This window comes from Polypterus senegalus, chromosome 1 (genome assembly GCF_016835505.1).
Source record: "Polypterus senegalus isolate Bchr_013 chromosome 1, ASM1683550v1, whole genome shotgun sequence".
Taxonomy (NCBI): Eukaryota; Metazoa; Chordata; class Cladistia; order Polypteriformes; family Polypteridae; genus Polypterus; species Polypterus senegalus.
The window spans coordinates 129,502,400-129,574,488 of NC_053154.1; the positions used below are offsets into that span (position 1 = coordinate 129,502,400).

The following is a 72,089-nucleotide window of genomic DNA, read 5'->3' on the forward strand; positions in this document are numbered from 1 at the left end:
TGTAGATGACTTATGTCTAATTCATGCTTACTCATACATGAAGATAACTTTTATCTATCCACTTTTTGAGAACTACTGTTGTTGCACATCTGTATTCATTATTCCCCATATGCATCAATTCTACAAATACATTTTAAGAAGTATATGAAGAAAAGATTTATTTAAACATTTATCTAAAGGAGAAAGATGAAATAGCACACAACAGACATGATTTTCTTTAGATTGCACACTATTTTTTTACCAGAAAGGATAAAGCTCTGTTGGCCATGAAATTAAGTCCTTTATAAGGCTACAGAGTTAAACAAATAAAAGTGGGCTTTTTGAAGTTGGCATCTTTTTACCTATTGTACCTTTCTTATTATACACAATTGACATTATATTTTATTCACATCAGAAGAAATCAAAGTAAAGGTGCTGACAGATTAAATTAACTAACAAATATTATGTGGGATTAATTTTTTTACTTTTTTCCCTTGCGTACCTTGAAACTAACTTTTACAGCCTGTTTAATATATTTTATTTTCCCTTGTACTTTCTTTTCTTTTTTTTTTTTAACTAGGGGTTAAATGCTTCGCCCCTCTTAAATGGTGATACAATGGGAAACAAATTATTTTTTTTTTTACCTCCTCTTTGTACAATCAGCTGCTGGCTTGCTGCTGCTGCAGTGCTGCGTGATCTGTATCTCGTGCAGCGCACTTCTGTCAAATCACTTATGTCCATATATTCAATCTCTTTTTGCTTTTACTTTTTCATCAGTATTACATTGAATTTTGGTTCCGTGTTTGGAATTACATAATGACAACACAACGTATAACTGCCTGTGAGAATTGAATATTGCTTCTTTCTCTCTACAAGAAAAGTGTCTGACAAAAGCATTCACATAAATGAAAAATTATTTCTCTTGTGGGATTTCACTTTCACCAAAAAACAAATCTTTTAATTCACGGGGATACTCCTCTTCATTGGGAAGAACTTTTTTCTCCTCTGATGGCAACACAAATTATACAATCTACAAGACCCTGACTTAAAGTTTAAATCCGAACAATATGTTTGCTCTCTTTTCACTGTTCCGTTATTTCACCAAGTAATATTTTCCGTTTGTTTGCACTAATACGTTCTTTGCTATCCTTTTTTTGAGACATTTTTGGGACATTTGAATTTTCGTACTTCCATTTTTTCTAACCTGCTCTGTATGTGTACCATGCCAATGTTTTTGAATTCTTTACGACGTTCTACTTTTTCATCTACTATGTTTTATTTCTGGCCCCGGACATGGTTAAATCTCTTGGCACAAAGACTCATCTCGTGGGATGTGAAAATGTCTCTCTGAGAAAATCACGTCTCATCTTCTTCCCACCTTCCATGATTTTTTTTTATATCAGAGAGATGTATTTACTTTTTTCTTTTCCATTTCTGGCTTCATGTTTCCTCTGGGATTTTTCCTGTAAAGATTCAGGAACTGATCTTCTGTTTTTTATTAAAAACTATGAAGATGGATATTTTGAAACGTTCTTGTTCATCATGGTGCCCTGACAGTGGTAATGTGTTGATTGTTCATCAGACATACAAGTAATAATTTGACTGAACCCAGTATACTTAACAGTACTAATACTAGTGCTGCTACTAGTACTACAGCTCATCCAGATATTAAAATTATTTGCAACTCCATCCATTTTGTTATCTCAGTTATACCATTACAATGTGTCAGGGTCTGGAACCCATTATGACAATGGGTTGGCTGAAGGTAGGAAAACATTCTCAATAAGAAACCAGTTTGCCATGGTATCCCATTCATCTTAGGACAGTTTAGAGATGCCAATTAACCTAGCATGCATATCTTTAATGTGTGTAGTGCAGTCAATAACGTTACAACCAGGAAGACAAGTGACATCACTTCCTCTGAAGCACCAGGCAACAGAGCAGAAGTCACTGTCCATTACTGAACCCGTAGCTTAGAGTGATGGAGCTTCTTTTCAGAATCTTGACCCCAGTTGTTATCTGTCTTTTCTGCATTTAATGGTATAGATCATTCTTTACATTGTTTTTTGGCATCCTTATTAAATGATGTTCTTTTGTTGAGGTACCCCAACACCTTTTCTTGTCTTGTCCTTTTTATTACATCTATCTATCTATTGACAGTATTTGGTATATAGCACTTTTCTTTATCTATCTATCTATCTATCTATCTATCTATCTATCTATCTATCTATCTGAGTGTGTGTGTGTGCCTGCATGCATATGTATGTGTGTGTGTGTGTGTAAATATGTTTTTTATGTGATTAATTGCTCTTAGGGCACAAATCACTGACTTCTGAGTGCTATAAAATGATGACTGGGATAAGCGCCAGTGCACTCCAACCTTGACCTGGCCAGGGAGTCAAGAGGCTTGTGAAGAAGCAATGATTCATGAAGGTTTAAGTCAAGAGGAATTATTTATTTGACTTCTTGTTTTTATAAATGGAAGTTTAAGATGGTGATGTTTATGAAAGAAAAGTATCCATCGGTTAACACTACCCCAGGATTTATGGAGGGTATATTTGGTCCTGAACCGGTCCTTAACTGGGACTTAAATGTTTCTTTTGGCCAGAACAGAGGTAAACTTAGAGTCAGGAGGTGAGGCAAGCTAAGGGCTCAACTGCCAGGAGAAGGGCCAAATAATTTAAGAACATTTTGGCATACAAGTATGAAGGGGGTGGGTGGGGGTTGTTTGGCACAGAGGTTGAACATGAAATAGCAACTCTTTCTAACAGACCTATATAGAAATAACAATAAAGTTGTATACTTTGAACAAATGTGAACACATTGAAATAGTAAAATATTATATGATTGAGAATTATTTTGTTTCCAGATTTCCACAGCTATGCCATAAAAAATAACATATACAATGTTTTTTTTTGCACTCAGATGGTGAAGTATTGCAAACATCAAGTGAATTAACAGAGTGAAGCAATCATGACACTTTTAGGAATTTGATACTTAGTTTTGCAATACATTACACGGTCAACAGTTTTATGTGTTGTATTTATGAGAAAATGTGAAAGACAATTTATAGTAGTCAAATTTTCTTGGAGTAAACACAGGAACTGTAAAACTATCAAGTTGTTCAAAAATCAACAGAGCAGTGTTTATAGGTCTTTAAATGTACCATATTTATTTAGTGAAACAGAGAAAAATAAACATTTACTCACTATTGTCTTATTAACAGTGGAGATTTTGCTCACAGTTTACAAACAGCATTATTTGATTCACTGTTTGATACGTGGCCAATTTTATTTTATTAGCACCATATGTCAGTTTTTCCATTCTGCTGTAAGGTGAGGATATGTGAATAACTATGTGCAAAATACAGCACAGCACTCTTTCCATGATCCTCCACTCAGAATTACAAGTCAATTGTGCCATTATACAAATTAAACTTAGTAGAGTGAAAGAGTAATTGCAATTGTGTTTTATACATACATTTTTATTTCGGATCACACTATGACAATCTCTTCATTACTATCTGTTGTTGCAATGCATCCTGGACTGCATTTAAACTTTTTTTTGGATACCTACATAACTAGTTTATATTTGCAGAAAAAGACATTACACACAAAAAAAGATTGTTTCAACTTTATTCCTTAAAGTAGAATCCTTCTGAATTTAAAAACAGGGTGAGACAGATAAGCTGACACAATGCAGGAAGGCACATACTGTATGTAGATTCTGCATTCATGTATTGTTCTTGGCAAATCTTAATCGGAGATAATATGGGACACAAAAAAAAAACAGAAATTAGCCCTTTGTCATTATTATATATCATTATCATTTACTATATCTACTATAATGTGTGCTTCAGTGAACAGCCTTGCTGCCTCAAAGCCAATATACATGGTCATTGTAGAGTTTAGTTACCCCCAAAATCTGCATAAGGTTATCTCCTGGTATTTGAGTTTTGTCAAAGATTTGATCGTTAGATTCACTGGCAGGCTTTAAATTGACCAGGTATGTATTGATAGTCACATATGAATGTGTCAGTGTCCTGTGATGGCTCCCACATTCTGTGTGGTGTGGCTCCATATAGACATCAGCTCCCAGTCACCGTGAATAAGGCGATTAGGTTAGTAAATGGGTAGATGGACTATTCTTTATATAATGCTGTAAAGATTATTAAAAAAAATGAACCAAACTGGACAATTAGGACATGCAACACTACAACAAGTTATATATGAGCAGGAAGGAAATAACAAAACATTGTTAAACTTAATCATATTCCATAGTACTGGACATAAAACAGAAAACAGCTTCAGAGGGGTGCAAGTTCACTGCATTGCCCACTCACACTCAGCCATTCCTCACATTCTAATATTAGAGGCAAATCAATGTTGAGGCGAGTTGCAATAATCCAGCCAAGGTAACAAATAAACATTTCTGTTAAATGGTTGCTCTTCTATCATATTTAGATGCACTTGGCAGTGATGCACAATAAAATACTTTGTCATTTGAAATCAGATGATAGGTTCAAATGCAATATTGATGGTAAAATTACAGTACATTTTAACTGTTAATAATACACTCAACTTGGAAGCTATAGGGAACTAAATTTACTGCAACAGAAAACTTACTGCATGTAGCCGGAGAAAAAGAACCATAATTAGCAGGCGTGATAAATACATTATAACACTTACAGTAAATCTGTCTGTGTAAGATGTAACTAATACACTGACCTTGTTTTGCAATCGTTCATGTAGTTGCCTTATTTTAAAATTACATTCAATTCTTGGAAATCACATGTTTTACAATGAAGAGTTTGGGTGTTTTATTCTTGCATAAATCATTAACCAGTAATACTCTCAAAGAGCCAAAAGTGTGCTAAGGAATCACAATTTAGACTGACACTGAATGGCCCACTGTGAATATTTAATTGTTTTGTCATCACTCCTGCTGCCCAGGGAAAGGAACCTCACAGCATTCTAGAAACTTATTTCCCTATAGCTAAACAAATGTTTCTTATATTCTCCATCTAAGCTTTTTTCCAGCTTTATTATCACCTCTATAATAATAAAATCGTATTGATATTTTTTGCAACAATTTATATTTTGCTTCCTGGTGATAGTAACTGCCTACACGAGATATTTACATTTCCTTTCATTTCAAATGATAGTGTCATGGTGGCACAGTGTATAGTTCTGCTACCTCACAGCTGTAGAGTTCTGAATTAGAATTTTCTCTCATTTACTATGACTTTTCTGGTTACTTCTAAATGTCCTTCCACACCACAAGATGAATATTTTAGTTTAACTGGTGATTTTAAAATGTACCAGAGTAAGTTGAGTATGAGTATATGTACATTAGATGTGCTCTATAATTAAGTGGTGCACTGTTTACGGATGCTCCTTCTCCTGCAATCAATGATCTCAGGATACTCTGGCTCTCAGTGACCCTTTATTGGAATAAATGAATGAAAAAATGGATGAATGGAAGTATATGTACACATTACCTGTTTTAATCTGTTGCTTATATGTTGATATGGATGCCCTACTGTATCCACCTTAATAAAAGGAAAAGTGTCTGTGTGTCTGTCTGTGTGTCTATCTGGTTGCTATGTCTCTGTCAGTCCAAAAGATGGCACATCACATTTTTAAAAATAAAATGAATTGCATTTATCATTCCAGTAGGTGGTATATCACAAACATTTTTAGCAATGCAATTTATTACTACATGCACTACAAAATACTTTCCAATAAATGGCGAACTGCAAACTTTAACAGTGAGGTCTACATTGATTATTTAGATTTCATCCAATTTTAGATTGTTTGCTGTCACACACATGCGCATGGGAGGCAGTAACAGGGTCTAGTTAGTGCTGAAATGCCTAAGTCTGGGGCTAATCATGTGCAATAATACCTTCTCTCCTTCCTTGAATGAAGAAATAACATCTAACCCACTTTCTTCTGGCTACAGACCACACCCTCGGATGACATAATTTCCTCCCTCCTCCTCTGAGGATCTGCCTCTTCCTCCTCTTCAGCTTTAAGAAGCCACCAGCTCTTCCATACGGCAGTCTTATATTGGATTCAATTTTATGAGGTCACTCCTCACTAAAAATTGCTCTTTCTTTTCAGTGTATCAACAATATATGGGGCAGGTTCCTCATATCTCTTGTCCTTTGTGTTTTCTACACTGCATAGCTAGTTGGACAATACAATATTAGTTAGTTTGTACCAGTGATATTTTCATAACAAAAATGAGAACTAGAACTAAAAATATTGTTTTTCGTTTTACAAGAACGAGAACTGAAATTAAGACAAACAGAGAAACTAAAACTAAATAAAAATAAAAATGAGTGATTTGTGAATGAACTAAAACAAGAACGAAAATTGAGTAAAAACGAAAAAATAGCAATAGCACTTTCGTTCAATCCAGTTCAGTTGTGCAGAGGGGTTGTTTGTAGTTCGCCCTGAGCATTCAGTTACATTGCACTGTTTACTCTGCGGTGATCTTGTAACTTGGGCTCACTATAGTCACGTGGCACAACCTCCGTAAAGGACTGTTGTTTGTTTGTTGAGCATTTTTAGCTCATCGGGTTGAAGTAATAAGTGCTTGTGGTTGACGATAGCGAGTTTTGCACAGATGTTTGCGTGAAGAATGCGAATAAGTATGTGTGTAAATACTTTAATTACAGTGCAGATGATAATAAAAGCAAATGTAGCATGTGAGAAGAAGAAAAGAGTCTCAGAGGTTCAGTGCAGGGCTAGTAGGATCAGTGCTTAGTGGAAGTCCAGCACTTCTCTGGCTCCAATACTGCACTTCATACAGGAACATGCGGTTTCACCTGTCATCATGAAAAGTAAAAAAAATAATAATGATAACATAAAATAAGTTTGTCCACTGGTCTGTGCTATAAATTTGATTTCTCTTTGATTCCAATAATTTTTATAGTCAAAATCGCTGAATTTGCGCATTTCCTGTTCAAATAGAGGGGAGAAACGCAAGGTGCGACGAGATGAGCTCTCACCTCAAACTGTACTGTCCCTGTTACACATGGTTGATGCATGCAATTGGCAGGTGCGTGTTGCTGTCTCTCTGTGTGTCGCCAATAAAATGTTTGCACACATGTTTATTATACACCCTGACTTTTGACAGTCTGGCTTATATCTTTAATAAAATCGCAGGGAAAAGATACAAGGTTGGGAGCCCAACATGTGTTTATTGCTGCTGTTCTTCTACTCAGAGGCTCAAGGTGCCAATACATTAGCGATATCAGAAAGTCAAGTGCACTGCAGCAGTCCGTTTATTTTTATTTTTTGTTCCGACTGACAGCCAAAAATGGTAGATTAAGAGTTTTTAAACTAAAGGAAAATAAGGAGCACTTTTACAAGAAAGTGACAAAGATTTTCATGGAGAAGGATAGGTGCATGGACTTCATTTACAAATAAAGGTAAACGGTTTTCAATTTTGTAAAAATGGGATCAGACTAAGAAAAAAAATCCAATATTTAAAAACTAAATTTTGACCTTAAATAAAATATTCTTTTGTTGAGCAGTCTGTATTAAAATTGATTAAAGCATCAGAATTAAAAGCTTTTAAAAACAACTAAATATTTCAATTAAGGTCAAAATTGAAATCCATTTATTTTGAACATCACTCTATACTTTCATTTGTATTGAATGAGTATGAATTGTGAAAATGCAACAGCAAATTTAGAAGAAATGGAGGGTGCAGAGCAAATACACTCTCTCTGCCTTCTCTTGCTGCTATAAATGTAACGTTCCTTGTTAGCCAATATGTACCTTACCCATCTGTGTGTAAAGAATGCTGATGAGATGAAACACAACCAGTAGTCAATGTGCATGCTACCAATTGAATAATTAATAAGCTACTCTTTTGGGTTCATATATTTGTAAATCTGACTCTGAAGGGGTCAGTGCCTTACAAGCCATGAGCATTACCACTTGTCACTGCTACAGTACTGGAAGCAGAAATTGTCAACGTACTGTGCCGAGGACCTCGTCTGTGCACCTGCATTACAGGCACTCATTACGTGAATATTTTCACTGTGCAGCTATCTGTGCAATGGACTTCACTGCAACGTGAACAAATCTCTTGAAATATGTGCTTGTTTAAAGCTTAACAGGAACTGGCTTCTTGGGTTGAAACATTTGATCTTACTGACTGTACTCATTAGGCCACTTGATCTGTTTGATCATTGATAGTCAAGCTGTGTTTAATGGCATTATAAACTATGAGCGTATTTTGTTGACTGAAACATAACTTGCATTGAAATTTGTGCAAACTAAAATTTTACTCGTATTATGTAAAAATGCCAGAACTAAATAAAATAAAAACTAAAATTTTAAACACAGAACTAAATAAAAATAAAAATTGTTGACTCCACTGAAAACTAGAATGAAATAAAAATAAAAACAATTTTAAAAAATAAAATAAAAACTAAAACTACAATTAATATCAGAACTGAAATATTACTATTTACAAGCTAAACAACTAATATTATTCACTTCTGTTCTTTGATATGTATCATCCTATTTAAGGTTCAGTAATGCAAATTGCACAAAATAGCAATAGGTTCCATTTGTTTGGGTAATGGAACTGTCTATAATGAATTAATAATCAAGATTTCCATTCTGCAATCTTTGCTTCTGCGATAAGTCCTAGTTTTTCTGTGAGTTTATTTAAATTGAATTTGATACTTATTGAACAAGTAAACAGTTGTTCATTTCAGTTGTTCAAGTTCAACAATTGTAACAAAGGGTAATTTAATGCCTAGCCATAAAAATGGAATGACAAGAATTATTTAAATAATTAAGATGCAGCACTTCCCAGACTATCCTTTCCTAACTGTTCAAAAAGTTTCCATCTCTTTAAGGGAGAAGGCAAAAAAAAGTTAGTAATGTCGTGGAAAAAAGCTTTCCCCTATCTTTAAAGAAGGCAGTCATGGAGCGGAAGTGAGAGTGCAGAAGAGTTCTTTATTTGCATAAGGTATGTACAAAGTCTCAGTCCAGTGTAGTGAGCAATCAATTAAACAATTCATCGTCTTTTATACCTTTTTATCACCATTACCTCATTGACTACATCACATAATCAGACTCTTAATATGCAGAACTTTATCATCTCCTTCAATCAACTAATGCCACCAGTAATTTCTGATTCATGTTGAATCTTCCATTATTCTGAACACCTCTTACTGAGGGAGGGGTGCTTGTGGATCGTTCTATTGATTTTAGCACCACTTCATAGGAGGGGTGTTTGGGCTTTCCCATTAGTTTATCCTTGCTTTCTGGAGGGGTGCTTGTTACTCATTTACCTCATTCTAACCTTGGAAAATCAAGTTGGTGGTTCCTCTAAGATGAGGCAGAGCTCACAAGCTTAAATTTTAAGTACATTTGGTTAACCCTTGAGTTACCTTAGTCCTTTTCTTTATGTTTAATAATTCTTTCTGTTATGGCTTTCTTATATATAAACTTGTAAGTTCTTGTAAGTTCTGACAGATTACTAAATATTAAATAAAATCATATCTCTTCCATTCAGTATTTTAAAGGTGAACTTTAAAAGGTGAACATTACAACATATAAAATATTTCTAAGAACTTAGGAAGTAAAGCATGAGCACCATGACATACACTACACCTTGGGTTTTGCATGCATTTTTCTTTCTAATTTTCTGCCACATTTCTATTACCCTTTTGAGGACCATTGGTAAAAATGAAGTAAACTGATCAGGACACCAATAAATAAACCCAAAAATATTTGCATTCTCTTTATAAACCTCATTTTGAGATTTGTCTTTCATTCTTTTTTGCTATAGCATGAATATGTTACTCTAGGTAAATTTTGGGGTAGCAATTAGATACTTACTCTTTCATAACTCACTGATCATCTGTATTTTATTTATCCACTATTTGACCCAGCTTAATTTAACTCAGAGTGGGGTTGTGAGATGACGAAAACTAATAAAGCAATCCAAGTCAGTGTACCAGTCTATTACCGGGCATATTCAACCACACACCCACATCAAATCCATTTAGAATTACCAAAGAACCTGCATGACACTTCTTTGGCTAATATCACATGAGAACCACACTGACATTGGGAGAAGGTGCAAATATTTTAAAGACTGATGGCATCATAGCTACTCTTATTTAACAGTAGTACTATCTGTGTCTCTGAAATGGAATAAATAGGTTTGTAAATCTAATGAATAATTCCTGTTTTTTATAGGGTGTTACACATGCCTGCCTAAGGATCACCATCCAAGCTCTTCTCAGGTATATGATACCACCCCGGGCTGAGAGGGGTGCCATCTCTAACTCCCTTATCATTTTTTACCTCTACAGTGTTGAGAAACTGCCCTGTGAGGGCAACTGACTCTACCCCTTCCAGTCCCTGGGCTTTAAAAAGGTGACCGCCAAGAAAGGACTAATCATTTGACAGAGAGATGACCTGAGCAAAGGAACTCCACATTTTTCGACCTTACGATAGAGCCTGATTAACAATGGCCACACTGCTCTGTTTTCATTTTCACACCATCATTTGTCTGTTTTGTCTATAGGAACTGAGAGTAAGTGGTGAGGGCCGGGTTGGCACCCCAAAAGTCTTCCATTATTTGACCTATTTTTACCTTGGATGACTACAAGGGAAGTGCATTGAGATCTTTGTCTTATTTATAATGGAAGTCTAAGAACAACTTTTATTTTGACCACATATCTAAAGTCTTTCACAGTTACAGTGATTCAGTGCAGATGCCAATGAAGCACAACAAGTATGCCCTTGGGGTATAACATTATGCTGCCACGGATTCTAGATCTTGGCCTGCCAACATACACAAGCTTAATTCAAATAAAAAGTCAAAGCATTGTACAAACTATATTCACTGACTTCAGTCCAATAATTATTTAACTGAGCTTATTGGCGCTAATTACTGTAACATTGATTGTTGTAATTGATTCTAAATAATAAAAGCATTAAAGGGAAGTACTTTCCATTTAAATTCAATAGAAAAAAATGACATGTTCAGCTCATTGTGATCTTCTTATTGAGTGTAATTAAATGTATATTTAATTATTAAAATGTTCTGGAGTGCAGTGTTAATTTTTGCACAAAGGGATTGTAAATGAGTATGAGTACACTGTCAAGGATTACCAGTGCAGTTTTCTGTACAAATCACAATGGCACACATGAAAAGAGACACCAGTCATAAACCTAATAGAGATAATCAAGTGCTGTCAGATTAAAGGCAATAACATCTGTTCATTTAATATCACGATACTCAATGAGCAATAAAAAGAATGGATGATTAATCTTTTTTTCTGCAGTCTTGTATGAAATATTCTTTATCCCAGAAGAATGATTTGAAAATATTTGCTTAATTCTTTTAAAATACTACCTATCATCATTTCATTTGACAGATATCTGCTAGAGGATTCCCACAAAGATGAATCTCCATTTATGAAGCACAGGCTGAAGCAAGTCTCAATAGTATAATTATAAGTTCTCTTAAATAAAAGAAACATTTAACAGCAGCCTAAAACCAAAGAATGATTTTCAGAAACTAGTAACATTGAGGAGATTTAGAACATGCAGTAAGTTTACTTAATGGTTTAAATCTAGAAGATGGTTTCACATCAAGAATGAAACATAACTGAATATACTGTAAATGTAAAAAAGAGCAGCAAAGTCTGGACTGTCATGTATTCGGCTTAAATTTTATTTAAATCATGATTACCAAGCCAACCATCTGACTACACATATGAGCTGCCATACATAAACAGCATCCTTTACCTTCCGCTAACAGGTAGGTGGCTTTTTCACTCAGTTAATGAAAGAAGAAGTACACTTTGAAGGGCACTGATCTAGCAAAACAGCTTGCTCTCAAAATGACCTCAATGCCACTTAAGTCGTGGGAAAATTGTTAATCCACTGTGAGAGCTGAATTCAATAATATATTACATAATACATTATAGTAGATGGTGGGAAAGCACTTGATAAAATTTACATTAATGTTTTGATCACAGACAAAGCAGATGGAACAAGTCAACACTTTCTCCATTTTGTTCTAATAACATTTCAGTTTTAGTCTAATACTTTTCTGAATATCTTGGGTAGACAATAAATGAAATGGTAGTACCATATGAAATTTCACACTTAACTAATCCACCATCCCTCCAAAATAAACAAGATAAATAATTGCTCCATAGATTACATTTCATTGCACCTAAATGGTTTCTCAGCCCTGCCTTACTGAATAACCTGCAAACTCTGAAATGGTCCAACTTTACAAGTTTTTATTCAGCCAATTAATATAGTTTTCTGTCATTTCATGTGCAATTTTAAAGCTGAATGGCAACATTGTGAACATCATAGCCCCATGAAACCCCTTACCATAATGATCATGGTGAACCTGCACCCCAGCCCTCCTCAGCCTTGTTACATACATGACTCCATCATCTCGCAATACATCATATTCACATGTCATGATATACGCTTTTGGTAAAACTCGAAGTTTGTCATCATCGACCAGAAGGGGTGAGGCTCTGGTGTCTGAGATGCTTTCAGATAGGTCCTTACTGTCAAAGTAGGGATCTGAGTATGTGTATTTTTGGCGATAATTCTCTGGTAGATAAATGCTCCAATTTGCAAACTTCATGAGCTGTATGGATTTTAAACTGTTATGTCGATTTTCCAACATGGCATAGTAGAGAGTTTTATCACTGGTGAAGTACTCACTCCAGAATCTGATCATCATTATCTTTGGTAGAATAGGCATGAATTCATTCTGCTGATATGAAGGTGTCTTCATGTCAAGTGCTTGAAGAACAGGGTAGAGAAGAGCTTGAGCCTTTAGATCCAGTTTGATGTCACGGTCTTCTTGAATCTATAAAATAATTTTTTTTTTGTATTTATAAAAAATTTTCATGCACACGTGAAGACACTCATTGAAATACTTGGTATTATTACTTGAAAGGGAAATATGCAAGTAAATCCAAAAGGAAAATTAGATTAGCCTGTCTTAAACAGGGCGGCATGGTGGTAGTGCTGCTGCTTCGCAGTTAGGAGACCTGGGTTTGCTTCCCGGGTCCTCCCTGCATGGAGTTTTCGTGTTCTACCCGTGTCTGCGTGGGTTTCCTCAGGGCGATCCGGTTTCCTCCCATAGTCCAAAGACATGCAGGTTAGGTGGATCGCTGATTCTAAATTGTCCCTAGTGTGTGCTTGGTGTGTGGGTGTGTTTGTGTGTGTCCTGCGGTGGGTTGGCACCCTGCTCAGGATTGGTTCCTGCCTTGTGCCCTGTGTTGGCTGGGATTGGCTCCAGCAGACCCCCGTGACCCTGTGTTCGGATTCAGTGAGTTGGAAAATGGATGGATGGATGGATGTCTTAAGCAGCGGGTACTGGAATTCTGTGTGGGTCTTATTTTCAAGGACTATACCAGGCAACAATAAAATCACACCCATACCATCACATTGCTCAATTTTTACAGCAGATTTTAGTGGCAGACTTCATCTACATAATCTTATCAATTTGTGAGCAGTTGTGGTACACCCATATGACCACCAGTCTTTTAGACTGACATCCCTAGTGACTCTATCCAACCAGCTTATGAACTGCCCTGACTAAAGCAAGCAGGTGTGATTGTGTCTTAAGTGAGAGAGGTGGGTTGAGGTGGAATGTGTGCACAGTAAAAGGGATGATAACCAACGAGGACAATGAATATACAGTAATGCAATTGCAAGGATTAATAAATGTGGGTGTTGTAGACCTTGCAAGCAGAAGAGAGAATCATTTTTCTGATGTTTCATCTTTTATGTACCACGACAGAATGGAAAAAAGTAATAATGAGCCAAGTTTGAGGCTGAAGTCGACATACCTTGAGAGCGCCATCTCTGTCAGGCAACAAGTTATTGCTGTCAGAAAATGGAGCAAGCTCACAATATTTTGGAAACATGAAACTGTGCTGGAAAGTTGTCAAGTAATTTGTTATCCCCTGCAATTTCTAGACATGTAATTTGACATCCTCTGGCAACAAGATCAGCAACTGTAGTTGTTAAGTTTTACATCTCCTCTAATCAGAAGATGTTAATGAGATTTTCATCTTAAGATAGAGAGTGGCTGCCCACAACCCACAGTAGGAAAAGATAAGCATGAGAAAATGACACTGTGTCCAGTCACTAAATTGAGCCCACCTGCACATTTTGCAGTAATTTTACATTAATCAGTTCTCTCAATCCACAGGTTTCTTACACTAATTTTGATTGATCTTAAGATCCTGTAAGTTAGTTCTACACATCATGTGTAAATTTTGCACATTCACAATGCCTATGGAGGTTTTCCACCAAAGACAGGATATTTAGCCAAATTGGTTAATTAAAATGGCTCCTTGTAAAGGTTTGGCACAGTAGGCCCTACGATGGACTGGACCCCTGATCAAAACTGGTTCTTGCCTTATTGCAGGGAGACATTCCACCCATTCCCAGTCCAAGCCTGATAAAAACAGATTTGACAATGTTATATTATATTATGTTATGAAGAACAACAAAATTAACAGACCTTTAGCTTCACATAATAACACTGGCTTCAACAGTATATCATTTTCATTAATGAATCTGATTTAAAACCTTTGCCTGTTCACACAGTTGCCAGAGCCAAATTACCTAAGAGTACACACACACACATTAATCTGAATGAACATAAATGGGAATAATTTACCTGCTGAGCAACTGCAGCTGCCAGATTTCCTCCCGCACTATCTCCAGAAACAGCAATTCGAGTGGCATCCACAGAATACTGGGCGAGGACCTGTTCTTGCAGAAAGTGTTTCACTGCATGGTAAGCATCATTAAATGGAGTGGGAAAATGGTGCTCTGGGGCCAATCTGTACCTGCAAGGCAAGAAGAAGAGATACATTTTCAGTAGTGTTTCTGGACCAGTGGTTTTTAAAATATCTGCTTCAAGTGTACTACTTGAAACTGTGCAGTATTAGTTCCAGTACTATAAGTCAGTGTTTCTATGTTTGCAAAATAATTCTGGTAAAAAGGTTTCTGCTGGTAAGTACAGCTGCCTTTCACACTTTTGTCTATTTATCTATCCTTCATTTGATCTCTTCATCTATTTATGACCCATTCATTTCAGTAAAGATTCACTGGGAGGCCATACCTATCTCACCATTAAATGTAAGGGAAAAACAAGTGTGGATGAATTTTTTGTGCCATATTTGCATGAAGAATTCATCTATAAGTTGATCGGCACTGTATTAATATTTGAGGATTACTAGCAATAAATTAATACATTTAATGAACAGGTAGGGTTAAGGGTGCTTGAGTCCTTCACAAAGTCCATCCTGCTTTTATATGACTGTAACACCTTTAGTAGAACAGGCCTCTCTTACTGGTCTGCACAACCTACATTTCATTAGAGTGACTAGTATTAAAAATGCTAATTGCATTGTCGCTTAAAGATATTGCTTTTGAGTCTTGGGTATGTAAACCTGGAATTTGATGGCAAAGACTGAAAAAATGCCAGCAGAGGATGGTTGCTATGTGATAAAGTTAAGCTGGCCTTCTTTCAAGGCTTTTCCTTCTAAATGGCAGCTCTCAAATATTAAAGAATGGTAGTCACACTCAAGTATAAATTTGCTTGCTTCAGTCATGGGCCTGTCCCCATCATGTTCTACCACCAGAGTTTCAGACCAGGTTTCTTATGTGAATATAGAACTCATCCCATACTCATCCTAGAACACCATTGCCTTAAGCAATACATTAACATGCCTACGGGTTTGAAAGCTGTAAAACAGGGGTCCTCAGGTTGTTCCTGTAGAATGATAGAAAGCACATCTTTATGTTCCCAAGCCTCTTAATTTATTGGAAGTCAGTTACTGTTGCTTACATTTTGGTAACTCAAGTGTTACGATTCTCAATGTTTTTTTTTTTGTCTTAAACAGCTGAATTCTGTTTTGAATTTGTTCTTGATTTCTTAGCCAGCTGTTAATTTACAATGAGACGCAAATAACAAAAGAGACAAAAGTTATAATCTAATTTGGTCCTATTTACACCTTCGTCTGTTTGTCATGAAAATGACTGATCTGCTCCAAGCTACAAACCATTTGGAGTAAATATTTGGTAAGGAAAAATCATATAAGAATGACCAGGGGCCTCATGTATAATGCTGTGCATAGAATTCACACTAAAACATGGTGTATGGTCAAAAGTGGAAATGTGCGTATGCACAAAAAAATCCAGATGCATAAATCTGTGTGTACACCAAGTTCCACACACTTCCTTTTTACAAATCCCAACGAACATAAAATTTAACACATGTGCATGGACCTACAGCCCCACCCCAAATCCTCCCAGAATTTTGCATATTTTAATATGCAAATCAATATAAGTATTACCTTCCATTCAGTGTTTGGTTAAAAAACAATGGAAAAGGCACATGAAAAAAGAAGAATTTCAGCAAATACTAAGTGGAGGCAAAGAAAAATGTACCATTTGTTGGCTTGCGCAGTGGTATAAGCAACAAAAGCGTGGTGGAGACACTTGAAGGTTTAAGTTCAGAAAGTTGCACAGTACCCGAAAGAAAAAAAAAGTGTTCAGCTATCACAGTCAACAAGAAAAGGCAAGTCATAGCCCACCATCAGTTTATTCTGTTTCAGACAATATTACAAAAGCTGACCCCCGTGCGATGCTCGGGCGGTGATGGTGCTGGCTATCCACACACCTCTGCCTTGGAAACCACTGGGAGGCCATCTCGCTGTGTGGTGACGGATGCTGTTCTAGAGTCACAAAATCCAATAGTGGATGCTGCCAGATATGTGGCCATTGAACTAAGGAAAATAAAGGATGTACTATGTGATACTGACCACAAATTAAATGAACTGGTTAAAAAATAAATGCTGCATCTGATTACCTGTTTTTACATTCAGATAATTACATTCAAACAAACCTGTAACGCTGTCCGATCTAGTGGATCACTTGGTGGGTCAGGGTCAGGTTCATCATAACACATCACTTCAGGGACATACTTGCACACTGCGACACATTGTCTGTGCACTATATAGCAGCACATTAATATAGTGGAAATGCTTTCTATTTACATAAGCAACTTCATTCTCTGAAGGTGCCTTTATAGTGTAGTGATGGCACCGAGCGCCACAACAGATTGATTTTCTGCTCTTTACTTTGAGCTGACTTGATATCCTTAAAAGGACTGCTTGCTTTTTGCAGCACTAGTTGGAAAAAGCACCTGAGACTGTGTGGATCTGCCATTTGTATAGGTTCTCCAGCTATATATGATGTATTGCCAGCTCATTCTTTTATTGATTCATCCCTGGTTATGTAACTTGTCCAGCACCGTCGCAATAGCAATGTGCATGCAGTTGACCACTCCGATTACATAATACCATCCTATACAGCTGGCATGGTGTGACTCAGTGATGTTTGTGAAGTACCCGATCAGCCAGTAAGTTCACAATGAAAAGCTCCTATGGCTAAAAACCCGAGAGTGGATAGAAATTGCAAAAGAGCAGGTAGAGCACAATTTGTCAAAGTCTGCCTTTGTAAAGCCAGTGCCAGTTCAGCACAGAGTTCCAAGAGGATAGCTCTTGGAAATCGAAATCAACTTAGAAACCTGTCATCATCATCTGTAAATATGTGGTCTCTTCCAAATCCTCCATTTGCAATGTCTTCTAACAATGATAAAGCAGCCATGGAAGTTGGAATAGTTTGGCCATTACGTGCACCATTATATTGTTGTTACAGAATGATTATAATCAAATGAATAAAATTTGTAAATGATATGCAATTAATTTCGGTACATCTGATAAAACCTGCATCATAGATGCGAATCTAAAAAAGAAAAGCAGACCACAGAAACTATAACATTGCTTCAATGAAGGGTGCCGCCAGTTTGCAAAACCAAGCAGAAACTTATGTATGCATGGGGGGGTGGGGGGACCCTCCTGTGAAAATGTGCATAACTTTACACCAAGTTTAGTTTTTATACAACTCAATGTGAGCGTGGAGATGGGCGTACACAACATTTTTTTGCGTACGCACCATTTATACATGAGGCCCCTGATGTGATAGAATGAAAAGTATTAGCAAACTCAAATAAGTTTTGTAATTGTCAAGAATGGGCTTCTGAATAAGCAACTAGGTTTGAACAAAAACCTGTAGATATTATGGCACTCAGGGACTGAACATGAAGAGCCCTTTTACAAAATGTAAAACTTGGAATTCATTCTTTAGCACACTTTTCAGTAGGTTGCTTGTGGCTTTGAAAGAATTGCTATGTTTTTAATATGCTGGCTTTTCTCCACAAATGTTCTTACAATATGTGTATATTCCACCAAGAAATTGGAGTAAGTAACAGAATAATAATACAATATTCAATGACCATGTAATTAGTTTATGCATTTAATTAAGGTAAAGGGCAGAGTGTTTAATTGTATTCTAAATGTATACTGTTTGCAGGTAAAACAGAATATAAACAGCATGTCTCTTCTTGTGTGCTGCTTTAAGGAAGAAAGCAGATTTTTGCATTTATTTATTTATTTTTTAGTGAAACACTTCTTTAATGCTTAGTTTTAGAATCAGTAGACATACTGTAGTTCTAAAGTAAAAAGCTGCCAGCAAGTCCAACTATCTGTTTATCTAGCATATTTGTGCATCAGACTGAATTTCTGTATCACTAGAGGGCAGCATCTGTCTCTTCGGTCTTGGCACACTAATACTATCAACTTTAACAGATTCAATCTGCTTATATTCTCAAACCAGCTTCATCCAATTTAATGTCACAGGGAGCCAGAGCCTCTCCCAGGAGCACAAGGCAGGACACAAACATGGATATGGCCTTATATAAAACATGAAAGCAAAAAATGAAACTCTGTATTTAATGCATTCCTGTTTTACATTGTGCTACATATTAATTGAACATGAAAGTAGGAATTTCACTCTACTCCGTACATGTGATAATGCTACTTCTAAACTGTACAGCTTGTTTCATTAAAATAAATAGTTAGGTCAATTATAGTATGAAATATGGGAGCAATACTATCAAAAATTGCAGAAATGCAGATATATATATATATCTTTATATATACAAGCTGCCTTCATTACTTTCATTTTTGTCTACATGCAACATGGGGTCCTATCCACTGCTGGTACAAAGGAGAAACATGCAACCAGAGTGATCACTTAATCTCACCAATCAAGAAATTGTCCATCTCCAAGGGAAACAGATAATTCCTTGTTCTGTCATTGGCATTTCTTTTTCATTAATCAATGAATGTATAGATTGACAAATTAATTATAATTATCTTATTGAGTAAGGTTTAGTATGTAACAGAGCAGACTAGTTATTTATGTTATTTGATTTAAGTTTTTCAGTGATGATACTTTTCATGCTACAGTCACTCTTGTAAAATAATCATTTACATGAGGGCTGGTTGAAAACCAATGAGATTGTCCCTGTTGCTCTTTCAGTGAGGTAGACATGGGAATGCTTTGCAGGTGTTTGTGAATGGCATACATCGATGTGTGTGAACCTGCAGTTGGAACACCACATTCTTCAGCATTCTGTCACACCAAGTGAAAGCACCTGAAATGTGTTGTTATGGCGGATGGAAATAACATTGTTGTGAGAGAAGGACAGAGGTATGGGATTGAATTTTGTGTTGAACTTGGGAAGAGCAGTAATGAAACTCTTAAAATGTTGCAGCAAGCTGAATTTTGGTGGTGGAAGCAGGTTAAGTTCAGTAACACGTGAGTTGTAGATGAAGCCAGTTCAGGGAGTCTCTCCTCTGTGGTTACAGATGTGAAGATTGCCAAGGCTAACAAACTGTTATAAAACTAAACCTAATAAGTGCCAATTTGACTGTAATAAGACGTGTATAAGTCAGGATGGGTGTGTGAGTGAAGACTGGCTACTGCGTAGTAAATCATTCTGTTTGAGACAGAATTTTTCATCTGTGAAATGAAAACAGTTTAACAGATGATAGGTGGATGGATACATGAATTAACTGTTTTTAAATATACCTGGTAATACACACAGGTATTTCAGTGCTTAGAACTTACTGTATGTTAGAAGTAATACTGTAAATGTTTTGGCCTGTATCATTTAATTGTAATATCAATTTGGTTTTATTCCACTTATCCAGTTCTACTGTATGTTGTGGCAAGTTACTTCCTGTCCTGGCATCAAACTCCCTTTGATGAGGTAGTAGTCCATCATTAAATTCACAAAATCAAAGTGTTAGCAGTTGAAATAACCACATATTTGACACAGACTCACACAATCACAGAGAAAGAGGAGAATGTAAAAAATCGAAAGAAGAACTGTTCTGGCCCAGAATCAATCCACAGTCGCAGTATGGTTGCTACACAGCCTGTCACAATTAGTCACAATTTTATCTTTGAGTGACTATTCATTGTGAAAGAAATAACAGCAACAACATTTATTTAGATAGCACATTTTCATGCAAACAATGTAGCTCAAAGTGATTTACAAGATGAAATAAAAATAAAGCTAATATAAAACATAAAAAAAACAGATTAGGCAATAATATTATACAGTATGTAACAAATAAAAAGAAAAGAAAGAAAAGAAACGATTCTGAACAATGGCGCTTGTGGATAGCGGCTGGGTGTGGTACCCGGGACTACGCCTCCTCTGGACCACGAGAGGGCAGCTGCCCTGGTTGGTATGGGGACCAAGGGAACAGAGCATGGAAGCTCAACCCTGTAGGGGCCCGAGGTCACCGCCAGGGGGCACCCAGATGCCTGAAAAGCCCTGGATGTCAGCACTTCCGCCACACCCGGAGGTGCTGGGGAAAGGAAAACCAGGGACACCTGGAGTGCTTCCAGGTGCTCACGTGGCACTTCCGCCACACCAAGAACTGCCACCAGAAGCTCATCAGGAGGCAGCAGGAGCATGGCCGGGTGAACATTAAAGGGGCTGCCTCCCTCCATTCGATGGCAGGAGTCGGGTAGAAGAGGACGAAACCTGGAGGAGAGGAGTGGAGGCGGTCACAAAGAGAGGCATTGGAGAAAGAGGCCTGGACTAAGGGTGATTGGTGGAGGGGCACTGGGTTGTGCGATACTGTTGTAAATAGGAATATGAATAAACGTGTGTTTGGGTTTGAACAATCGGTGTCTGCCTGTCTGTGTCCGGGCTGTTTTCCACACACTGTAAAGAAAATGATGAGTTATAAATAATAACAGTAATAACCAGTGTTTTTATGTTGTATATTCTACCTATTTTCATTGCACAGACTCTTGGTTAGCAAATCCCACTCCTCTTTGGGGAGTTTTGACATTACTTATTTTTTTTTGCATGACTCCGACTTTTTTGCTAGCCCTGATGCTTTATTTACATCACTGTATAACAATACGTTATCCCATATGCTGTCTACCAGCTTACTTCTGGACAGTATAAAATGGGCTTTGCTGTGAGTCAGCCACATTTACTTTCTGAGCCAAAACTTAAGCTGTTAAAACAATCAAAAAGGTAATGCAGTAGAAGAAAATGATCTTCCTTTGTTCCTTTGTATTTTTCCTTTTTAATTACAGTCCTGTTATCTATTTAAGCCTTTACCTGTACAACTTTAATTTCTATTGTTAAAGTCTCCAAGAAAGAAAATAATAATTATGTTTAACATAATAGCTTAATTCTTTTTTCCAATTCTGAGTTTTCTCATAATAATTGACATAAATCTAGCTACAGGGTACAGATTCTTCCGAGTCTAATGGTTTATGTGTTTTTATTACTGCTCTTGAAATAAATTTTAATTTCCTACAGCTACAAATGTATCACATAAATCAGGCATTTCAACAATTTGTTTCAACCTGAGGATTTACAAGCAAGTGAAAGGAGCAGCATGCTAATGCACTGGTCAGCACTGCTGTCTCTCAGCTCCAGATTCCTAGGACTGAATTCTAGTCACTGTAAGAAGTTTTCATTTCTCTCCATTTCTGTGTACATTTCTCCCCATACGCCAAACACTTACAGGTTGGGTCTCCTGGCGACTCTCAATTGGCCCTGAATGTATGTGTGTGTGTGTGTGTGTGTGTGTGCAGGAGTGTATCCTATAAAAGACTGACACTCTTTCCAGAATTAGTTTCTAGCATGTGCCCAAGTCCCCACTGGCTCTGAATTGGGTAAAGTGTTAGGAAATGTGTAACTGAAAAGACTGCATACCATGACCATCCACTTAAGGCAGCCATTGAAAGGTAACCCCTCTGACAGAAAGGTACTTTATGTACTGCAAGTGTAATTACAGCCAACATTATTTCCTATAGACCGCTACCTAAATAGCATTAATTATCACTAGAACTGGCTATTGCAGTTTCTAATTTATCTCACTGATATCTTTGGAAAAATTAAGGCTATTTTAAAACACTGTTTTTGTGAATGTTAATGAAACTTTAAGATCAAAAAATGTACATTTTAGATGGTTCTTTATTTTGAAAGATAAAAACATTAAAGTGCCTTTAAAAGGACAATAAAACAAATGATGGAGTAGCCTGAAAGAAAGAAACCCCTCAAGCCTTCTCAGAAGCAGCTGCCTTACAAGTGATGGGTGCCTCACAATGCTTTGTTCATATTTCCACTACAAGACTATCTGTACTTAATTAAATGTACAATGTGGTTTGCTTCAGTTTTTCCATCTGTTTTATACCACTATATATCTAATCATTTTTCAAGGCGTACAGGTGCTTTGAAAGTGAAATCATTTGAAAGTGTCAGGTAAAACAAAACAAAATCAAATGCCGCCAGCTGGCAATGTTTAATCCCAAATCACTGGCTCAAAATGGCTCCATTTTAAAATAAATTATGCAAATCAGTTGATACTGGAATCAGCATGTAAATATACTCATAGAAAGGATGGGTGGTGTTGTAGCTTTACTTGAGCATAGAAAACTAAAAGACAGAACATATACGCCCAGAAAAGATGAAGACAAGTACCTGGGAGAGAAAGGGAAAGGGCAAGAATCCAGATGCAAGCTGAAAGAGCTGTTAGGAAACAACTATGAGGAACAGAGATCTCTAATGACATATGAGCAATTATTGTGAGGCTGGACTGTGAGTGTACTCTAATGTGCCATGTATACTATGTGTGTAGCTTCAATTCTTTAGATATTCATGAATGAGAATCGGTACAACACCCCACTGCAATACCTGTACATTATATATAGTAACTGAGTTTGACTGAATTGTATAAAACAGTATAGTTCCCCTTCTCCAAATAGTGCACTACTTTAGATCTGTTCAGTAGAAATATACCTGTGTTTCCAAAGAACTGAAAGAAAACCTATAGTTGGTGTTCAGTGCTGGACAATAGGCAACAATTGTTTATATGTTGCAACCAAACAATGCCATATGTTTGAATGAAATACAGGCACTTGTAATTGCAGACCATTACTTTTCAACTAGTCATATTGCTAGTGTATGGGCAATTGATTTGGTGTTGAAATGCCACCACATGAAACAGATCTAAACAACATCCTTGGATAGAAAGAGTGACAGCATTAAGGAAGTGAGGTATCTGTGTGCACAGGTAAGCTATCAATATTTTGCATATATCTCAGGATTACAAAAAGGCACTATATTCCTTTGCCTGAGCTCCTCCATGCTTCACACTGTCTTCTCTGTTATGATTTTTGTGATTACAGGAAATAATGGAACTGGAATCGAATGCAATATCACACAAATTTATCTGTGTTGAATAAATTGGCTTCCATATCTCTAAGACAAGGGGGTTATAAGGAAAGTGTATAGGTATCAGTCTTGCAAAGCGGAAGCGTTATTATGTGTGTAGTCATATTAGAAATACATCTTTATTCTTGATGCTCTTTTCAGACAATTTTTCATGTTCAAGGAGGAATGAAATGTGACGAGCAATGGTCCATACTATGCTGTCATATGGGACAATGTATCTTATTATCCTCGGCCTGTGATGACAGACTTGTTTCAGGAGCATCCATGCCTGACAATGGAATTATTTCCACCATACTGTCAGTCAGTCAGTCATTGTCCAACCCGCTATATCCTAACACAGGGTCACGGGGGTCTGCTAGAGCCAATCTCCAGGGTGCAAGGCAGGAACAAACCCTGGGCAGGGTGCCAGCCCACTGCTGGGCACACACACACCAAGCACACACTAGGGACAATTTAGGATCGCCAATCCACCTAACCTGCATGTCTTTGGACTGTGGGAGGAAACCGGAGCACCCGGAGGAAACCCATGCAGACACGGGGAGAACAAGCAAACTCCACGCAGGGAGGACCCGGAAAGTGAACCCAGGTCTCCTTACTGTGAGGCAGCAGCACTACCACTGCGCCACCGTGCCACTTTCCACCATACTGTCGTTTCCTTAACTCTATTTAGAAACATTTTTCCTCCTGAACATACAAAGTATATGACAAGCTTCTTTATAATAAAATTATTCTAACAGATGCTTTGACTGAGGCGTCTAATATAAACACTGTGTCAGACTGTCATTCCATAAGGTATTTCCCTCATTATATCACTATGGAGCACATTCAAAGTGATGCTGATGAAACCATGGGGCCCAACACTAAGCCGAAAACAGATTAAAGATGGCCATTATTGTATTGTATTGTATGATTTTTTTACTAGTACTAAAAAGGAGTAAGCAGTTTTGTCTTTGACAGACTGTGAGCAGGTTTTCATTCTTGCATCTTATTATATTAGTCCATTGTTGTTTGCACTCATGTTTGGAAAAGCAATCATTACATTTACAATAATGGAGTAAATGGCATGATTTCTGGCATTGCATGCATTAAGCAAAAAGCATCACATCATATTACTAACTACAATGTTAATGTTATGCCACAGTGAGAAGGCTGGATGGTATCTGGTCAGTGCTTAGCTGTTGAATGCTTGAATGTGTTAGTGAAATAATGCTCTGTGCTGCTGTCTTGATTGAATATTTCACTTTTGCTTTAAGTATTTCTTGTTTTGATTGGATGAATCAGTTTTGCTAAACAGATTTGTGTTTTGTGGGCCATGTCGACTGCTTTGAGAATCTGGCTACTGTTGTGACCAGTGTGGTTTAGCAACTGAGCAAATTTTTATTTAACATTACTTAGATCCTGCAGAGGAAGGAGAGATTATGCTTACCATTTTAATGTCAAAGAGCCATTTTCATTTATAGTTTTATGTTTTTCATTGCACAGATAAATATTAATAAGCTTCATCTGAAATGCCTCAGGCTATTGTGTATTGTGGGATTTGTGTTTTTTTGGAAAATGGAGTCACCGTTTTCTTTTTTGAAATGGGAGAGCAGTTTTAGACTCTTGTCTTAACACAAAATTTCAAAACTTTGGCAACAGATTCATCATAGAGTCCTGATACACTGGAAATAGCAATTAAAATAATTTGTCTGAATTGGGGATGTAAACAATAAGCCATTTTGGGTTAACTTGCATTAAGAGTTTAAATTAAATAATCTTATTGATAGTTTGACTTATTTAAATAGGCGTTGGAAAATTTAATTGGCTGATACAAATCTCCTTTAAAACCATATTGTTTATTAAAATAGACAAATGAAAGCAGTATTTAAGCTACATGTCAGATTGTTTTACATCTAATCTGGAGCAGAATGGACAATTAGAGCAAAAAAAATGTGCTGAACATAGCTCAGTGTGGGAGCATTTAGATTGAAAGTGTGAGGAAATTCACAATTATGCTAAAACACAAAAGTGTGCAAACTACAAAACATACAAAACTAGCAATGTGTTTACAAAGTTGTATAGCAACAATGTACCATAATGGCAGAATGGGTAAAGAAAAACTTTAATAAGTGGTATTAACAGAAAATCGCACAGATGGTGTGTACAATGAAAGAACAACATGTGTTACTGATTAACGTGGTTGACAACAAGTACATTCAGCAGCCAGTCAATCTACAGACTCTGTCACCAGCCATGTAGGAAATGTTTTATTGAGAAGATACCAGAACTAGAATCCCAGCTAGCCACAGGCAACAAGCTCACACTTACAACTGATTTTCTGGATGTACTATGAGCTTATATAATAATAGCACTCCAGTACAAGACTGGCAGATTAATTCAGTCGTAGGCCTACTAAAACCCAAAAAGATATAGCCAAACATACGTATGACAGCCTTACACAGAAACAAACTGCTGTCATGAAGCAATGTGGTATCACAGAGAAGATGGTTTTGTGTGTTCATGATTACACTTGATAAATTGTGGTCACTCATTTATCCACCTCAATGAATTAGGCCTTGATAGCATGTTTCACATGTACATGGTAAGTGCAGTCAATGAAGAACATAATATGTACAGCATCTTAACCATGTGAAAAGACTACCTGAGCACAGGGGCGTACTGGCCATTAGGGCATTTGGGCAATTTCTGGTGGGCCACGGACTCTGGTCTGGTCATGCGCCGGCTATTTCATGAAATAAATTTTATTTACTGGTTACTGTTTGACATTAAAATTAATTTTCTAAACTACTAAACATTATCTGTCTGGTACTGCGATTTATATAGTCCCAAATAATATACCGTATTACGTTATCAAGTTGTTTTAGTTATCAGTACACAATGTTGCAGCGAAAAATTTGGTCAAAACGGCCTTTTGCCGATTTCTGTTTTGATACTGCTACATTTCAGTTAGCATATACATTATTGCAATTTATTTTATCTCATATCTAGTATTTAAATTCTTCGGTACTAATAATTAGTTTAGATTATGTATTATGCATTATATTGTTCTTTGGTCGTCGGCATGAGCGATAATTAGTGGTTTTCAGCTACGATTATTAGTGTGATGAAATAAAGTTATAAAGCACAGGATAAGAATTTTTCATATTAGGATGGAACATTTATAGTTTATCGTTAAGTTATTGGAACATTTCAATCATGTGAGGTTTTCATTATAACCTCGGTTATAATTTATTCCATTGTAAATGAGCAGCTACTAGCCTACTAGGGTACTGGCACTTGGACATGGCATTGGACATATACTCTAATAACGTGTAAGCAGTGTTACTAAATTTTTATTTTTCATTACATTTTATTTCTAAGCATGTCATCAAATTTTAAGCTGTGTCTAAACAACAGTGTACAGATTAAGTTTGGCAACAGTTTAGATAGAGTTCATATAATAGGCTCATAGCAAGTAGGGAGCTGCACAAATTTTAAGAAAATTACAATGAATAATGGGCCGAGTGGGTCGACCTCATCACCTCATTGAAGGATGCCCAGGTCAGTTTTGAGACCCAGTCCTCTCCTGCCTGAGCATATCTAGAATACTGTTGCAATCAGAGCGGCTGTTCTTGGATGTCAACCTGCCAGTTATTTGGTTGCATATGCAGCAGACTCTTTTTCATATATACAGGCAGTCCCCGGGTTACGTACGAGATAGGGACTGTAGGTTTGTACTTAAGTTGAATTTGTATGTAAGTCAGAGCAGGTACATTATTTTAATAAATGCTATTGTTGATCGACTGTAACCAAGTGCTCTGCCAATGAATGATGGAGTTTCATCTCTCTCTGACCTTTTTATTTCTACTTTATTTTCAATGGTGATGGTTTTTCTGTTCTTTACTGTATCACCAGCACTTGCATCAGATTTGTGTTTCAGAGACATTGTTGAAGGGTGAAGACAAAAGATTGAGGTGAGCTCTTCTGCACAGCACTGTACACGCTATCACAGCAGGAAGGAACCCCTCATCAGCACGTCTGGTGTACTGACAAGAGACAACTTCCTGCTATGTACGTAACAATACAAGCAGGCTTGCTATTGAGAATGAATGGGGGCATCGAGGGGGGGGTTCATCACCAGCCCACCTCACAGTTACCTCCACTACAGTATGCTGCCTGCAGTGTCCGCCCACTGTGAACGAACATGGTGCAGCCAAAGGCGGGTAATGAATCGCCCCCATTCAATAGACAGCCATCCGATGCACACTACAAAGCTACCCCCACTGCCCTGTTCACCTTCAATGGCCTCTGTTCAGCCACAACAGGGTCACTGCTTGCAGCATTAACAGCCGCCCACTGAGAACGAGGGACACTACTGCCTGAGGGAAACTACACTGCGCGGGCTCGAAATCGCCCCCTCCAGCCTCCGTCCAGCCACCGCTTGCAGCTTCCCCAGGCCAAAGATGACGGAGCGGCAGTTACTGAGGTGCATGCATCCATAACCTGGGGACTTCCTGTATATGCTCCTATTAGTAAACAAAAAAGTATATACAACTACTAGTTGTTAATGTTCATAACATGACATTATTATTTTCTATGTTATTAAAGCAGGATGTTTATTTTTTTCAAATTATCAGCCAAGCAAAGGGAGTCAACTATCAAATATAAAATGTGATTAAAATGTGCACCCCTAGTCAGAAGAATTAAAAACTTTAAGTTGTGTAAAATAAGATTTTGTTTATGGTATCTTATTCATGCCTTTCAAAAGAAAAATAATAGTGTAATATTTTGCAGTACTGTTAAAAGTATTTTGTTTTTTCACAAAGATATTACCAGCTGCTGTCAGAATCATTGTGCACACACATGCTCTGGTCATCTGGTGACACCCAGTGAGGGTGAGTGACTAGAACTGAACAAATATTGTAGGTATACAGGTAATCCTGCATGTGCTGGAAGGTACATTAAATCTGCCCAGTTTAGGGCTGCATCGAGCCAGTGATTATTATTAGTGTAAGGCAAGAATCAACTGTGGTAGAGTTGCAGTTTTTTTTCTTTATTTCACCTTATACAATTTCTTGTATTAGGAATTTGTTAGTTTTCGCATACCCCTTGGGATCAGAGCGCAGGGTCAGCCATTGTACAGTGACCCTGGAGCAACTGCAGGTTAAGGGCCTTGCTCAAGGGCCCAGCAGAGTAGGATCTCTTTTGGCAGTGACAGGGATTCGAACTGGCAACCTTCGGGATACCAGCGCAGATCCTTAGCCTCAGAGCCACCAGTCCGCCCTTTAATCCAGTGCAATCCAGTTACAGCAATCTATACATAAAATATCAGTTTAGTTTTAGCCCAGTTAGTTGGTATATACATTTTGAAACATTGTGATCTGGTGGTGCAGTGGCCAGTGTTCTTACCACGAATCTTTGGGGGCTCAAGTTGTGGATGGAAAAAGGGGATGAATGTAATTTACTTCACAACAAATAAAAGCAAAACATGAATTGCAAAGCTATACTGACACCTTTCCAGTATTCAGTGTTAAAACAGGTAAATATCACTCACGTATACCAATCAATCCATAAATACATAGGGAGAATGTACAGACTCCATGCAGACCCTGGTGCTATGAGGCAGGAATGCTAGCTTTGCACTACCATTTCACCCATGTTAAAACATATGTACCAAGCTTGCTAAACACTAATCTGATTAAATTAAATGTGCAGTATTCTTAGAAGGTCCGTTCAGTTTGTGTTAATTGATTGCACTCTTTGTGGATGCTTCATTTTTCCCTCAGCAGCGGTCACTGAATGACCAAAGCACATACTTGCATCATATTACCCACAGCAGCAGACAGTACCTTTGCTAAATAATGCAATTCTTTGGTGAAATAACACAATACTTTTAAGAAATAACTCAATAAAAATATTTTTGAGCTATGTTCCACACTTTATTTAAAGGAGATAAATGTAGAAAAATTAGGAAAAAAATTGCCTACCCATTAATTGCCTGTTTCCTCACCATGAGATAATCAGTAACAAATGCTGCAGTTAGTCGTTGCACATCTGACAGGGGTGGAGCATCAAAGATGTTGTTAATCAAAGTCTGGGCTACTGTACGGGCTTAAGTAAACAATTTCCAAGGCAGAAGCAAAGCATTAGAGGGAAAATACTCTGGACAATTAATAAGTAGCATTGAAGCCATAGAAGAAAGTGAATCAAATGGTATTTCTGCAGTGATTCAAAATAGAAAAAATAGAATGAACGTGTTTATTGGCCCAGGGAGTGCAGAAAATTCTATGGATACCAATCTGTCTTAAAAGTTTAATTTGGAAATTTGAATTGTGAAAAATGTATCAAGATTCTGATACTGGGTGGTAGATATTCATTTTGGTGCAGCTGAATAGTTTATTAGACATTTTACAGTTCATATAGGGTTATACATTTTGAAGATGCATATTTTCCAAATCATGGTCTTTTGAGGGAATTTTGAAATATTGCTAAGTTGTCAAAATTTTCCAGGATAGTTACCAGAGACAATCATTCTGTGATCTCACTCCTTTAGCACATTTATGGTTATAAATCATCTACATATTATTCCTGGAATCAGTTCCCTTTTTAGGGACTTTAAGAGATTTTAAGCAAAATCTGCAAACATTTACACAAGGCCTACAATACCTTATAGGAATTGCAAATCGTAAGCATTATTTCTGTTTCCTTCTTTAATTGGACAGATTGGTTTATTGGTAAAGAATTTGATAATTTATGTTATTCCACAATAAAATTAGCAGTTTCTTGATATTTATTGGCTATAGGTCAGAGGCTATTATCTTGTCCTCTTGAAAGCTCATAGTCCCATAAAACACTCTCGATGCTCAATTAGGATCTGCATGGCCTCATACTCTATAGTCTTCTCATTAGCACTTCCTTGGAAACATAAATGCAATTTCAAAACACAGTTATGTGATTCTGATTCTTTATTTCATTGACAGCCAGTTCTTCTATGGGGTTTCCAATAGATCCAGTACCTTACATCATTACATTATAATGCATACCCCCATATTGTCCCTGCCAATTCACCTCCAATCCTTGAGTGGGTATAAAAGCAGTAGTGGCACTAATGAGCAATGCTTAGCATTCAGTTAAACCAAAAATGCAGTCACATTCACAACAGAAATAAAATGGTTCTTTTGTTTATATATCACATTTGTTTTACGCTTTTTAAGTCATGTTTTACTTTATCCCAAAAGAATTTATTGTCTCCTACCTGGGAGCTGACTGTCTATCCAGTGTAATTTCATTTTTACCTCTTAAAAATCTCAGAAAATCTGCAGAAAATAACCATTATTTAATTCAAAATTTCCACCTATAATTTGACAGGGAAAAATTAAACATTCTTTAAAAATGTATCTGAAAACATCTAGAGGACAAATAAAACAGTACTTACTCAACTGATACTACAACAGCATTCAGCTCTGCAGCTGTCCGTCGAGACAGGAGATCATAGGGACCCATCTCTTAAAAAAGAATGAAAAACAAAATGGCAGCTTTAGCAGGTCTGCTCTCTATGTGGAGTTCACACTTTACTCTTGTTACCTTAAGTGGTGACTCTAGGTTGTCTTGGGACTAAACATAGTTATTGAAAATAACCTGTTAAGTGGATGGTTGGCCAGACACACACTGCTTCCAATTTTGCTTCCAATGCTACTAGGATAGATTCTTCCTCTATTTCATTCAGAAATTAATAGGCAGGTTCAAAAAAATGGATGAAAGTGTGCTGCTGAGGCTTGGAGAATATCCTGTATGATGAACTGAATGTTGCACCTTTAATTTGCTAATAATATTGTTCTCAGTCTATGAGTATGATCTCTAGCATATACTGGAATAGTTACTAGCCATGTATAATGTAGTCGGGATGAGAACCACATCTGAGGTAACATTCCTCCCCATCTACCTTGGGGTTTTGTTCATGACTAACGGTAAAGGAGATATGGACCATTGTACTGGTAATACAGAGTTTACTAGGTGAGGAGAATGATCATGTAGGAAGATCTTAGACTAGAGCCATTATTCCACTGAATTTTTAGGAATATGTCTTAGCAGTTTGGCCTCATGGTATCTCTCCTACAAAGCACAGGTGTAGATCAAAGACATGCATGAAGATGAAATCTCTTAACTAATATGGCAGTACAGGGAAATTCCAGGAGCTGAAGACTTTTCAAAGAAATATGGAGGTCTGGTTTGTCATGGTCAACCTTAGTTCTAAGCCTCACCAGACGAAGCAGATGGAAAGTGAGCGAATGAGTGAACTATTCATAGAAAAGCAACAAAAGCAGTCATAGACAGACAACACAGTAATACCAGTGGAACAGGGACATAAAAAGAAAGGGCAAATATTGATAGTGACTATGTAAAGCATGATATTTTAGGTGTAAATTAAGGAATGTAAATTTTCAATGGAATATCGAAGAGGTGTATCTTCATCTTATATTTGAATACAGAGCTTGAAAGATCTTCATAAACAGTTCTGTGTTCTAAACTGACCAATCTTAATTTTATAGAAATAAATACTAGGCTAGATTGTATAGAGTTAGATAATAGGGGCCACATTGGTGATGCTAGTACTACAACTTCACAGATTTAGCATTCTTGGTTAGATGATGTCACATTGTTGTCTTTGTATAGATGGCATGTTCTCAATGTGACTACATTTGTTTCTCCAGGCAATCTGATTTTACTGATAAATCCTAAGAAACTTGTATGTCAGTGTCTTGATTAGCGTGAGTGTTCCCTGAGTGGGCCCTGTGATGGACAAATGCCCTTTCCAGAGCTGTTTTGTGACTTAGTATACGCCCAGTGACCCTCAATTGGATTAGGCAAGTTTAAGAATGTTATTTTGCTTTTTCAGGTTGCTGTTCAGAACAACAGACTGTAGTATATATAGTGCCTATTAAAAGTGTTCACCTCCTTGGAAGTGTTAACATTTTAATGTTACGCAACATTGTGTAATTTAGCTTTTTTGACACATTAAAACAGACGCGAAAACAGAACTCTGCAAAGAGATCAACTTAAGTACAAATATAAAACATAAAATAACTGATTGCGGTAAATAACTGATTGAATTACAATAATCTACTATAATACACCTAAATCATCATTGGTGCAGGCAGTTGGTTTTCAATTAACATTACATGTCTATATTTAAGGTATTTCAATTAATTGTAGTATGAATGCAGCTTATATGGAAGGTCCAAATTGTGGTGAGTCAGTATCATGGCCCAATCTACACAAAGAACACTGCAAGCATCTTTGGGAAAAGGTGATTGGAAAGAACGTCACAAGATGGCTACAAGAAAACTTCCAATTTACTGAACCTTTGGAGTCCAAAGGTGTAAGAAGAATACTAGTGAAGGATGCCACCAAAGGACCTCTGATAACTCAGAAGCAGTTATAAGCTATAGAGGATGACACTGCACTTTATCAAAAACCTACCATCTCATTTATGAAGCCTGAGGGTGGCAGCATCAGGATGTGAGTGTGCTACTCTGCAGAAAGCCCCTAGAAGGCCTGTGAGGGTAGAGGGTAAAATGAATGCAGCAAAATACAGGGAAATCCTGAAGGAGAACCTGATATAGTCCAAAAGCGCCTTGGGAGAAGATTTTATTTCCTGCAAGACAATGATCCAAAGCATAAAGCCAAAGCTACACAGAAATGCCTTAAAAACAACAATGTTAACATCCTATAATGGCCAAGTAAGAGTCCAGGCTTCAATCCAATTCAGAATTTGTAGCTGGACTTGAAAAGGGCTGTTTATGCACAGTTCCCATGCAAACTGACAAAACCTGAGCATTTTTGCAAGGAAGAATGCGGAAAATATAGTATCCAGATGTGCAAAGCTGATAGAGACCTGTTCACACAGTTTTAAGGTTGTAATGGCTGCCAAAGGTGCACCTACTTAGAAATGATTTAAAGAGAGTGAATGCTTATGTTATCAATTACCTTGTGTTTCATATTTGTAATGAATTTGTTTTAGGTTTGGCACTAAACAGTATTTTTCTGTTGATCAGTGTGTCAAAAAAGCCAGATTAAATCCACTGTGATTTATTGTTTTATATCAGTAAAATGTGAAAACTTCCAAGACAGAGAATACTTTTTATAGGCACTATAAAACCTAGCGAACTAAAAGAATTATACTATAGTGCTAGACTCTCCTGACACTCCTTCTCTGAGATTGATTGTGTGGATGCTGAAGTCGATAACAACGGGAAAACAAACACCAATTTAAATAAAAAGCTATTTCTTTATTCTTTATTCTTGGTAAGACAGAGCGAGACCCCACCCCCAAAGTTCAGTGCCACTGGCTGGTCAGAACAGGCAGTCTTGCTTAAAAGAAAAAATTCCTCTTTATATTACCTATCTTGTTCATTAGCCAAAGAGAGAACAGAAAAAAACATAACTGTTCATTTTGAGGTCATACAAAGATTACGGGTTACATCTTTAATTTATGACATACAGGAGTATACCAAAAACAAAGAATTGCCAGGCACTCACATTTCTAAGGAATGTGCCCTTCTCAGTAGACACACACAAACACAATTTAAGCAGTTTCTTATTCCCTATTTCATTAGTTATAAAGAGACTAACAGACCTAGTAAACAATAAATCAGTAAAGGAGAGAGGACTAAACACTAAAGAAAAAGAACGGCAAGACCACGTCAGCTGCGGAGCTCAGCTTGGAGCGAAATGAAGTGAATGAAACGAGGTGAATGGGAGGGGAGATGATCATGTGACTCCTCCAACCGCCTTAACTCTCCATCCCTCCACAAACACAGTCTCTCGGATCCCAACTCTCCTTTATATGTATAGATTACATTCTTATATCTTTAATATCTTCATTAGATTAGATTAATCCTTATTTACTCTTATATTCTGTGCATAAACATAATTCCCTTCCTACCTAACTGAAGATCAAATCATATAGAAGTATAAAATCATATAGTTCTCTGCAGCATGATTAATACAAAATACAGTCATTGGTATTTTGTGAGTTAAAATACTAATATCATCTGCGGTGGGCTGACGCCCTGCCTGGGGTCTGCTTCCTGCCTCGTGCCCTGTGTTGGCTGGGATTGGCTCCAGTAGACCCCCATAACCCTGTAGTTAGGATATAGCGTGCTGGATAATGGATGGATTGGATACTTATAATTATTACAATTAATTAATGTTTTTTCTGCTTTCTCAACTGACATGCCGTTCCTCAGCTCAACTTTTGCTCCTTAACCATGTTACTCTTTCTCTTTCCTTCTTACCTCCTTTGGAGGCTACAGACATAAGACCATATACGGATCTAATATATCAAAAAAGGAAAGAGAAACAAAGTGACAATGATAATAGGACTACGCATGCCAGCATGGCAAGACAGCTGCCTATTACGGGGTGATAAGCCATGTAACTGCAATGGGTGCCTTGCCTCCACAGCAATTTACCTCAGGGCAGTAGGGAAAGAGTGTGAGGTCCAAGGGGACTGATAAAATGCCAACACATCCAGTGGCTAATACAAAATAGAACCTAGTTCCAGATTAAGAGAGTTGGAGCCATATTTCCTTTTTATTGTTGAGGGCCAGTTCTTTTGTCCTTTATAAAAGACAGACATCAGGAGAGAGGTGTTTGAGAACTCAGGAGTGCTTCTAAACTGGGTTATACTACTGCTTAAGCTAGGTGTTCCTGTAATGAAAGTGGACTACCTTTCACCACAGAAGTGACTGTAATGCTTCTGAAAATGTTTAAAGCTGGACAAACTTTAAAGAGGCTTTGAGCCAGAAATTAATAAAGAATTATTCAGGGTGTAAAAAGATGTAATGCTGGTGCCTCCATCATTAAAGATACAATATATATAGTGTTTTTAGCAAAGAAGTTCCAGGGGCATGAAGTAAAAAAGTGAATTTGACAGAGGGAATAATATGCCAGGATCTGTATGAAAAAACTTTCCTCAAGAGAACAGTCTTAGTCATCTGACATTCTAAGTGGCCTTGTCCTGCACAAGTTGTAAACAACTGTGCCGACTGTGACTTTAACAAAGTATTAGAAACTGTAATAACGACACATTTTAGAATACTCACTTGCACTGCCCAAACACCAGCCACCACCATGAATGTATATTATTGCCCTTCTGAGCTCCTCAGTTTTTTTCTGCATGGGTTCATACACAATAACTGGGACCTCATGAAACATTGATTCTGTAACTTTCACCTTGTCATCAGAAATCACAGCTGCCTGTTCAGCAAAGGTGAAAACCCACATAATATCCATGTAGTGTTTCAGCCCCAATAGTTCAGCAACATTCCCCTAAAAAACAAAAGAAAGGCAAATTGATCCATCAACTCTTACCAGGAATTCCCTTGTACATAAAACACATTAATCTGATGATCTGTATAATCCAAATGTACTGTTTCATATTTCAAGTTAGGATTTTATTTTTTGTAACCTTATTAGTTGACAATTTCAAGTAATCACTGTGTTTTTTTTCTTGGTTAACAAACTACTGTAACATTATGACAATACATGCCAGCTTCTGCTCACTTTGGCTCTTACAAAGTTACTTGTCAGTTCCTGTGTGTATGCAAAGGATATTGGGTTACCACTAGACTTTCTGCATTTAAATAATTTGTTTAACCACTAGACTGTCTGCATTTAAAAAATTTGTTTAACCACTAGACTTTCTGCATTTAAAGAATTTGTTTACAGGGGACACTTTGTGAGCTTTTCAAGTCATGTAATGATAGTTTGGTGATGTTTCTCATTTTGCTGGGAAAGTTTAGATTTAACTTCTTTGTGTGTTTCATTACCTGTGGTTGTTTATTGATGGTTCCATCCCCGTTTTCTAATTTGTCTTTTGCACCTTTTTGATGAGTTATTTAAATTTCAGATTACACTATCTTTAGTCTTGTAAGACAAAGGAGACACACTCAGAATTTGCAAGCTACTTTACTGGACGCAGTTCAGTAGGTTCTGAGTTAGGGCTATTAGGGCACTGGTTACATCAGTGGCTACTCCATCACAAAATAACTTTGGGATTTCTTTGTTGTGTCCACTTTAATGGTAACACGGAACATGTTGGCTGTACTTGACAAAATCATTTTGTTACAAAAACACACTTACCAAATGTGTCTATTTTATATATATATCATCATTATCACCATTTTACCTGATATTTACTGGGTTTGCACAGATTCTTTCTTGCCATTCTCTGTGGTCTTGGGAGTCCTTTATGGGTGTAGTCTGGCACTAACTCCAACCACTAACTTTCTCCATTACAGGGCACCTTTTCATCCAGTCAGCCTTCATCATTTGCTCCACATTTCTGAATCATCTCAGCCTTTTTCTCTTTACTAAAATACCTATCATCTACTCACCAAGCCTTTCTCTCAACATGGTATTCGTCTTCTGCTACTATATGGCAAGCTATACATCTAAATTATCATTCTCATCTTAATGCTGCTGTACGTATGCTACAAATTTATATACATGTTGGTATTCCCCAGATTTATTTGTAGAAAGGGTTAAGGAGTTAAGGACAGAAAACAAAAGTTTATGTATTTTTGTATTTTCATAGCACAGTTTATAGCACCTACATTATGAAAAAAGCAGACAAAGCAGGAGTTAAACAACAACCCTTTCTGTTGGGTTGCACTTCCACTCTCAAGCCTCATCCAACCCCCCGTACAAACGCATACAAACAATAATGCCCAGGTAAGAAATGTTAAGCTCTAGTCATTTTGTCTGCTAGTCTGGTTTCAGTCTGTTTGGATGCCCAATCCTCAGATTTTCTCAGTTGGTCTGCTATAGTGTATCAGCTGTGTGAAAATATATTTCCTTGTCCCTTGTCCAGATTTGCTTGCATCATCACAATGGCATCCCATCCTATATAGTGTATGCACTGATGATAATGGCATCATTCCTCTCAATTTTGAATCCAACTAGCCCTGCCAGAAGATGGACATTACAAACACAGACCAAGGTTTACTCTTCGGATGTAGCCTGAAATCATTTTTGGCATCATGGACAGTCTTTTAAACTTACAGTGCCACCAGATGGCATCCAGAGGTAGGCTTATCTAGCAATAAAATGCCCCTGTATGATGAGTGAGTGTGAGTCTGTGTAAGTGTAGCCTGTGATAGACTTGCACTCCTTGTATGGTTGTTTTCTGCCTTGTACTTCATGATACTGGAAATCTGAACTGGATAAGTAGGTTAGAAAGTAGATGGATGAATAGATGAATTATAGGACATTTTATTTAAGTGAGTACAGGTAAGTAAAATAGACAGAGAGAAAGGAAGACTGAAAGATCCTATGTTTTGACTTGTGCAAAATACAGGTTGAACCATTATTGCTAATAATCCATGTCCACCTACTAATTTTCTGTACTTAGTTTTGCTATGGGTACCTATGGGTCTGTAGGCTTCCCTCAGTGGGCTCATGTCATGGTATATGTTATATACTGTGTATATATATATATATATATATATATATATATTGTCACACACGTGCGCATGGGAGGCGGATGAAGAGCTTTAGTAAGGGCAGTTCCGAGACATACCGGGATGTGGCAGAGTGCGCTGACTCTTTTTCTCCCTTGTTTGCAGACCATTCATGGGAGATTCCACTTGGTCCTCTGGACGTCACTTTCAGGACCGATCGAATGGAAAGAATCCTTGCCGGCTCCAGTCCCTGTGATGTCATATCCGGGATTGCACCAATGACAGAACACCTACATGAGCCCGACCCCTTTGACTTCACTTCCTGTCTTCCCCTTTAAAAGCCTCCACCTTTTCTCTATTCCCTGAGTTCTGTTTTGGACTCAGTTTTGTGCACATCAGTGCTGTATTTGCTGAACATTACTTTTGCAGACAGGATACCAGATTATATGGGTGGCTGCCCCAAACCTTTATATGACTCAGTCTCGTGTTTATGACAATCCATACTAATAAAAGGCAAAGCCCTCACTCACTCACTCACTCACTGACTCATCACTAATTCTCCAAGCTTACGTGTGGGTAGAAGGCTGAAATTTGGCAGGCTCATTCCTTACAGCTTACTTACAAAAGTTGGGCAGGTTTCATTTCGAAATTCTACGCCTAATGGTCATAACTGGAAGGTATTTTTCTCCATTAACTGTAATGGAGCTGAGCTGGAAAGACGTGGGGGGGCGGAGTTTCGTGTGACATCATCACGCCTACCACGTAATCACGTGAACTAACTGTCAACGCAGTACGTAGAAAACCAGGAAGACCTCCAAAAAGCGCTTAAGAAAACATGCATTATATAATTGAGAAGGCAGTGAAACAATAAGAAGCGAGCGAGTGACATATACTACCATATTCATGAGTGCTGCTACCTCGGAAAGAAAGCAAGGTGTAAACCTAAGCTTTAAATTAAGTTCATAGACAGGCTACGCTGGCGTTTCACATGCCCACAGGTAATGCGGGATACAAGTTTAATGAGAGGCGCGAGGATATAAACGAGAGTTTTGATCACTTTGTAACTAAGTTAAAATTGTAGGTGAAGGGGTGTGCTTATGCAAATTCCGAGAGACTGTGTTTGTGGGGGATTGACAGTTAAGGCGGGTGGGGGAGTCACGTCATCATCTCCCCTCCCATTTACCTCATTTCGCTCTGAGCTGAGCTCCGCGGCTAACGCCGTCTTCCGAAGCAACTTCGTCAGACTGCCACCAAATACTCACAGAAAAATCCACAAGTTAATACACACGCTGTCTCTAGAGTTTCTCCACACTGAATCCTCCAGGCACTACTTACAAAAGGTTACATTGACAATCGTGTTACGTTATTTTTAAAATCTTTCCTTTCTTAGCACAAGCACAGCTGAGAAGCTTGATGCATGTGCTCCATAACGCTTAAAAATAATGCATTTAATCACACTTTGCATTACAAGCAAAGGGAGCTTTTGTCAATGCATGATTTCCTGGTACACGGATTACATTGATCAGCGCATCCCGATTCATTTTACCCTCGCACCACCTTAGTTTGAGAAGAAGTATGAAAAATATGAGGTTAACACAGAAAAACAGATCACCAATTCAAGCTTTATGAATAATCGATTCGCCATCAATAATTGTTTTGGTAAAGCCATCCTCCTTCCATTTTATAATTTTTCCGCCACTAGCCATGATTAAATGAGCGGTAAAAAGTAAGAGCAAGCGAGGGTGACTTATTTAGGCAGGCATATATATGACAGCAACACTCATGACAATGTCAATCATGTTACGTTATTATTAAAATGTTTCCTTTTCTTTTACATTACTTCTTTAACACACTACTTCTCGCTGCAGGCGGGTATTTTTATATATATATATATATATATATGAATGACCTCAAAAGAGCTGAGACTTTTGATATCATGAGCGTGTCTGCAAAAACTGGGGTCTCCTGCCCAGCAAAAGTCGAGCAGCCAGCGCGTGCATAGCTGTGCCGGCCTTTGAGGCGCTGACTGCGCTTCTGCCTTAAGTCAAAGTGAGCAATTTTAATTTTTTTCATCCCCCCCCTGAGCTATAGCCCAGACAAGTGCAAACACGGGACCCCTTTTCTACACCGGCAAAATAATATTAAGGCGATTCACACTTTCTTTTGCACGTATATGATTATGAGGTCCTCAGCTCGGATTATGAAGACACGCACACGAGTGGAGGACTGACAGTGCCATCACAGCCGATTAATGGCGGGGCGTCTCACCAGCCTACACAAGACCCACGCGACTGTCCCCAAAAGGCATCATAACGTCAGCGAACACATCTCTCTATACTATATAAAAGAAAAGGCAACTTTCCTTTCTTTACACCTTTTTCCTTTTATCCCAAACCAAAGCCTTTCTCTCTTAACACTGCAGAGGACACAAAACTAATTTTCTTTAAATGCCGGTAAGACACATTACCAGAGGCACAAATTTGAGCGTTCACATAGAAAATGTAATTTCTATACCACAGCCGTCGTGTAGCGCCTTTCAAAAGGGATCTACTACCGAGAGATGATCCATATACATTTTAGCTGCTGTTAGTACTACTTACCTGTTGTGTTACACACTCTTTAAAATGTAGTTTACCCGCATCCACTCCAGTAGTGCTCAATGTACCTGTACTTCTTAAAACGTTAATGTTTTACTGTTTAATAACTTATAGACTATATTTTATTATTTTTCCCTTGCACTCAGTGACCAAAGCTATACACACACATATAGACACATACAAACATACACACAAGTATATGTATGTGTATATATATGTATGTATGTGTATATATATATATACACACACACCCCTATCTACATTATATATATATATATATATATACACACACACACACACACACGCACACACACACACACATACATACATACATACATACACACACACCTATATGCTTAATTATTTAGGAATGGATAGATAAATTAAGATTTTGTACAAATAATGTTTTTAATTTTTCTTCCTCGATTGGAATCTGGCACCCCAGATATATATGCCAGCAACACTCATGACAATGACAAAACAATTACATTGTCAACCATGTTACAGTATTATTAAAATGTTTCCTTTTCTTTTTCATTACTTCTATAACACACTACTTCTCCGCTGCGAAGCGCGGGTATTTTGCTAGTATATATATATATATATATATATATATATATATATATATTGTAAAAGACTGATGAGAAGACAGCAAAAAGGTTTGTGGTTTTCCGGCCCTGTATATTGTCGACAATCCACAATATAGATTCAAAATAAATGGTCAAAACACAAACAAAACTGTTCATATGCGCAACGCCGTATCATGGCGTCGGCGGCCATTTTATTAGGGAGGAGCCGGAAGTAGAGGGATGCTGGGAAGGACCGTGAGGGAGGATGGGATTGATGACGTCAGGACATGATGGCGGAGGAAGGGCGGAAGTACCGTACTGTGGTCAAAACCCGGCTTATGGTGGTGGAGGGCCCTTTTTCCTATGAGGAAGCAGAGGGAGAAAGTTAGTACCCCGCCATTCCCTGCCGGCGAATGTGTTCCCAGGTGCGTTCAAATCCGTCCGCGGTCTCCTACTCGCGCGTGCGTGACAATATATATATATATATATATATTCCCATTCCAAAAGTCCATGTCCCTTGAGAAGTGATTCATATGAATTAGACCAGAGACAGAGACTCTTCTCATTATTTTGGGACACAGCACACATTACAATACTGTACGCAGTGTAGAAGTGCAAAGCCAGATAAGGCTATCATCTTTGTGCAAAAAAATAGAATCTTAGTGCTGAAAAGTCTGAGTAAATTTGAGAGTTTATGTTTCCAGTAGTTTTCACACAGCCTTTTAGCACAAGAGTTTTACAGCTATACAGTATGCATAGTGGATTTAACATACTGTACTATTAACAGCCAGAGAAAAATAAAAACTACATGTATTATTTGCACATTTTTAAGTAATATTTTTAATTATTCAATTGCAAACAAAGTTATTTTAATACCTGAGTGAGGTAATGAACAGGCAGCAGGTAATTCAGTCCCAGTCAAAGGTGTTTCACCAGCACAGCATAAATTAATCCCAGGAGGCAAATGACTGTGAATCAGCTAATCATATGAGTGAAATTGAATATTATGATATTTTTAGGGTAAACAGGAAGCAGTACAAGCTCAGCAGCCAAAAAGCATATGACACATGGTGCAAGTGACCCCTTACAGATCAAATATATAGCTGTTCTCACAGCATAAATCAGTTTAATGTGATGCCAGGTCAGCCATTTGGTGTCTTTAACTATTTGTTTAATACATTTATTATTTAGTCGAAGTCTAAATGCAATAGGGCATAATTTATAAGTTTATAAATCATAAATGGTCATTATAATGTCTACCAGCTCTTTCCCAGAAAATGCTGTATAGATTACTAAAATGAGCAATTACTATTTTCTTAAAAACACACCAAGAATACATAGCGCATGATGAAAAACATCTCTTTGAATAGCAGCCTGTACCTTTAAGTAATCGGACATGGATACAGGTATTTAATTAAAAAAAAAACTGACAAGCTGTATTTAACACAGTGCCTTCCAGAGTTACATTACATTACATTGTGATGGTTATTTATTATTTAAAGTGAATTCAATTTTGCTCCCACAATACATTTTGTTTACCGGACTAATATGACATAAGCTCACAAAAATAGATTTTAAAATCGGAACAAGAGCTCATCAAAAACTCTAACAGGAGGAACTGTGCGACAAGACATAACTGTATCCAGCTTTAACATGACAAATGTACATTTTTCTGAATCCTTTTAAAAGAAAACTGAAAACCAGTGCATCATCTGTCACTTGGGGGGTGTGTGCCGTCAAGAAGCACTCATTGATAATTCATGTTGCTTCTATAATCCATTCCTTTTATTGTTTGCTTAACTGCAAAGTATGTTCTTTTGGAATATTACATCTGGCTTCCTCAACTTATGAGCTGTGTCCAATACTGTACAGAATTCCGGCTGATGTATGTAGTATTTTGTATTAAACAGTGAACAAGTATTCAGTATAATGTTTCTGCTATGTGAACCTTCTTGGTGGTTAAATAATTCCTACTTCCATGCAAAATAAAAATATTCATTCCATATTTGTATTGTAAAGCACAGAATCCAATATGAAAAATGAATATGTGTTGGCAACCTCACTTATCATAGTTTGCTCATGTCATTCCTCAAGTGAAAAGCAGGATTATGGCTAATTAGCGCACCAATGTTGAATTTACTATTATAACATCACTTGACTTCTGCTGAAAATTCTGTTTTCAAATGGCTACACTACTGATGTGAAATTGCTACATCACATGACAAGATATCTTGTGGCATTGCTCTACTCATATCATGATAAAGAAACAATCAATGCAGAAACATCATCATTGGCATGCCTGTATTATTTTAAGCCCTGCCAGATTGATTCAGGAATTTAAGCAGTTCGACCATATCTTGTTCTTCACATCAGTCAGGAAGAACATCCATCCATCCATCCATTTTCTAACCCGCTGAATCCGAATACAGGGCCACGGGGGTCCGCTGGAGCCAATCCCAGCCAACACAGGGCACAAGGCAGGAACCAATCTTGGGCAGGGTGCCAACCCACCGCAGCAGGAAGAACAGATTTTGCAATTTATCTGACATTGTGATGTTTTTCCAATCCTTCAGTGTCCTCTGTTTATGTAATAATGCAACTATGCTGTTTTTCTATTTTGTTTGCTGAGAGGAATGCAACTCAATGGAGTGACTGGTTAATTATTTCTATGCAAGATTAGGTAGGTTGTTTGCCCTGTTATGCATCTCCCTGCACCATGGTTGTATAATGCTGTTAGTTGACTGAGTATATACTCTGAACAATTTATGTCAGTTCCTGATCATCCTTTCAATTAGCAGTTTATTTCCAAAAAAAAAAAATCCCAAGCCATACCACGATTCTACCAACCATGAAATCATTAAATCTATACACTTGCTAAACTGTCTGAAAAGGTGGAACTATCAGAGACACCAGCAGAAAAGAAAAGCAGCTAGAAGATTGGCATTCACAGACACAGCACTTAGTGAGCATTTTGGATGCATTTTACAGCTGCTTTGTCCCTTTGCCTGCTCATACTGGCGTTCCGATATGGCACACCTAGGCAACTCTCATTGCGCACCAGTTGAAAAACACTTGTTTAGGGTATAATTATAAAGACGATTATGGTGATGAAAAATTGAGAATGCATTTTCAGAGTTTTACCACAAGTTTTAATGTACAGTATGCCCATTTAAGACATGCTTGTTTCAATTAAATCAGTCTTCAGCAGTGCATTCAAAGTCTACAGTCATTTTGACTTTGACATGTCTGTGTCTCATATGCCATACCAATTTGATAATTAATACACTGGCCTTGTTTTCTTACTGCCTTGTTTTCAACTTGCCTTTTAGGAAGGCATTCAAATTCAGGTTGTACTTACTCAAGTAACCTTTTGTTAAAAGGTCAGGTTTAAGATCATTGTATAAGTTTAAACTATGCCACTAAATTTTTTAAAATTCCTTTGTGTTGATTCCTTATTAATTTTGTGATTCACTGTTAATTTACTTCATGATTTATGTATTTATTTTATAATTGCATGTTTTAATATTACATGTGATTAATCACCAGTTAATTATTTTTATGGATTCCCAGCCCTAATATATATACAGTATGGTATACACACATGTATGTTGTTGCTGGGCTGAAATGTCAGCCTTATTCTTGAAATAACAATGAAGACAGGAGTGTAACAGGAAAACAAAACAGTGTAACACAAACAACAATGCCAACTTTGAGCATTAATGACAGTCATCTTGTAGGAGATCAGTATCTTGTGTGACCGCCTCTTTCCTGCCGCCATTGCTTGAGACTTCTGGAGCACCAAGCCAATGAGTCTCTGAATTTGGGGAATGATATCCTATTCCTGCAGCAATGCCTGAGGAAGTTGGCCATTGGCAGACTCAGGATCTAGATGCTGCAATCCTGGCCCTCAAAAGTCCTCTATGGGGTTAAGATCAGGGTTCTCTATGGGGTTTAGATCAAAGAGAACGTAGGCCAACCAAGCAACTGTATGCCAGCATTCAGTCCCACAGGACATTTGTGACCACAGCAGCTGTGGCGTTATCTTGTTGTAGTGTCTAGGAGGTTTGAGCAGAGGGACTCAGGCAGGTCACCGTGCCTAAGTGTACCAGCTATGAGTCCTGTCCTGTCACTGATGTGGGCACTGTGCCTGGTGGCAATTTTTAGCAGCGGTATGGGTAGGAGATTAAAAACCATCTCTAAGATAGACCAGATGGTCATGTTGATCTTGAATGGTCATCTGTTCTGCCAGCCTTCTGAGCAGCAGTCAGAACACAATAACGTGCTTGAATCCATAGTGCCTAGCGATGCTGGCTTATGTCATTCCTGCCTACGGCATGCCAGTGTCCCTCTCCTTTTTACTGGTGATATGTGAGGCATTATGGAAAACACAGAAAAGTGACTGCATGTGTTGTTTGTCTTGCTGTGACCTAAGGTCTGAATTAAGGCCCTTTAAAGGAAACCAGAAAAGCACTGATCCTCATGGACATTGTTGGCCAAAAGTCCACCTAACAAGCTTTTGTGTGTTTGGCAAATTGCAATGCCTCATGGTTGCTCAGAGGGCTAAAGTACACATACTATTAATATAGTGCTTTCATTCTAGAAAATTTTGGCTTTCATTCATTAGTACATATTTATTCATTTGGCTGGTATTTTTATCCAATGCAGCATACTGCATGTAAACCATGTAAAGGAAAAGGATTACCAGTCACGTTATACAGTTTTTTATGCACAGTGTAAGAGTATGTGGGTGTACATATACTGTATAATTCCACCATCCAAAAACAGAAAGATTCGATAACTTTTGGTGAAAAGGCGCCATCTAACTTTTGAAGAAGACAATGAACTAGAAAATCAATTTCAATAGAAAAGACGAATTCGCCATTGGTACAGGTCCCCTCATTAACTATGATACATGATTTTATTAGACCTAAATTAGTAAAAATCCATATTAAGATTATAAATAATCATTTCTGAAATCTTAATCTGGTTTCTGTTATTACAATATATTAAATAACATAACACAACATTCTCAAACCTGCTTAACCCGTTTCAGATCTTCATTGAGCACAGCCTATCCTTGCAGATCAGGGCACAAGGCAGGAACCAGCAAGTTCACTCATGTAAATATCAAATAGTTAATTTTTTTTTTCTTTTTTATTTGCTGTTGTATTGATGAGGGTGTATATGCTCCTGGATTTTGACTAACTACATTTTAATAAGATACTAATTCCTGGCTTTAACTGAACTCTGATGTCTCACTCTTGATGCTAGTTTCAACAGTCATCCGTCCATCCATTTTCTAACCCGCTGAATCCGAATAGGGTCACGGGGGTCCGCTGGAGCCAATCCCAGCCAACACAGGGCAGGTACCAATCCTGGGCAGGGTGCCAACCCATTGCAGGACACACGCACTAGGGCCAATTTAGAATCGCCAATCCACCTAACCTGCATGTCTTTGGATTGTGGGAGGAAACCGGAGCGCCTGGAGGAAACCCATGCAGACACGGGGAGAACATGCAAACTCCACGCAGGGTCTCCTAACTGCGAGGCAGCAGCACTACCACTGCGCCACCGTGCCGCCCTTTCAATAATGTTACTTTGAATTAAATGCATTAATTAATTCTTCATTTAATACCTAAGGGTAATTTTTATCCTGTAATAAATACATTCATTTTAGGAACCGTCTTAGTTTCATTGCAGAGTCTTTTATCACAGCTGCATCAAGCGCAAAACAAGAACTAACGGTCCGCCTGCGCGTCACTCATTCACACACATTCGCTTCTAACAGGCACAAACGAGCATAACGTGTTTGTCTATATGAAAGGAGATTTGTAGTAGTTGTAAATAACCTGAGTCAAACCTGACACAAACTTTGGAAATGCACGCACACAGCGTCTGGGCTGTGACTTAAACACAAGTCTCTGGAGATAAGAGGCAGTTTTTAGCAGGATTGGCGAATCTATACTGCGCCAAAGGTGAGTGAGAGTGGGTAGGCGCGCGCACACGCGAGATCTGGCGTGACGTCCAGGGTCAGTTCCTCCTCGTAACCTTCCACGCGTCTCTCATAGTGTACGTAAACATAAGTGGCTGTGAAAGTTACTCTGATGTTCCGGTGACAGGTATTTTTTAACAGCATTGGCGCATGTTCTTAGTGTTATCATTGGATGGATGTATTTAACAGTTGATTGTTATTAATCAGTAGTTAAAGCTGTCAGTTTCCACAACGCAAGGCGGCTTCGCACAGTTCTAAAGTTATACCTAGACAGTTGTCTTATTTTAAATACATAAAGCTTGATTTGAAATAATATAATCGCGTGTTATTATAAACATATTAACGCTTTACGGTTTCGCTACTTACCTCAAGCATGTACCAGTCCGATAGCTCCGACAAAAAGCTTGTTTTATTACAGCATAAACAAGTGCAAAAGTGTTACCGATTTTATTACTGCATAAACAACTGCAATAGCGAATCGCGCATCACATCTGGTGAATAAAATCCTTTAGGGTATAATCCCTATGAGTCCAGGTTTCCCCCCCATAGTTGCAGCTTTGAAAGACAACCTACCAGATGATTGAGACTTCGAAGCAAAGAATCCGCAACCATCAGCTTCCACGGCTCGTCGATGTCGTCCGGAATTGGCATGTAAACAAAATAGCCAAGTAATGCGAGCGCTATAGTTAAACACAGTAGTTGTGACTTCATTTTTAAAAGAAAAAAGAAACGAAAATAAAGTAGCGCCTAAAAAACTGAAATGAGCAAAGGCCAAATGAAATTGTTATCTTCACTGATTTACTAGTCGAACGTACCGGGGCAAAATGTGATCTGTACACTCTCTGGAAGGAAGCCAATCAGATACCACAGCACGTGTTAATGTCATCTGATCTTTAAGATGCTGGACGGGCCACGAGCTTGCACTACAAGATTACCAAGTCGTGGGCTGAGAGTGGACTAATCAGAGCCTGGTGCGCTCCTTCCTTTTTTTCCAGTTGTACTTTGGCCGAAAGTCCTGTAGACTTTTGATTTCCTGGATCTGAATGTGCTGCAGGGAATGCTAAACGACAAAAGGTGGTAAACTGGGTGCAGCTGAACATTCACGCCTACCTCTAGATATGAATGGAACATCTATACAAAACCGATATAGCGCACCCAACCCAGTGCCATTTATCATGGCACTAAATAAATATTTCGTCGTGCTTTTGACTAATAGTCAACGTATGCAGAGTCCTAATGCGATTTCAGCAACATCATTGAAAAAATAAATGAAACAATACCGTCTTGAATATGTATTTTCTGCTTACTAGTAGTCATCAAAGCCTATTTGTTCTCTGCAGTATTTCAGAAATACATTGCTGGAATCTCCATAGCAGCAATGATTTCCTTAAAAACAGGGGGAAAATACTGGGAAGCGTACAATGATTGTTCACACTTCTATCAATCCATTTATGTATAAAAATATATGAACCTGGATTAAATTCAGTAGCAGTGGTTCAGATTTCATAAAAAGAATTATGGGTTGGCATGCAGATGATTAAGCTTTCATGTCCAACTTGTGTACTATGGAGGCAATTATCAGACTCAGCCAAAACATAAACACCCAGAGATCAAGCACAATGATCTTAAAAAGCTTCTTCCTCTGCAGCACTCTATAAAGAATCTCCTGTCATATGAACAATTATGTTATTGCATAGCCCGATTCTGTATATATGTATGGCAGTGGGATTATGTTGGTAATAGTAGTACTGTTACAGCTATTAATGATCAGGAGGACAACATAATGGGGGAGCTGGCAAACTGCACAGGCTATCACAGCACATATGGCAAAACTTTCCACAAGTTGTAGCAACATTTTTGTCACCATAGTTCGTTAATTCTTGCTAATTCTTTAGTTTATCGGCGGAGAAGTATGGAGTTTTTGGATAATATATATTAATCTTTTAGTATTTATTAGAAGTATACTGTTTATAAATATGAGGTCATAACATAATTAATTATTTAACACAAGGAAAAGGACTGAATGTAACTCAAGGGATAACTAATTGCAACTTAAACATGAAAGCGTAAAAGGCCTGTGCCCCATCTTAAAGAAGATGCCAGCATACTTCTCCAAAGTTAGAATGAGGTAAATGTGTAATGAGCACCCCTCCAGAAAGCGGGAATAAATTGATGGAAGAGATGTTGATGGAAGAAATGTTCTGCATTCTCATCTGGGCTCTGTGAAGATGGAGGAACGTTTTTTTCACGACAGACACTGCAGATCTGGAGCTTCTTTCTCAGCTGCCACTCACTGCTCACCATTGGTAATTGTATGGGGACTCGAGTGATGGGTCCAACATGTCCAAATGATGAGTACTGCATTCAGACACAAAAATGACATGGAGAACTGTTCAATCCAAATAACATTTGAAAAATCATAGTGTAACTAGGAGACATGGTGTATTGCTCCACAGCGTACCATGATTGTTAGCCTCTACTACTTGTAGGAGGCTGTTTCAACTTGTGACAATATATTTAGGACATCTGATACTCCATTGACTCCTGATAGGTGCTCTGTTTGGTGTTTCCTGGTCACACCTATGTGGCATCAACATCACTACCGTGTCCAAATGTGTCCATGGACCTGATTCATTAGCATGTTTGGGATGTGAGCTGCAGTCTACTCCGGTGGTTGGCCCTTGCCTACATCAAGAAGACATTACTTAATACTCAGTTGGACACCTGTCTATATAAACACAGTATGACTCCATGACATGAGGTGCATCATCATCAACATGGCTTTTACTCGGCCCTACCATGCCCACTTTATGTTAATAAATTGTTCCTTTGCTCTGAATTTGCAGTACTCTTTAATGTAAATTGACACAATGTTTCCTGCCACAAATGTTTGCCTCAGAATTTATTTAGTTTAATCGAAGACTCAAAATTGTCTGTCATTGGGCGTATGTGACTTAATGTTACCAAGCTCAAGTCTCAAAGCACAGTTCCACAAGCATGACATGCTTCAGAACAGTCATGAAAATACATAAAAAGGGTACATTTGTTGCAATAAATATGCTAAAATTAATGTTTAACTTAATAGCTTTTTCTATTTTTTGCTGTTGATAGCTAAAGAAAAAGCATTAAATGTGAAAGATAAATGGTCGAGCCACTCATTAACTTAAACTATTGAGTGAAATAATATTCTCAGGATTATTGGAGCATGTGTAGGACTAGAAGATAATCTGACAGGCCAAATGGTCTTCATTATCAATCGTCAGTCCTAATTTTATATCATGCCATTCATCGCTTCTACTTTAAAAATAACAAGATTGTATAAAATTTAACTATAGAAAAGTACAATAATAACAATTAAACAAACATAGCTAGTACAAGAAAAGCACCAAAAGGAAGAGTCACAGAGAAGTTTTAAAGATGTGCCATAAAATCGCACAACTAAATCTGTAAGAATTATGATAGAAAAAGAAATGAGACAATCCCAAGAGAACAAACACAGTAAAAGAAAGTTGGATACAAAGTAGAATAATGTGTCAGACTGAAAGATATTGAGTAGACCATGATAATATTAAATCAAGGAAGTAACAGTAGGATCACCTTGAATAGCTGTGACAATGAGACTTGAAGATAAAGAGACAGCATGTACAGATGCAGAGAGAACAGGCATAGCCTCACAAAGAGACAAAGAAAGAGACCTCATGGAGTGTAGAAGCCACAGCGCTGAATGAACATTGTTCAGATTTTGAGAAACAGTTGCCATAAGTAAAAAGATTTGAGTGTCTTTGGTCACAGTCTTAACACAGAGTTGTAAGTAAGTCCAAGCTTCAGAGGATGATGTACCTTCTATTGCTTTATTCCCATACAATAAAACAAAAAGCATTCATGAGGCCTATTATGACATAGCAGAGAAAGCATCTTCAAAACCCTTCATTGGCCTAAATGAATTAAAAAGAATAGTGGGCAGCATGGGATACAATGACAACACTGCTTCTTCTCAGATTAGAATGGTTAGATGACCTGACTGGGCCTCTTTGCTGGCCTGATTTATAGTAGAAGACCCCACTTGGAGTCTTCAGAGGCTTTGAACCTTGTTGAACTACATACCTGAAATGTCACATGGATTTATAAAAACTGACAATCTTGGACCTCAAGTTATATTGTATCTTAAAAGTCTCCATTAAATTGACTCCCCTTATCAGGGATTGTGAATTTCTAAATTAAGGGATGTATAATGAACTGTGTGCAGTTCTGGTCTCCATAATATAAAAAGACATAAAAACACTAGGAGCTGTGTAGAGAAGAGCAGCCAAATGCACCTTGGGACTAAATGGCATGTTCTACTCTGCTAGGGTCGGGAAATCAAATGTCAATAGTCTTAACAGAAGGATGAACAGGAACTTAACATAGGTCTGTGAAATTCTCAAAGATATCAATAACATTGAACCAGTAGAATTTTTTCAGTAAAATAATGAATTACATACTCTAGGACCAGTACCAGTGAACATTCAGTAGTGCATTTAAGATCCAAGAAGCACTTCTTCATACACCGGAGCTTTGACGAGGCCAGGAATCAGGTAACGTTATGTAGCTGAAGAAGAAACCTTGACAATATATTAATGTATCTGGATGAGATATTAGATCAGCATAGCTGTTAGCTAGTAAGCAGGGTTGATAGACTGAACGATCCCCTCCTATTTGTCAGATTTATGTTCATAAATATATGGTAAGAGAAAAGGAATCATTTCTATCATTAAAGGATTAGAACAATAGAACACATTGGGGGGGGTGGGGGGTGGAGAAGATGATTGACTTTCCTTTTTATTAAAGTGGGATACTAATGAGTTCTTACAAAGACTAGCTGTTTCTTCAAGATATTTCTGCACATTCCCTTTTGTTTGATGGCTTAACTTAAGGTAGAAAGAGCAAATCGGTTTTAAAATGTGACAGGGAAAGCCATACCTGGTGGGTTTCATGACTCGGCGTATGAAGTCGTTTTAACTGTTTCTGGGTCCTGATGAATTCAGTTAATTTAGCAGCATTGAGTATCAGGTAAGATATGAAAACAAAGTTACTTTGCGTCCTGAAAACATAAACCGATTTGACAGGATATCCACTTCAAAGACAGGACAGGAAAAAGAATTTAGGTGGAAGATCCTTACTTCTCACCCTTGCTTATATTCCTGCATATTGGATGGACTGGCTCTAAATGAAAAATAATGGAAGTGAAACCCAGCTGGGTGGCAGCATGGTGAGTGCAGCTGTGCCAAGAATGCTGAGGTTGACTCCAGTGCCTGGTCATTGTAAATGTGCTGTTTGCAAGTTGTTTGCAGTATTTCGTCAAGATATTCTAGTTTGTTTTACCACATGCCCAAAGGCTAGTGTCCTAGGTTAATCAGTGAGTTCAATTTGTTCCTGTGTGTAAGTGTATGTGTTAGTGGGCACTGCGCTGGACTGGAACCCAGCCTTGTGACCAGTACTGGCATAATAGGCTGTGTTCCTCTGCAGAAATGAAATGTATTAAATTGGTTTGACAATGTTATGTTAGACTGAAAATCATGTACATTGCTGGGTATGTGGGAAACATGCACAGAATTTAAAAACTGTAAAAAGCAGGTAAACACCTCTGGAAAATAATAAACCATAAACAAGGTAAAACAGATGAAGTTAATCAAGGTCCACACAGTCCAGGCCCACTTGTTGTCCACTGTTCCAACTGAGACATGCACAACAAATAAATTGATTAAAATGTTCATCCATCCATCCATTATCCAACCTGCTATATCCTAACTACAGGGCCACGGGTGTCCGCAGGAGCCAATCCCAGCCAACACAGGGCGCAAGGCACGAAACAAACCTCGGGCAGGGCGCCAGCCTGCCACAGTGATTAAAATGTTGCTTGTCAAAAAAACTTCTTTAAGGCTGTAATTTCTCAGAATGGCAAAATGTAATGAAAACATCTATGAAAAGTCCTTATTTCAGTCTTCCTGTTAATTTACTACTCGGGTCAATAAAACTGCTTGGCACACCTATGGCGATTAAACACAGTCTCTGATAAAAGCCATTGAGCAATGATGGGAGCAGCTGAACTGATCAGTGGACATGTATATTTATTTATCAGACATGATAATCAAAAAATCAATACATGTCTATTCCAAGGGTTCATTTCATACATAATGCAAACAGCAACTCAAAAGCAAACATACTGTATATGAGTATATTAGACTCTTAACCTGAAAATTGATCCAGGGACTCCGTACAGTAGCTGGCCCTGTGCTCTGATCTCCAAGGGTTATACGAAAAGGCAATTTCCCCTCAGGGATTAATAAAATATATCAAATAAAAAAATATTCTAGTAGTGCACTACAAAAACATTGCATAATAGCTGCTTAAACAGATACACAACATTCTATACTGTAAAGAAACATCAGTAAAAGTATATAGTTTATTCTAGACGTTTTATATATATACCCAGAATATACAGTATATAAAAGTATATCACTCTGAATTGGATTAAGCAGGTTTGAGAATGGGTGGAAAAGGATAGGGTCTCAAGTGCCATGGCCCATCCTGTCAGTACTGGGTGATGGCACAAACTAGCCTTGGACAATGTATTGTATACATTATATTAAAGAAATAGTAAAGAAATGGAGAAGAAACAAGTTATGTGGAGGAGCAATAGAATGATATACCAACTGAGAATGTCAACTCCCAGGGACTATTACACAATTGACTCTTGTTTTGTTGCACAGCGTGGGTACATTTCAAGAAAAGAGACTACTTTGAGTGTGCCACCCTGTATAATAGCAGCAGCCACCTTCCAAGCATAATGAAAATGATGGTAATTGACATAGAATAATCTGTTTATCAGTATGCCAGCTCAGAATTTTTCCTTTATGATAGATTTACTCTTATCCGTAATGCATAATGTAAAGTTCATATATATTCTAACAAGGTTTTTAGTTCTGATGTGAAAATGAAGGCCAATACTAAGGCATATATATGTTCTGATAGGCTGCCTAAATGGCAAAGTGGTGCTATTACAATCTCATGCATTACATAAGCAATGGATATTTTAGGACAAAGTGGCATTGCCTTATTTTTTTGGCATGGCACATGAGACTTCTACATCAGCTTTAGACCTGAGCTGAAACGTTTGAATGAGTCCTAGCATCAAACTTCCCATCTCCGCCAAGATAAGCTTAAGGATGAGTTACTGTGTAGTAGGTCTCTCTTTGGTATGCAGTATTTACATCTCTTCATATACTGTTTTAGATTAGTAACAGTATGTGTATGTAGTGTGCAGAAAATTATTTTAAGGTGAAATCAAGCCTTATCAGAGTACACTCTTGTAAGTATATCCCAGGCTGTCTGTTGTCAGTGGTCAGTGTAGAAAGTGACTATAACTTACCTTTGCCAACAGTGATGGACACAACTTTAAACTATTTATCCACCAAGAAATGAATGCAAAATATCTAGTCCTTCCCTTGTAATCCACTGTCAGCACATGTTCCATGCTCTTTCTGCATCCGTTAAGTCAGAATCCAGCTTCTGCTCACTGTAGCAAATTCCGTATTGCCTAGAATGTGGCTTGCAACAAAGGCTTGAATTCCCTTGCTCTCAACGGAATATCCTAATGCTGGATTTCATTAGCAGTCATCAGCTTGTAATGGAGTTGGGGAGGGGTGTCTATACATAAAAACAATGTGTTTGTTTGGCTAAAAAACAGAGTTATCTAATCACACACTCTGAGTAGGCATATTTTATGTCAGCAGGAAAATATCACCATGTAAAACCTTAAAACTGCCTGTAACTGCAGCTAGTTTAAAGCCAGCACATTAATTAGCATATGTATTTCTGGATTTTGCTGTTAACTTATGGTGAAAGTAATAACCTGCAGGTCAGGTAAATTTCTTGCTTTTGTAAGTTTCTTAATTAAACAGAGAAGCAAAACTTGTAAGAGCAGAAGGTGCTTCTATTACATCTTTGGGTCAGATTGCTCTGGCTTTGTATTTAGAATCAGCAGATGTACTCTACAGTCATTGGTTCAGTGACATTACTATATTTCCCCCAATTAATGAACAGAACAAAAATGTAAATATTCCATAATTTGTACTGCTCAAAAAATTTTTTACTTTGCTATGTCTTTAGGATCAGTTATGACAAACCAACAACATTAATAGATTTTCCACTATATCTAGTGTAGTTTGTTCATAACCACTAAAATTATCCTAAATTGCATCTTTTCTGCTCAGAAATATGAGGACTTTTAGCAGCATGCGTTAACTTACATAAAAAACTTTCGAAATGTCACATTGCCATATCATTTCGGTCAGTTTTGACCCACCATTTAATTAAGTAGAGTTTTAACTCTTCATTTAGGGTACTTCGTTTATTTATGGCGTATAGAAATAAACAAAATGTCATCTGTTCAAAAGCTTAGGATCATTGGTACTACAGGTTAAGATGGTCAACTGCTATAAAATAAGCTTGGGAGGGAAAAATATGATGTGCAGGCCTCCTTAAAAAGGGTTGTTAGAATCGTCATAAAAGATCTGTAAGGCAAAAAATTGAGTAAGCATCTAAAGACATTTTAAGAATCATTGGCAAAACTGTGGTACTCAAGCTGTTTGGGGAGGCGTCTTCATAGAGATATCAGCTTAATAATTCAATAACACTGCACAACAAAGTTTTTGCTTCTTGAACACTGTTGGATGTTTCTTATAGATTTTTTGGGTGCTGATCACAAATATCACATCAAAATTTACTCGTACCGTTTAGAGAAATTTTCAGTTTTTTCGTGATTTTTTCTTATATTTGTATCCAAACATTTTCGCTCCCATAAGTGACTTATCAACAACGGTTTGTGCAGCCTGGGCATGTCTAGGCATGGAATCAGGCCGGGTTGGAAGCTGTTCTGTGGAATTTGACATCCTGGGCATGCCAAGGCAGTTCTGAATGAGCTTGACGCTGTCTCAGCATGCTATAAAGGTGGCTTGCATACACCAATCCTGCTCATTTGGTTTATATAGATAGTCAGTGTGTATGTATAGTATCAGTATAGTAAAGTATAGTATCAGTAGCAAAATAACAGTAAGTAAGCTTGATGCTATAGACATTATGGTGTCAGGCGATATGTCTCGTCAATGTCGTAACAGCCGCGATACATTCTGCTATATCTGTAGTGAGTATACACTTACGCCTCAGAGATGTTGGATGACTGCTCTTGTGAATAAAGCTTATCATCTGTATTTCAGCTGCAAAATTGGTGATCAAGACAAGAAATGGGCGCCTCACATTTGCTGTGCGACTTGTGCTGTCAGTCTGAGAGCCTGGCTCAGAGGCACTCGAAAAACGATGCCGTTTGCTGTTCCGATGATATGGCGAGAACAGAAAGACCATGTGACAGACTGTTACTTCTGTTTGACTAATGTGTCTCATTTCTCTGCCAAAAAACAAGAAGTCAATTTAATATCCTAATCTGCGTTCAGCAATGAGACCTGTGCCACATGACGACAGTCTTCCAATTCCGAAAACACCAGAGGATTGGACCTTAGACGAAACAGATGGAGAAACTGCAATGCAGGGTACTGACAGTGACATTGACCCGGATTTTGAACCGTGCTCATCAGGCAATCCACATCTGATAACACAGTACAAATTGAATGATTTGGTCAGAGATTTGGGTCTGTCAAAAGCCAAACTGCTGGGTTTGAGACTGCAGGAATGGTGTTTGCTGTCACCAGGTACGAAAATGTGTTTCGAGGCCGACATCATAATATAACCAAGTTTTTTGCACAAGTCGATACTCTCTGTTTCTGTTGTGACATTGAAGGATTGTTCTCAGCCTTGGGTTGTGATCACAACTCAGAAGAGTGGCGTCTCTTCATTGATTTGTCAATGTTAAGCCTGGAAGCTGTTCTGCTACACAATGGCAATGTTTATCCTTCAGTACATGTTGGCTATGCAGCACACATGAAAGAAACGTATGAGAATATGGAACTCTTGCTGAAGCACATGCAGTATAGCAGGTAAAACTAGAATATCTGTGGAGATCTTAAAGTTGTTTCTCTGTTACTAGGACTGCAGCTCGGTTACACAAAATACTGTTGTTTCATCTGTGAATGGGTCAGCCGTTCCAAAGAGTCACACTATTCTCGACAGAACTGGCCACTCCGTTAAACATAGTTCCAAGACGAAAAATGTGGCGCATGAATCGCTTGTCGACCCGGCAAAGATATTTTTGCCTCTTCTTCACATAAAACTGGGACTCCTGAAGAATTTCGTGAAAGCACTGAACAAGGAAGGCAAAGGTTTTCATTATTTAAGACAGATGCTCCTAAGAATAACTGACACCAAAATCAAAGAGGGCATTTTTGTTGGCCCCCAGATCAGACATGTTTTGAGTGACAAGCGGTTTGAAGATCTGTTAGTTGGGCTGGAAAAAATTGCCTGGAAAGCCTACAAAGACGTTGTTGACTATTTTCTGAGTAATTACAGAGTCCCAAACTATATTCAGCTGGTAGACAAACTTCTCAAAGATTACAAAACAATAAAGTGCAACATGTCACTTAAGATTCATTTCCTCCACTCACACTTGGACTTCTTCCCGCAAATCTCGGTGCTGTCAGTGACGAACACAGTGAAAGGTTTCAATAGGACATTGCTACGATGGAGAAATGATACCAGGGCAACTGGAATCCGTCAATGCTTGCTGACTACTGTTGGACATTGCAACGTGATGCACCAGACATTGAATACAAAAGAAAATCAGGAGCAAAACACTTTTAATTCTGTTGAATTTAATAGCTCATGCAAAACATAAACGTGACTAAATACGTTATTGTCAGTAAACATATAAATGTCTATTTCTCAGAGTTCCTATGTGATGCAGTAAAACTAGTACATACCCAGAATCAGCAAAAACTTTTCAGGAAGCAAGACTTTTCAAAAAAATTGTTGTGCAGTGTAATTTGTTTGCCATTTTCCATTTGCCCACTCATCAATAAACTGGGGTAGGTACATTATATACATTCATAATGAACGAGGGATCCAAAAGATTCCAATAAACTCCTTTTAAATTATGTAAATAAGATGAATAAAAAAACGCCATCATGCATGTCAGCGGATACCACCAAATCAAAATCATACTACATTTTGAATTTATGTTATCTATAAAAGATAGATCAATAATAATATGCCAGGATACAGTAGTTCTAATGCTCACAATGTGTTTTTTTTAACGAAGGTGCACAAATTCCAATTATGAAGATCAAAATTGATCTACAGCTTCTATCAATAGGCTTGTTGATTGTAGTGCTAACTGGCGAGGCACTCACTTGCTGAGACTGCTGAAACTGCATACTACCAGTATGTGTTGCGGCTCACTTTGATTTTGAAGTGGTGCTTTTTTTTCTGTTATTCTCTTATTGGCCTTTTGTAACCAGGATAATATTTCCACAGTCGATATTACACTGCTTTCCACTGGCAGGATAGGAGAGTAATGGAAAAAATTATAATGATGAAGTGCAAAATGGCTTATGTAACTTGCGCAACTGAATAATGAAGGTTAACGAGGAGTATATTTTCAGCATAGAGTCCCTAAAGACAATGGCTGCTCTGCATATCTGTATAATAGTACCGGATAATTGTGAGAAGTATTGGTATGAAAGAAAAATGGGACGGTATTCTGAAGCAGAGAAGAGCAACTGGCAATCTCCTTTGTATGGTTCTTGAGCCAAGTACCCACATTGAGACTAGATAATTATACATCCGACCTACAAGGTGCACTCCTTTAAAAGTGACTCCATTGTGGGAGAAATAAGAGAAAAATAGACCTTGAAAACCACATCTGCCAGCCAAAATAGCAAAGAGATTATCCTTTTATGGAATACAGAGGTAGGACTATGTGTTTATTATGCCTGGAAACAAAATCATGTATAAAGGATTTCAACTTGAGCCGCCACTACAACACCACACACAAAAACAAAAAACAAAATACAACAAATACGCAGGAGCTGCCACATATGCTATTATCACTGACCTAAAAAGAACATTACACAGACAACAGAGCCTTTTTTTAAGGCCACTATTATGCAAGTTCTTGTTTCCACTGAGCTTGCCTATGGAGATATACTACACTGTTACAAATGCAAAGAGCTATGGTATACCACTCCCTACTTTCACCACTTTGGTGAGCTAATGAAACGCAGTTGGGCGAAAGGAGAGAGATACTGTTGTTTTGCAAACCCTCTGTCTCTACTGCAGGATGAGGTGCTAGTAGTCAATGGGCATAAGTTCACAGCACTAATTGATTCTGGCAACAACATTTCTATTGTTGCTTACTGTTATATATTTTCATGACAGTGGGGGTCTGGGACATCTAGTCTAATCTGTATTCATGGGGAAACCCACTGGTATAGGTTCATCAGATGTATTATCGCATATAAAGGGCTGACCCAAAACATCAGGATGGCTTCCACACAGTAATACTTGGGTGTGACTGGCTTGGAGAGTAAAAGCAGGTGTATTATTTCCACCTCTAGTAAAACATTGGGCCTAGTTATTGATGGTAAACACCAATCACAAGTTGTTCCCAAGTGCACACATGTGACAGTAACCCCCTCTTCATCCAGATCCGTCGGATTGGGCAACCCAGGCCTTGAGGTCATGTACACAGGACAGCGCATTGGCATTGGCATGGAGAGTACCTTGGCAATGAAGGACTTTGAACCAAAAGGGCTGCAGGTCAAGAAACCATCTCGCCACACTGGGATTTGACTCCTTGTATAAGGCTGTCCACCAACGGATCTGGGCTAAAGCGGGGATACTGTCATACATGTGTGCTTGGACAACAGCTTAAGAGCCTATGTAATTGTAATTCTCTACCAAGACATAAGTTGGCCTTAGCGTATGTTTGGTGTGTGTGTGTTTGTTCTGGGATGGACTGGCACTCTGTCCAATATTTGTTCCTGCCTTGGGCCCTGTGCTAGCTGGGATAAGCTCTAGCTTCCCTGTGACCCTGCTCTGCAATAAGTAGGTTAGAATTTTCAGAAACATTACCAAAGTATATGAAAGCTAGTTTAGAGTTAATATTACTTCCTTAGGTAATTCTTTGAGCAAGAAAGGGAAAGTATAATTCATAATTGTTAGCGGAAGAAACCAAGCTAACATGGTTTTGTGTTCATTATTGTCCTTAATCTGTTTACCCGCATATATTCATCTCCTGTAATTCTTGTAATATGAACAAACAGTCTTATTGTGATTGTTTGGGTTATTTATTGAACTTATGACTCTTTCCTGCATGAAGAAGAAAACAGAGAATGTAAAACTGTAAATGTGCTGCTTTATAAATATATGAGTTTACTTCATAAAATGAAATTAATCTCTTTCCCCACATTATGAAACACTAAGGATAAAGAAACACATTCGGCAGCCATTGGGGTTAACAACGTGTATCCAGACAGACCTTTAATAAAGTCTAATGCTTCATGGTGCAATAGAATCAGAAGCCTCACAAGGGCACTCTTTTCATTGCGTTCCTAACCTTTACGCATCAGTTTGCTCTTAGGGCACAAATCACTGACTTCTGAGTGCTATAAAATGACAACTGGGATAAGCACCAGTGCACTCCAATCTGGACTTGGCCAGGGAGTCAAGAGGCTTGTGAAGAAGCAATGATTCATGAAGGCTTCAGTCAAGAGGAATTATTTATTTGACTTCTTGTTTTTATAAATGGAAATTTAAAATGGTGACATTTATAAAGCTGATTCAGTAAGTGGTATGGCTGAAGGGGAGCATCCTTGAACTCTCCCTGGATGCTAAATAGGACCAAAGACTTCAAAAGGCCGCACAGAAGAGTTTTTTCATTATTATAAAAAAAACATACAGGAGAGGGTCAGCACTGCAAGTACAGAAGAAAAGAACAATACAGTGGAACTTCGGTCACGAACGTTTCGGAACACGTACAAATTGGTTTACGACCAAAAAGTTCGCCAAACTTTTGCATTTGTTCACGACCACACACTCAGTATACAAACAAGCTAGTTTCCCTTTCGGTTTGTGTGCGCCGATGATTTCCGCAGGTATTCAGTCTCTCCCTGTGCATTCCCTGTGCAACCAGTGAGAGAGAGAGAGAGACACACACACATGCGCGCAAGCAAGAGAGAGACACACACACACACACGCGTGCGCACGAGAGAGCGAGTGAGAGAGAGGGCTGGGTGCATAAGGCCGAGAAGGCAGTTAAAGAATGCACCAGGCTTGTTTTTAAAGAGACAGATTTCAGCATTGTTTTAACCTCATTGTATTTAATGAAGACTTTTTTCTATTGGATTTTAACCTCCACTTCACTTCTGTTTACAGCGATCGGTTCGTAGCGTGCATTGTTGCAATGTTACTTTTCTTGGTGGTTTATTGAATTAAGGATTTTTCAAATGTTCATTTTTTTCTCTGTGCTTAAAACTCATTTAAAAAAAAAGTGTTTTTAGTGAGCGGTTTGTAGCACTATAGTGCAAACTCTTGCAGTGTTAATTTTCTCAGTTGTTCAAGGTTTTCTCAGTATTATTCAATGTTTTTACATTTAGTTTACTATTACGCTGTGCATTCCATGGTATAATTAACTATATTTGTGCTTAAAAATCTTAAAAAAAATATACTTACATACAGTTCGTACGGTCTGGAACGGATTAATTGTATTTACATACAATCCTATGGGGGAAATTACTTTGGTTCATGACCAAATTGGGTTATGACCAGAGTTTTGGAACGAATTATGGTCGTGAACCAAGGTTCCAACGTATGATTAATTGTTTCCAAAGTTTCTCCTGTAGTCATCATCTAGCAAGTGGATGTTTATTGCCATCATGGACAATATATACATTTTCCAAACTTACACCCCATACACTACCCACACCTCTTTCAACACCAACTGTTCTGCTCCCAAGCTCTGGAATTCATTACCTACTGAGCTCAGAAATATCAAATCATTTTCAGCCTTTAAATGTAAACTTAAAACACATCTGTTTAAAATGGCTTTTTCTTTATGATTACATTGGCTTTGTTTGGTTTTCATTTTTATATCTTCTGTTTTTTTCGTGATGCTTTAAGGTGTTTATAATGTGTCTTTTTATTTATTGTTTGTTTGGTGTCCTTGAGTTCTTAGAAAGGCGCCTTGTATAAATAAAATGTATTATTATTATTATAACACTTCTGGCTTTTCTTCCTCTTGCCAGCGTAGCTCTTGCCAATACTCTCATACCCGACTCTATGCTCACTAGCCTCATGCCCCACAGACTGTTTTAAGCAGCACCCTCGAGGCAGAGGTGTGTGAGCAGCCAGCACCCAAAGATATGCTTGGCACAGCAGCACCATCACTATGTGCAACTGTGCTCTAGACATCAGGGTCAGCATTTGTAATATTGTCTGAAACAGAATACACAGACGGTGGGCTACAGCTCACCTTTTCATGTCAACTTTGATATCGGACCACTTATATTTTGGGGACTGTGTGACTATTTGAACTTGAACTTTCAAGTACCTCCACCACTCTGTATCACTCAATCAACTTCCTTTTGTTGCTTATATGACTGCTTAAGTCAACAAATTGTATGTTTTTTCTTGCCTCCACTTCATATTCACTGAAATTCTCCTTTTTTCCATGTGCTTTTGCCACTGTCTTTTAACAATGCACTGAACAGAAAGTGCTATTATTTTGATTTGCATATTCAAATATGCAAAATTGTGGGAGTTGTCGGGGTGGGGCTGTAGGAGCTTGCATATGTATTAAATTTCATGTTCATTGGGATTTATAAGGGTGAACTGTGTGGAACTTGGCTCACAGTTTTATGCATCTGGACTATTTTGTGTGTATGCACATTTCCAGTTTTGTCTGTATGCCATGTTTTTGTTTGAATTCTATGTACGGTGGTATACATTTACAAAAATTGCATGTTGGTAAGTTTTCAAATGGTCTGCCCATGCCATTCCATTCTTCATTGCATGTTAGGTTAACTGGTGGCTTTAAATGGACTGGTCATAGGTGAGAGTGCATGTCCATGTGTTTGTGCCCCAAGATGGACAATCATCCTGTTCTAGTCTTGCATCTGATGCTTCTCATATTGGTCTTGAACTCTTAAAACCCTGACCAGGAAAGTCTGATTAATTAATGAATGACTGAAAGATTTTGAAGAGGGTGGGTATCTCTAGGTAAGCCTCAGGGCAAAGTACCTTATTGCTGAGTGTGTTTGTCTTGCTGTGCTCACAGGGAAGGGATTAACAAAAGGAGATAGCAGTCAAATGAACAAACAAAATGCACTAAAGGTTCTATTACATTACATGGTTTTCCAGTGATGGTCAGTTGTGAGTGAGTCAAAGGCAGTCACAGCTTGCTCCATTTGTAGTTTGAAATCTCCCACAATTCAGCCCAAACAATCTGCAGCTCCAACAAAATCAAACTGCTACTTAAGTCGCAGGGGTGGGTTTGTGAGTATGCAACTGCTGACAACTAATGAGTGCTGACCCAAAAGTACAACGTCTGCACTGCAGGAACAAAAAAACAAGGGGAGAGCGTGTTTTGGACCCCACAAGCATAAGAGAGGTCCATCTGTCTGATGTCTCATGTTTTAGGTTCCATGACAGAATGGAAAAACGGAAAAAAAGAAAGGGCCGAGATTGCAGCTGTACTTGCCATACCTGGAAAGCATTTGTACAGCACTGGCTCTGTCAAGCTGTCAGTTGCTTACAATAATTTGAGAATGTGAAACTGTGCTGGAAAGTCAGCATAGAGTTAGGGATAGGGTTAGGTCACAGGTTGCCATTCCCTGTGTTTCCTTGTCATGTAATCACAGGCAGCGAGATCAGCAACCTCAGTTGTAAATTTGACATGATTAGAAGTTATGTAACGTGATGCCGGTTTAACTCCACTTGTGCCCCTGAGGGATAAGAACAATATTTATTCTGATTTATTGGAGTAGAGCTCAGGGAAACTTGCTTTCAAGTCTCTTTTTCCATATTTTGAAGACATTGCCTTCTGTCAATGATTTTTGTGTATCATTAACCTCTTGGTTAAAATGTAATAAACAGATTAGATGTGCAGAGCTCCTTTTTGGTTTCCCTCTGGGGAGGTCATATGAATAGTCATGCAAATGTCACTTGACAGATAAAAAGCTAGTTTAAAAGCTTGAGGCTGTCATGTAGTTGTAATGCCAGATCCCCCAATTTGTTGACTATCTTCCAATGCACTGCGATGAGGAGACAGAGTTTAAGCTCACTCTCTCAGGCACAATGCACATATTCTTCTCTGAGAAAACGCAAACACATTGTTAATATATTTATATCTATTTATATGCTAACCACACATAAGCACATTCATGTACACACTTGGGTAATACAGATGGACAGATGCAGGGCTGACCACTGTGGGTGAAAAATGAGGAGAGGGTTCCTTTTCCATACAAGTCACCACAATTTGAAATTTAAGCTGGTGTCCAAGGAGAGTGGGGCTACAAAACTCCAGAATGACCCTTTGTGCCATTACTATTGAGTGGTAAACAGTTTAAATTAATCTGTAATATCAATAATATTTTACATACAGTAATTATAGTAACAATATATCTGTGTTCTTTTTTACCCTCTTGTACTGTTAAAGCCAGAGGCGATCATTAATGAATTGATGCTTCCAGTCTGTAGTTGTTGTTCAGGTCTTATGACATGAACTGTAGTCAGGAGGCCTTTATGTGTCCTTTGATTTTGGCCATATTCCATCACCTTCATATTTTTTTGCTCTTTTTTATTTCTTAGCCCAGCCTGTCTTTGAACTTGACTTCAAATCACAGGTCTCTAGTTCAAAGCAACACACTCTTATCTCCTTATGTTTTCAGACACTGCAGCCCAAGGGTGGTTTTATTGGCTTTGAAAATGTATGGTCGGATAGATATTATTGACATTTCCATTAAATATTATTTACAAGCTACAGTCTGAAAGTTCCCTCCTTGAACCGTCACCTTATCGTGGTGGAGGGGTTTGCGTGTCCCAATGATCCTAGGAGCTATGTTGTCCCGGGCTTTATGCCCCTGGTAGGGCCACCCAAGGCAAACTGGTCCTAGGTGAGGGATGAGACAAAGAGTGGTTCAACAAACCTCCAATGATGAGCAAAAACTCTGGACAACGTTTTCCCTTGCCCGGACGCGGGTCACCGGGGCCCCCCTCTGGAGCCAGGCCTGGAGGTGGGGCTCGATGGCGAGCGCCTGGTGGCCGGGCCTGGACCAATGGGGCTCGGCCAGGCACAGCCCGAAGAGGTAATGTGGGTCCTCCTTCCCATGGACTCACCACCTATAGGAGGGGCCAAGGAGGTTGGGTGCAGTGTGAGTTGGGTGGTGGCTGAAGGCGGGGACCTTGGCGGTCTGATCCTCGGCTACAGAAGCTGGCTCTTGGGACGTGGAATGTCACCTCTCTGAAGGGGAAGGAGCCTGAGCTAGTGCGTGAGGTCGAGAGGTTCCGGCTAGATATAGTCGGACTCACCTCGACACACAGCTTGGACTCTGAAACCAATCTCCTTGAGAGGGACTGGACTCTCTACCATTCTGGAGTTGCCCTCGGTGAGAGACGCCGAGCAGGTGTGGGCATACTTATTGCCCCCCGACTTGGAGCCTGTGCATTGGGGTTTACCCCAGTGGACGAGAGGGTGGCCTCCCTTCGCCTTCAGGTGGGGGGAAGGGTCTTGAGCGTTGTTTGTGCGTATGCGCCGAACAGCAGTTTGGAGTATCCACCCTTTTTGGAGTCTCTGGAGGGGGTGCTAGAGGGCAAACCTTCTGGGGACTCCCTCGTTCTGCTGGGAGACTTCAATGCTCATGTGGGCAATGACAGTGAGACCTGGAAGAGCGTGATTGGGAGGAATGGCCCCCCCGATCTGAACCCGAGCGGTGTTTTGTTATTGGACTTCTGTGCTCGTCACAGATTGTCCATAACGAACACCATGTTCAAGCATAAGGGTGTTCATATGTGCATTTGGCACCAGGACACCCAAGGCCTTAGTTCGATGATCGACTTTGTGGTCGTGTCATCGGACTTACGGCCACATGTCTTGGACACTCGGGTGAAGAGAGGGGCAGAGCTGTCAACTGATCACCACCTGGTGGTGAGTTTGCTTCGATGGTGGGGGAAGATGCCGGTCAGGCCTGGTAGGCCCAAACGTGTTGTGAGGGTCTGCTGGGAACAGCTGACAGAGTCCCCTGTCAGAAGTAGCTTCAACTCTCACCTTCGTCAGAACTTCTACCACATCCCGAGGGAGGTGGGGGACATTGAGTCTGAATGGGCCATGTTCCGTGCCTCTATTGTTGAGCCGGCTGACCGGAGCTATGGCCGTAAGGTGGTCGGTGCCTGTCGTGGCGGCAATCCCTGAACCCGTTGGTGGACACCGGCGGTAAGGGATGCCGTCAAGCTGAAGAAGGAGTCCTATAGGACATTTTTGTCATGGAGTCTCTGGAGGCAGCTGATAGGTACCAACAGGCCAAGCGGAATGCGGCTTCGGTGGTTGCTGAGGCAAAAACTCGTCTCAGGAGGGAGAAGCAGTGCAGTGTCAACACCATATATGGTGGGCTGCTGACCTCGATTCGGGACGTTGTGGGTCAGTGGGGGAAGTACTTTGAAGACCTCCTCAATCCCACTAACATGCCTTCCAATGAGGAAGCAGAGCCTGGGGACTCTGAGGTGGGCTCTCACATCTCTGGGACTGAGGTCACCGAGGTGGTCCAAAAACTCCTTGGTGGCAGGGCCCCGGTGGTGGATGAGATACGCCCGGAGTTCCTCAAGGCTCTGGATGTTGTAGGACTGTCTTGGTTGACACGTCTCTGCAACATCGCATGGACATTGGGGACAGTGCCTCTGGATTGGCAGACCGGGGTGGTGGTCCTCCTCTTTAAAAAGGGGGACTGGAGGGTGTGTTCCAACTACAGAGGGATCACACTCCTCCGCCTCCCTGAAAAAGTCTATTCGGGGGTTCTGGAGAGGAGGGTCCATCGGATAGTCGAACCTGGATTCAGGAGGAACAGTGTGGTTTTCGTCCTGGTCGCGGAACAGTGGACCAGCTCTACACCCTTAGCAGAATCCTGGAGGGTGCATGGGAGTTTGCCCAACCAGTCTACATGTGTTTTGTGGACTTGGAAAAAGCATTCGACCGTGTCCCTCGAGGAATCCTGTCGGTGTGCTCCGGGAGTTTGGGGTACCGAACCCCCTGATAAGAGCTGTTCGGTCCCTGTACAACCGGTGTCAGAGCTTGGTCCGCATTGCTGGCAATAAGTCGAGCCCGTTTCCAGTGAGAGTTGGACTCCGCCAGGGCTGCCCTTTGTCACCGATTCTGTTCATAACTTTTATGGACAGAATTTCTAGGTGCAGCCAGGGTGTTGAAGGGGTCCGGTTTGATGATGAGAATCAGCACCTTCAAATCCGAGACCATGGTCCTCAGCCGGAAAAGGGTGGAGTGCCCTCTCAGGGTTGGGGGAGAGATCCTGCCCCAAGTGGAGGAGTTCAAGTATCTCAGGGTCTTGTTCAAGAGTGAGGAAAGAATGGACCGTGAGATCGACAGGCGGATCTGTGCGGCATCCGCAGTGATGCGGGCTCTGCATCGGTCTGTCGTGGTGAAAAAAGAGCTGAGCCACAAGGCAAAGCTCTCAATTTACCAGTCGATCTACATCCCTACCCTCACCTATGGTCATGAGCTATGGGTAGTGACCGAAAGAACGAGATCGCGAATACAAGCGGCTGAAATGAGTTTCCTCCGCAGGGGTGTCTGGGCATTCCCTTAAAGATAGGGTGAGAAGCTCAGTCATCCGGGAGGGGCTCAGAGTAGAGCCGCTACTCCTCCGCATCGAAAGGAGTCAGATGAGGTGACTCGGGCATCTGATCAGGATGCCTCCTGGATGCCTCCCTGGTGAGGTGTTCCAGGCACGTCCAACCGGGAGGAGACCCCGGGGAAGACCCAGGACACACTGGAGGGACTATGTCTCCTGGCTGGCCTGGGAATGCCTTGGGATTCTCCCGGAAGAGCTGGAAGAAGTGGCCGGCGAGAGGGAAGTCTGGGCCTCTTTGATCAAGCTGCTGCCCCTCGACCCGACCCCAGATAAGCGGAAGAGAATGGATGGATGGATGGTCTGAAAGCTGTTTCCAGTTCCATATTTCTTTATTTAAAAAAGTGACAGATAACAGACTTACCCAAGATCATACTACAAACCTATGACGAACACCCTGCAAACGTATTTTTGATGTTTAAATTCATAGTCGCTTAAATTTGGACAATACTGAAAATTACTATGTAATGTCTAGTTACCCCTTTGGACATTAATCCTAATAATTTCAAATTGGTTTAAACTTTCATTAGGTCAAAGAGAAGTTTTTTCCATCCATTCATCCATTTTCCAACCCAGCCACAGGGGATGCAGAAACCAGTGTGTTTCTTCGTGCCGGTCTCAAGCCCGGATAAATGGGGAGGGTTACGTCAGGAAGGGCATCCGGTGTAAAATTTTGCCAAATCAATATGCGGACAACAATACAAATTTCCATACCGGATCGGTTGAGCCCCGGGTTAACAACGACCACCATCAGTACTGGTAGCCAACACGGTGTTGATGGAAATTGGGCTACTGTTGACCAAAGAAGAAGAAGGAGAAGAAGAGGGGGGAGACATGTCTGGAGGCAGGACGAGAGGAGGAAATTAAAGAGAGTGGAACTGAGAGTAGGAACTTTGAATGTTGGCAGTATGACTGGTAAGAGGAGAGAGGTAGCAGATATGATGGAGAGAAGGAAGGTTGATATATTGTGCACAGAAGAGACTAAATGTAAAGGGAGCAAGGCCAGGTGGTGCGGAGATGGATTCAAATTTTTCTATCATGGTGTGGATGGGAGGAGAAATGGGGTAGGAGTTATTCTAAAGGAACAGTATGTCAAGAGTGTTTTGGATGTGAAAACAGTGACAGGCAGAGTAATGATTATGAAGCTGGAAATTAGAGGTGTGATGATGAATATTGTTAGTGCATATGCACTGCAAGTTAGGTGTGCAATGGGTGAGAAAGAAAATTTTTGGAGGGAGTTGGATGAAATGATGAACAGTGTACCCAAGGGACAGAAAGTGGTGATTGGAGCGGATTTCAATGGGCATGTTGGTGAAGGGAACAATGGAGACGAGGAGATGATGGGTAGGTGTTATGTCAAGGAGAGGAATGAAGAAGGTCAGAGGATAGTGGATTGTATCAAAAGGATGGGCATGGCTGTGGTGAATACATATTTTAAGAAGAAGGAGGAACATAGGGTTATGTACAAGAGTGGAGGAAGATGCACACAGGTAGATTACATCGTATGCAGAAGAGTTGATCTGAAGGAGATTGAAGACTGCAAAGTGATGGCAGAGGAAAGTGTAGTGAAGTAGCATAGGATGGTGGTCTGTAGGATGACGTTGGAGATCAAGAAGAGGAAGAGAGTGAGGGCAGAGCCAAGGATCAAATGGCTGAAGATGAAAAAGGAAGACTGCAAGGTTGAGTTTAGGGTGGAGGTGAGACAGGCGCTGGGTGGCAGTGAAGAGTTACCAGACAGCTGGGAAACTACAGCAGATGTAGTAAGGGTGACAGCAAGAAGGGTGCTTGGCGTGACATCTGGAAAGAGGAAGGAGGAAAAGGAAACCTGGTGGTGGAATGAGGAGTTAGAGGCAAGGAAGAGTGACGGTAGAAAGAAAAAGAAAGATAGTGATACATGTAGAAAAAACAAACAGAAAAATAAACCGAAGAAAGTGAGAGATACAGACGACTGCGCTGGAAAAAGAAAGAGACGGACAAAGGGACAGAAAAATAAGGAACAAATGGCACTCACCAAAAAAAGGAAAGTGGACAGCAAAAATAGGGAATTTAATCCGGAATGGACAAACTCATTTCTGTTTATACAGACGACCACTGGGAGCACTAAACCAGTGCACCTCATATGTTCAGAAACCGTGGCACTGGTTAAAAGTGCCAATGTGAAACGGCATTATGAGACGAAACATAAAGGTTTCAAACAAAAATACCCACTCAAATCCGAAGTGAGATCACAGAAAATAATTAGTCTTAGAACCCAATATTAAAATCCTGGCAGGACAAGCTAGAGCTCAGTTCTCTCACTGAGCAAAAAAGTGGGGGAATGTACATAAGAGGGGAAGGAAAGTGAGAATTTAAAACTGTTTAATTTTTAAGATGTGTTGAGATTTATTATCTGTAAAATGCGTTGAGACTGTTGAGTCAAGATGTGAAACAGAAAAGGGGAAATTCAAGCTTTTTCTCCATTTATTTTATTTTTCTGAAGTTAAGCACTTTATTTAAACATGCACAATTTTCACACTTTATTTATTTTGTCTTATTTTGAAATGCAGCCCTACTTTTAGTAAATTTAAAAACATTATATACTGTGACGGAACATTATACATATCTGCAGTCATACAAACATGTTCAGTTCTGTGTTACATGACAATAAATATTGTCAAAAAGTTTTTGAATTGTACTGAACTCATTTGATTTGAAAGTCTGGTATTGATTACATGCAGATGCTGGTACAACTACTAGGCTACTTAATATATATGATACTAAATAGTTACACAACATGATCTTCCGGACCATTGCTTCAAGAATTGTTCTCCAATTGGACCTCTTTAGATTTTAGTTGAATACCCCTGCCCTAATGGGAGCAGCCAAAAGAAGAAGAAGATTCATCCATTTTCCAAACCTACTTATCCAAAGGAGGGTCATGTGGAAGCTGGAGCCTATCCTTTTTATTGTAAATAAAATCCAAAACCAATAATGTTTATGGTTCATAATTTGAGTATGGTAGTGTTATTCATTACTTTGTAATGCGTATTGGAGTAGTGTGTAAAAGAGGGTATATACATAGCAATCAAAATTTACACAAGAACTTCAGTCGCATGGAATGGGAGTTGGAGAGGCGTATACCAATAAAATATCAATAGGAACATATAACATATGCCAACAGTCCTCAAACAACCAGTTTAACACCAAAAAAACATTCAGACATTCATCAGATTAAGATCACCTTGTTAAATCCATGCAGTGCTGCCATTTATATGTACGTGTCTTACATTAATGAAGCAAAAGGAAATTCAGTAGCAGCTGGCATATAGCCTGAATCGAAACACTAAAACATGAAAGCACATCTGCAAGCACAGTCACTGCCAAGGGAGGAATGAGTTAGAACCTCAAAGTGTGATGAATACAGATATTTGATTCTGCCAGTCATTTAAATCTGTGTATATTCTATGTCCATTCTTAAACCCATAAAATCCAGTGGCAGAGTTGTGTTTCTCAGCAATTTTGAAAGCAAGGCAGGAATCAACCATGTCTTAAAGAGTAGGGATTTCATTCCATGTATTTAGTTATTTGTTTATTTATGTGTGCATGCCTATATATATGGTATGTACTGTATGTATACAATGCAGTATATGCCTACACTCACCTAAAGGATTATTAGGAACACCTGTTCAATTTCTCATTAATGCAATTATCTAATCAACCAATCACATGGTAGTTGCTTCAATGCATTTAGGGGTGTGGTCCTGGTCAAGACAATCTCCTGAACTCCAAACTGAATGTCAGAATGGGAAAGAAAGGTGATTTAAGCAATTTTGAGCGTGGCATGGTTGTTGGTGCCAGACGGGCCGGTCTGAGTATTTCACAATCTGCTCAGTTACTGGGATTTTCACGCACAACGATTTCTAGGGTTTACAAAGAATGGTGTGAAAAGGGAAAAACATCCA

The 72,089-nt window shown here is 38.8% G+C and overlaps 1 protein-coding gene across 1 annotated transcript; it reads right to left on the reverse strand.

The window, feature by feature from the left end:
• Nucleotides 1–11,694: 11,694 nt before the first annotated feature.
• On the reverse strand, nt 11,695–48,291 carry aadac (arylacetamide deacetylase). The gene is made up of 5 exons (XM_039757820.1): nt 47,882–48,291; nt 35,793–36,018; nt 31,121–31,190; nt 14,698–14,869; nt 11,695–12,870 (listed from the first exon to the last, which is right to left on the reverse strand). The coding sequence occupies exons 1-5, from the start codon at nt 48,017–48,019 to the stop codon at nt 12,271–12,273; spliced, it is 1,206 nt and encodes a 401-aa protein (XP_039613754.1). The 5' UTR covers nt 48,020–48,291; the 3' UTR covers nt 11,695–12,270.
• Nucleotides 48,292–72,089: the final 23,798 nt, after the last annotated feature.

Coding starts and splice junctions, on each gene's coding strand:
- aadac (XM_039757820.1), bottom strand. CDS start 48,019: ATGAAGTCACAACTACTGTGTTTAACTATAGCGCTCGCATTACTTGGC. Junction 31,191..35,792: donor CTGGTGTTTGGGCAGTGCAA/GTGAGTATTCTA, acceptor TTCTTTTTTAAG/AGATGGGTCCCTATGATCTC. Junction 12,871..14,697: donor CAGCTGCAGTTGCTCAGCAG/GTAAATTATTCC, acceptor ATTATTTTATAG/ATTCAAGAAGACCGTGACAT.